Genomic DNA, 69,236 nt, shown 5'->3' on the forward strand with positions numbered 1-69,236 from the left:
GGATCAGAGCACCCGGTGGGGCTGAATCCGGCAATGCCAGGTCCGACGGGGCGTCCGGCGCCGGAGCGGCTCGGCGGCGCGAGGGAGCGGCTCGGGGCGACCCCCGAGGATCTTGGTTCTCCCCCAACAGCGTCTACGACCGTCCCGCCGTCAGGCTCGGCTCGGCCCGACAGAGGTCGGGTTATGGGACTCTCCGCTTCCACCACGGTGAGCCCCGCGACGACGCCAGAGATGCGGGGGAGGGTTGGGGAGGGCGAGCAGGGGAGCGAGCAGGGGTCCCGGAGGAGTGGGGTAGCTTTGGATCTCGCGGTCTTTGGGGACAGCCTACCCCGCGGGGAAAGAAGAAAGAGGAGGACCAGGAGGAGGAGGAAGAAGGGAGGAAAGGAAGGAAGGAAGGAAGGAAGGAAGGAAGGAAGGAAGGAAGGAAGGAAGGAAGGAAGGAAGGAAGGAAGGAAGGAAGGAAGGAAGAAAGAAAGAAAGAAAGAAAGAAAGAAAGAAAGAAAGAAAGAAAGAAAGAAAGAAAGAAAGAAAGAAAGAAAGAAAGAAAGGGGTTGCCACAAAGAAGAAGGAGTCAACATATTCTCCAAAGCACCTGAGGGTAGAACAAGAAGCAATGGTGGAAACTAAACAAGGAGAGAAACAACTTAGAACTAAAGAGAAATTTCCTGACAGTTAGAACAATTAATCTGTGGAACAGCTTGCCTCTAGAAGTTGTAAATACTCCACACTGGAAGTTTTTAAGCAGATGCTGGATAACCATCAAGTAGTGTAAGGTTTCCTGCCTAAGCAGGGGGTTGGACTTGAAGACCTCCAAGGTCCCTTCCAACTCTGCTGTTGTTGTTGTTGTTGGGTTATCATTTGTGAAATAAATTAGGAAGGAAGGAAGGAAAGAAAGAAGGAAAGAAGGGAGGAAAAAAAGAAAGAAAGAAAGAAAGAAAGAAAGAAAGAAAGGCAGACAGACTTGTGGACTTCAACTCCCAGAATGCCTCAGCCAGCAAAGCTGAGGCATTCTGGTTGTTGAAGTCCACAAGTCTTAAAGTTGCCACGGTTGGAGTCCCCGAGAATTTGGAGAACCCACTTCCATTATTTTGGTCACTGCCTGGTGAAGACGGTATCCCCTTTTTTATCAATTAGAAGATTCCCCTCTTCTAACTTTAACAGATTTTAAAAAATGGACGGGACCTTGTAGGCTATCTAGTCCAACCCACCCACCTGCCCCCACAGGAGCAACCTCTGAGGTTCTCCCCTGGTTCTCTGCAGGGCAAGGTCATTCTGAAGTGCAAATTGTTTCTCTCATATTGCTGCTTTCCAATCTCTCCTTTTCAGACCTGCCAGACTTGGTCCCAGACCCGTATTTTCTACAAGCTTCCACCTACATCGAGAAAGTCCAGATGTATGCCTTGGAATGCGCAGCGGAAGAAAACTGCCTTGCGAGGTAGACCACAACGCTTGCTCTTGTATTTTTTTTAATGTAATCTGTAAACCTCTCCAAGTCACTTGGTAAGGGAGAATGGCAGATAAAAAATTAGCAAAATAACTGAGTTGGAAGGGACCTTGGAGGTCTTCTACTCCAACCGCCTGTTCAACGCCCCCCACTCCCCCCAGGCTAGGCCCTTTTAGATAGATGGCTGTCCAGGCTCCTCTTGAAACATAGAAACATAGAAGACTGATGGCAGAAAAAGACCTCATGATCCATCTAGTCTGCCCTTATACTATTTTCTGTATTTTATCTTAGGATGGATATATGTTTATCCCAGGCATGTTTAAATTCAGTTACTGTGGATTTATCAACCATGTCTGCTGGAAGTTTGTTCCAAGGATCTACTACTCTTTCAGTAAAATAATATTTTCTCATGTTGCTTTTGATCTTTCCCCCAACTAACCTCAGATTGTGACCCCTTGTTTTTGTGTTCACTTTCCTATTAAAAACACTTCTCTCCTGAATCTTATTTAACCCTTTAATACATTTAAATGTTTCGACCTTGTCCCCCCGTTTCCTTCTGTCCTCCAGACTATACAGATTGAGTTCATTAAGTCTTTCCTGATACGTTTTATGCTTAAGACCTTCCACCATTCTTGTAGCCCGTCTTTGAACCCGCTCAATTTTGTCCATATCTTTTTGTAGGTGAGGTCTCCAGAACTGAACACAGTATTCCAAATGTGGTCTCTTGCTAACTGCCAATACAACACTCAGATTGAGGATTCCTTTTCCCCAAGTGCATTATTTTACATTTGGAAACATTAAACTGCAGTTTCCATTGCTTTGACCATTTATCTAGTAAAGCTAAATCATTTACCATATTACAGATGCCTCCAGGAATATCAACCCTATTGCACACTTTAGAGTCATCGGCAAACAGATTAAAACTTCCAGTGTTAAAGTATTTACAACTTCTGGAAGCAAGCTGTTCTTCTGGTTAATTGTCCCCACCCTCAGGAAGTTTCTCCTAAGTTCCAGGTTGCTTCTCTCCTCTCCGGTATATATATTTTTTTATTTTCTCCACCATAAAATAAAGCAATATTACAATATTACAAGCACAACAGCAATGCTTAAAATCAATCATATACATAAACTTTTCTTTTCTTATTACTCACTCAATGGAGACCCTTATCTCTCCTCATCTAAAAATTTATATTCATTTTACGCAATATTGTCAATTCTTAAAACTCTAAATAAAAATTCTTTTTCTCCACCTTACTATAAAAACATTGCATCAGGTTGCTTCTCTTCTTGATTGGTTTCCATGCATTCTTTCTAGTCCTGACTTCAGCTGCTTTGGAGAATAAGTTGACCCCTTTGTCAAGCCGGTGCAGAAATTGATGAGAAATCAACAGCTTGCCAAACTATCTATCGAAGGCCTGATGTTGATGGGAACTTGAGGGGGGGTGATTTTCATGAAGGGACAGAGGCAGCCACAAAGCATTCTTTTGAGTGGCTCAAGGCCATCCTATGCCCATCCACCTGGGCGGAAGCGAAAGGAGGACTTGCCACGCTGGCGCAACCTGAGTGGGCAACATGACAAGTTTGTGGGTGGGAAACACAGATTCAGGTTTCCCATTGTAGGTGCCAGGATGGCTCCAGGAATAAATTGGAACTTTGAGGAGTACTTTGATTTGGACTCTTGATTTAGCTTGGATGCTACCTGGCATCCTGACACCCTTCCTCTTTGGGGCAGCCCCACAAATACGGGAAGATGCTCTCATGTCACACACACACACACACACACCTTGTCCTTCTTTTCTCTGGATTAGCCAAACCCAATTCCTGGAAGTGTTCTTCATATGTTTTAGTCTCCAGGCCTTTTAATCATCTTAGTTGCTCTTCTTTGCATGATAGCTCCCATAATAATAATAATAGTAGTAGTAATAATAATAATCATTATCATTATCAAACCACACCCATAAAATGAGCCACGCTCACAGTGTGGTAGTAAAAAGTTTTAACTGGAATTAACCAGTGGAACTGCTTGCCTCCAGAAGTTATGGATTCTCCATCACTGGTGGTTTTTAAGGAGAGATTGGACACCTGTTTGTCTGAAATGGTATAGGGCAGTGATGGCACGCGGAGCCATATCAGAGGGCACACGAGGTGTTGCCCTATGTCGCCTCCAGCCCACATGCGCACGCTGGTCAGTTGATTTTCAGCCTTGGGGAAGGCGGTTTCACCCTCTGGAGGCTTCAGGGAATCATCCTTGAAGCTCCAGAGTGTGAAAAACAGCCCAACCAAGTTTTCTGAACTATTGGTTGGTTGGTTGGTTGGTTGGTTGGTTGGTTGGTTGGTTGGTTGGTTGGTTGGTTGGTTGGTTGGTTTGTGTTGAAAGCAGCGATGGGCTCCTACGGGAACGGTCAGGAACGTAGTTTCGGTAGCAAAATTTGGAGCTTCACCACAGAGCACCCAATTTGCACTGAAAGATGTTGAAACAAAATGCACAAGCCATGCCCACAGTGTGGTAGTAAAAATTTTGGTAGCCCATCACTGGTTGAAAGGGACCTTACAGGTCATCAAGTCCAACCCGCTGCTCAAGCAGAAAACCCTACACCTCCCCAACCATATGGCAGTCCAATCTCCTCTTGAAAACACCCAGAGTTGGGGCCTACACAACCTTCTCTGGCAGGCCCTTCCACTGGTTGATCACTCTCACCATCAGAAAGTTCTTCCTTATCTCCAGGTTGAATCTCTCCTTAGTCAGCTTCCATCTGTTGTTCCTCGTCCGGCCCTCTGGTATCCTGGAAAACAGCATAACCCCCTTCTCTCTGTGGCAACCCCTCAAGTACCTGTAGACTGCTTCATGTCCCCCCTGGCCCTTCTTTTCACTAGGCTATCCATGCCCAGTTCCAGCAATCTCTCTTCATAAGTCTTGGTCTCTAGTCCCCTTATCTTTTTAGTTGCTCTTTTCTGCACACTTTCCAGAGTCTCTGTGTCTCTTTTGAAGTGTGGTGACCAGAATTGAATGCAATACTCCAGGTGCGGTCTGACCAGGGTGTTATAGAGTGGTATTATTACCTCTCTAGTCTTGGAGTGTATCCCTCTGTTCATGCATCTTAGGATTGTGTTGGCTTTTTTAGCATTGCTGGCTCATGTATAGTTGGTTTGCCAGGTTGGATTTTTCCCCCCACCGTTCCAGGCTTCAGTGAGTCCTGTGCCCATGCACAGGGGCGAGGGGGGTTTGTACACATGCAGAAGGACAGCATGGGGGGTCCACATGTGTGAGAGGGGAGGAATGGATGTGGGTAGGTGTGTATGCACTAGCATGCGCACACACATAGACCATTTTGGCATGCGAACCAAAAAAGGTTCCCCATCCCTGGTATAGGGTATCCTGCTTGATCATGGGGCTGGACTAGATGATCTCCAAGTTCCCTTCCAGCTCTGCAATTCACTCTTATTTCAATTATTCTGGTGCTGATTTTTGCGTTTTATTTTATTTTATTTTTTATTTTATTATAAAGTATAACATATTTTTTATTTTATATTACATTATTTTATATTATTTTAATAATAATAATAATAATAATAATAATAATAATAATAATAATAATAATTTATTAGATTTGTATGCTGGCCCTCTCCGAAGACTCGGGGCGGCTCATAACAATAATAAAAACAATGTTACAGTGGAACAAATCTAATATTAAAAGAGAAAAAACATATAAAACTCCATCATTTAAAACCAAACAACACATACATACCAAACATAAAATATAAAAGCCTGGGCAAGGTGTCTCAGTTCCTCCATGCCTGGCGATATAGGTGGGTCTTGAGTAATTTACGAAAGACAAGGAGGATGGGGGCAGTTCTAATCTCTGGGGGGAGTTGATTCCAGAGTGCCGGGGCCACCACAGAGAAGGCTCTTCCCCTGGGGCCACCAAACGACATTGTTTAGTCAACAGGACCTGGAGAAGGCCAACTCTGTGGGACCTTATCGGTCGCTGGGATTCGTGCGGTAGCAGGCAGTTCCGGAGATACTCTAGTCCAATGCCATGTATGGCTTTAAAGGTCATAACCAACACTTTGAATTGTGACCGGAAACTGATTGGCAGCCAGTGCAGGCCATGGAGTGTTGTAGAAACGTGGGCGAATCTGGGAAGCCCCACAATGGCTCTCGCGGCTGCATTCTGCACGATCTGAAGTTTCCAAACACTTTTCAAAGGTAGTGGTGCACCTTGAGATGCAGTAATCGAACCTCAAGGTGATAAGGGCATGAGCAACTGTGAGCAATGACTCCTTGTCTAAATAGGGTCACAACTGGTGCACCAGGCGAACCTGGGCAATATATTTTATATTTTATATTATTTTATATTTTATATTATTTCATATTTTATATTATTTTATATTTTATATTATTTTATATTTTATATTATTTTATATTTTGTATTTTATATTATTTTATATTTTATATTTCTTATAATTTTTTTTTCTTTTATTATTTGTATACCGCCCTCTCCAAGGAGGACTCAGGTATCGAAGAGCAAGACCAATGTTTTTTTAAGGAATGTTTGCAAAACTCAGCTTCTCCAGCCAAAAACCTCTCGTTGCCAACAACGAAGGAAAATTACGGTCCAAAAGCAGAATCGGGGAACATTTTCCTGCAAAATTTAGGGGGTGGAGGAGAAAGGAATGCCTGGTGTTTACTTCAGCAGGGTCGATCTCAAGTGGGGGGAAATAGTGTGGTTGTCTCTTTTTACAGATCCCAGCTTAAGAAAGTGCCAAAATTAAAGAGGGCCAGTTTCCTGTAAACACTTTGACAAAGTGGTGCTCTGAGTCCAGCCAGGATGGCATAGAGAGGTCACTCACAGCTTGCCACTCTCTTGCCTGTTTGCTCAGTTTGCTCTTTCTCTGCTGCCCCCCCACCCCAGCCTTCTCTACATACAGCTAGTCCTCGATTTACAATTACAAATTGAGCCTGAGTGTTTTCTGTCACTAAGCAAGACATTGAACGGGTCCAAAGACGGGCTACAAGAATGGTGGAAGGTCTGAAGTATAAAACGTATCAGGAAAGACTTAATGAACTCAATCTGTATAGTCTGGAAGACAGAAGGAAAAGGGGGGACATGATCGAAACATTTAAATATGTTAAAGGGTTAAATAGGGTTCAGGAGGGAAGTGTTTTTAACAGGAAAGTGAACACAAGAACAAGGGGACACAATCTGAAGTTAGTTGGGGGAAAGATCAAAGGCAACATGAGAAAGTATTATTTTACTGAAAGAGTAGTAGATCCTTGGAACAAACTTCCAGCAGACGTGGTTGGTAAATCCACAGTAACCGAATTTAAACATGCCTGGGATAAACATATATCCATTGTAAGATAAAATACAGGAAATAGTAAAAGGGCAGACTAGATGGACCATGGGGTCTTTTTCTGCCGTCAGTCTTCTATGTTTCTATGTTTCTATTGGTTAAGTGGGCTTTGCCCCATCTTATCATATTTCTTGCCACTGTCCAGGATAGGATAGGGTAGGGTAGGGTAGAGTAGGGTAGAGTAGGGCAGGGCAGGGCAGGGCAGGGCAGGGCAGAACAGAACAGAACAGAATAGAGTAGAATAGAATAGAATAGAATAGAATAGAATAGAATAGAATAGAATAGAATAGAATAGAATAGAATAGAATTCTTTATTGGCCAAGTGTGATTGGACACACAAGGAATTTGTCTTTGGTGCAAAGGCTCTCAGTGTCCATAAAAGAAAAGATACATTTGTCAAGAATCATGAGGTACAACACTTAATGATTGTCACAGGGGTCAAGTAAGCAATGAGGAAACAATCAATAGTCCTCGGAGAGGGATGGCATACAAATCTAATAAATTGTGGGCAATACTCAAATCGTGTTTTAGGCGCCGTAGTTCTAGGCTTTCTAGGCCTAGGATTGTTAGTCTATTTTCGTAGGATATTCTGTTTCGAGTGGAGGAGTGAAGGGCTCTTCTGGTGAAATATATTTGGACATTTTCAAGGGTATTGATGTCTGAGATGTGGTATGGGTTCCAGACAGATGAGTAGCAATAATATGTACATATTATTTTCTCTAGGTATCTTTTTATTGTTATCTTAATACTGCCTCCTTAAACTGCCTGGTTTTGTCACCTGGGTCTAACAACTTAAACTTCCAATCGCTTTTGTGTCCTCCTCCATTTTTCCCACAGATCCGCCTACCGGCCCGGGGTGAGTAAAATCAGTTCCCGCGTCCTGCTTCGGTTCCCCCAAAGAGTGAAGAATCAAGGAACGGTGGACTTCCTGCCAGTGAAGCCACGACACCAGTGGGAATGGCACAGCTGCCACCAGTAAGCGAGCCAAGCAGGATGGGGATGATTGGATGAGGCTGACCAGTTTATGTTTGATTTATATTTACCGACAAAGAAATAAAAGGAGACAAGCATAGATCTATTTCAAGCTATTTAGCTCTGGTCAGCTAGCCATACCCTTCTAAGATTCGAACTTCGACTGCTTGCATATTAGGTAGATGTATTAACCTTTAAGCCATGGACTCTCCTCCCTTTGTTGGCTATTCCAGAGAAAAGATTAAGTGTTTTTTGTCAGGGCAACATGATTTACCCCAGTAGCGGATTGATTGATTGATTGATTGATTGATTGATTGATTGATTGATTGGTTGGTTGATTGGTTGATTGGTTGATTGGTTGGTTGGTTGGTTGGTTGGTTGGTTGGTTGGTTGGTTGGTTGGTTGATTGATTGATTGATTTAGATTTGTACGCTGCCCCTCTCCGAAGACTCGGGGCGGCTAACAAAAGTAATCAAAAACAATATTATAGCGAAACAAATCTAATATTAAAAAGAAGCATATAAAACCCTATCATATTTAAAAACCAAACAGCACATACATACCAAACATAAAATATAAAAAGCCTGGGGGAAAGGTGTCTCAACTCCCCCATGCCTGGCAGTATAGGTGGGTCTTTAGTAGTTTACGAAAGACAAGGAGGGTGGGGGCAGTTCTAATCTCTGGGGGGAGTTGATTCCAGAGGGCCAGGGCCGCCACAGAGAAGGCTCTTCCCCCGGGGCCCGCCAAACAACATTGTTTAGTCGACGGGACCCAGAGAAGGCCAACTCTGTGGGGCCTTATCGGTCGTTGGGATTCGTGCGGTAGCAGGCGGTTCCGGAGGTACTCTGGTTCCTACCAGACCGCTAGGGGATGTCCAGATATATATAAGTAGAGTAATGCTGGAGGACTAGATAAAATATCAGAATATACTGTGGCAATTTAATGAACCAGATAAATGAATGAAGACATGTTTGTATAAAACAGTAGTTTACTCTTCAGTAAAAAATATCTTCAGTCTTCTATATACAGGAACTTTACATCAGCTATATTCAGCTTACTTACAAGTGCTGTAGATATTCAAGCAATCCAGGTTACAAGTAGATACAAAACCAATCCAGGTTTCTTCGTATCACTATCCCAGTTCTACTCAATATCTAACTCACGCTCAAACTGCTCCAGCCAGCATCATCAACAGCAAATGACCAACAAGACCAACAAGGCAAAATGCAGCTGCGAAAGTAATCATGGGGTTCCCTAATTATGCCCATGTCATACCAACACTCCGCAGTCTGCATTGGTTGCCGATCAGTTTCCGGTCACAATTCAAAGTGTTGGTTATGACCTATAAAGCCCTTCATGGCATCGGATCAGAATATCCCCGAGACCGCCTTCTGCCGCACAAATCCCAGCGACCAGTTAGGTCCCACAGAGTTGGCCTTCTCCGGGTCCCGTCGACAAAACAATGTCATCTGGCGGGACCCAGGGGAAGAGCCATCTCTGTGGCGGCCCTGACCCTCTGGAACCAACTCCGCCCGGAGATTAGGATTGCCCCAACCCTCCTTGCCTTTTACAGATTTTAGGGGCGGAGCTTGGTTCATGATGTCACATCACGAGTTATCATTTTTCAGAACTAAGGGGCGGAGCTTGACTCATGATGTCACAATGCATGTTTCATCATTTTTTGGAACTAAAGGGCAGGACATCACAACAGCTTCTTCATTGATTTTTAGAATTTAGGGGCAGGGATTGAACTACGGGGAGGGGCCTGGCTCATGATGTCATAGTGCATGCTTTGTTTTTCAGAACTAAGAGGTGGGGCTTGTAGCATGATGTCACAAAGAATATTTCCTCATTGGGTTGAAGTTTCTGCTTTGGGCAGGCCCCTTTCTCTAATGGCTGTCGGTGCCCAATGGACATTTAGGTAGTTCTCAAGTTACGTCCATTCTTCATTGAGACGGGCCCAGTTTTACAACTGTTTTTGCCACCGTTATTAAATGAATAACCAATACTATTAAGTGAATCAGGCAGTCATTATTATTATTATTATTTATTAGATTTGTATGCCGCCCCTCTCCGAAGACGTTAAGTGAATCCAAATTCCCTAATTACCTTTGTTTGTCTGAAGGCAACTGGGAAGGTCGCAAACAACCATATGACAGCAGGACGTTGTAACAATCATAAGTACATGTTGGTTGCGGCGTGCCCAAATCCTTTTTTTTTTTTTGTAAAGTTTTATTATTAAAATTGAAACATGTAATACAACTTATAATACAATACAAAACATAAAACACACACTACGGAAAAAAAAAACAAAGCAAACAAACAAAAACCAAACAGGTAGCACGAATAAAAGTATCGGCGAATATACAGGGGAGTTGTAATGAAAACGAAAATTAGGTCCAATTATATTTGCTCATTACCATGTTTCGGTTAATTTATCTAAAATGTTAAATGCCAAAGTTGAAATAAACACATTGCAGAGAAGTTAACAAATAATAATAAAATTCATATCCAAATAAATATAAAGTCTCATGTTATTATATAAGATAATAGGTTACTTTATACCAGATTTGTAACAGTTCAAAGTTATATCTGACATTTCAATCTTGTAGCCTATTGTTCTCGCTTTTGCTTCCTAGCCAATTATAAAAAGGGTCCCAACAATTATTGAACGTAGCCAACGATTCATTTCTAACTAGTATAGTCAGTTTCGACATTTCTGCGCAGTATACAATTTTTTTAATTATTACTTCATTTGGGGGTAGCTCATCATTTTTCCACCACTGCGCATAAGTTAGTCTAGCTGCCGTTGTTATGTGAATAATTAAATGGACTTGGGGTTTCGGTAGATTTTGTCTGATTATACCTAATAAAAAACATTCAGGGGTTTTGTCTAATGATAGATTTAGTATTTCGTCGATCCAAATTCCAATCTTATTCCAATATAATTTAGCTTTGAGACATTGCCACCATAGGTGGAAGTAGGTGCCCAATTCTTGTTGACATTTCCAACAATTTGGTGAGAGTTTGTTATTTAATTTGGTTAGCTTAATTGGGGTAATATGCCATCGGTAAAACATTTTGACCAAGTTTTCTTTATAGGAAGTGGCTATAGTCAATTTATAGTTCCTAGTCCAGAGTATTTGCCATTCCTCCTCTTTAATCTCATTTTTAAGGTCCAGATTCCATTTCTTAACATTAATTTTTGTGCTAAAGTTGTCCAATTCATTGTAATTTAAGTAGCAGTAAAAATTTTTGATTAGCTTATCTTGAGGGCCTGTACATAGCTTATCTAGCAGGGCATTTTTGCTTATCCCGGATTTTTTTTTGTCTTTGTTAAATTTAGTTTGAATCTGAAGGTATTCCCACCATTCCACTTTTTGACCAAGATTTTCTAGTTCTAGCCTTGTTCTAATTGCCCCGTTTGGATTTAGAATGTCTTTATATCTTATTATATTGTTTCTTTTGTGTAAATTAGGGTGTACATAGGCTTCTAAAGGGGCGTACCAGATGGGAATTCCTTTATAAAGTTTAGTTTTGATTTTTTTCCAAGTGTAGATAAGCAATTTCCTAATCAAGTGGTTGGAGAAGTATTTATGGGTTGTCAGCTTTTCGTCCCAGAGATAATAGTGCCACCCTAAGTGGAGGTCGTGGCCTTCTAAGTTAAGCAGTCTAGTATTTGTTAGGGTCATCCAGTCTCTCGTCCATGCTAGAGATGCAGCAATATAGTAATCCTTCCAAATTGGGAGAGCCAGTCCTCCTTCTTCTTTCTTTCCTTGTAAATATTTTAATCGAATTCGGGGACGTTTGTTTTGCCAGATGAAATTGTTAGTTAATTTAGTCAAATTATTGAAAAATTCCTGTTTTAATTGTATAGGGATTGTTTGAAATAGAAACAAAATTTTGGGCAAAGTATTTAATTTTATGGCTGCAATCCTCCCAAGTAAGGAAAGTTGTAAATTCCTCCATTTTGACAAATCAGCTTGTATTTTGTCTATTAAAATATCATAGTTGTTTGATTTTAGACTGGACACTCTGTTTGTCAAATTAATGCCGAGGTATTTAATTTTTGTGACTATTTGAATATCCAATTTAGCTGTTAAGCTATCTTTCTGTGATTGTCGCATATTTTTGGTTAGAATTTGGGTTTTAGTTTTGTTTATTTTAAGGCCTGCCACTGTACCGTAATCTTCCAGAACTTCTAATAATTTGGGACCTGAGTCTAAAGGGTCTTCCAAGATAAATACCAGGTCATCCGCGAAGGCTTGAAGCTTATAGGTTTCTTTCTTACAATTTAATCCCCTTATATCTTCCTTGTCTCTAATAATTCTCGTTAATACTTCAAGGGTTAAGATAAATAATAAAGGAGACAGTGGACATCCTTGTCTTGTACCTTTGTAAAGAGAGATTTTTGTCGATGTATCTCCATTAAGAATAATATAGGCTGATTGGACAGAGTAAATAGCTTTTATTGCGTTTATAAATTTGGGGCCAAATTCCATATATTCAAGCTGTTTAATCATGAATTTCCAAGACACGTTGTCGAAAGCCTTCTGGGCATCAAGAAATATTAACGCCACTTGTTTTTCGTTATGGGCTTCATAATACTCCAGCGTGTCTAACACAATTCTAATATTGTTCTTTAGCTGTCTCCCGGGAAGAAAGCCATTTTGATCCGAATGTATAAAATAATTTAGAAATCCTTTGATTCTGCTCGCTAAAATAGAGGTGAAGATTTTATAATCAGCATTTAAGAGAGAAATCGGGCGGTAATTAGATATATCTGTATGATCTGTATCTTTTTTTGGGATTAACGCTAAATTTGCTTCTGTCCATGAAGTTGGGATTTTACCTTTGTCTAGAGCCTCATTTAGCGTTTCTAACAGGGCCTTTTCCATTTCTTTGGGAAGATCTTTATATAGTTCTATGGGGAGCCCATCCGGACCCGGGGCTTTATTGTTTTTTTGACTTTTTATTGCTTCTTTTAGTTCTGTCTCGGTGATCGGTTTATTAATTGTATCAACCATTTCTTGTGGTACTTGGGGTAACTTAGCCTGCTCTAGAATTTCTTGAGTTTTTAGATCATGAGTATTGTTTAGTGTAATATCGGTATACTCATAGAGTTTACTATAAAAATCGCCAGCAATCTTTTTTTTCCTTTCCAGATCATGGCATAATTCCCCATTTTTGTTTTTGAGACAGTTTATAAGTTTCTTTTCTTTTTGCTTTCTGAGTTTATTGGCTAACCATTTGCTAGGTTTATTGGCATTTTCGAAATTATATTGGTTAGTTCTTTTTATTTGTTGTGCCAAATTTTGTTGGTCTATTAAATTTAGTTGATGTTTTATTTGTAGCATATTTTGTTTAATTTCTTTTTGGGGGGGGGGATTTCTGTAGTTCTTCTTCTAAGGCCCTATAGTCTTCTTCTAATTTAGCCGATTTCTGTTTTTTTAGTTTAAATTCTTTGGCCATATATGAAATAGCTATCCCTCTGATAACAGCTTTGGCTGTGTCCCAAACATTTTGGAGACTAGTGTGGTCTTTAGGGTTTTCTTGAAAGAAATAGTTCATTTCAGTTTTGAATTTTTGCTTAAAATCTTCCTGGCTTAGTATAGATTTTTGAAGAGACCATCTACAACACTGTTTAGTTCCTTTCCAAGTTACTTTGAGCGCATTGTGGTCTGAGATGTAATTAGGATCTATCTCTATTGAATGAATTTTGGTATTAATTTCTGTTGTTGCCCAGACCATATCCAATCTTGACCAAGATTGGTGCCTGTTAGAATAGAAGGTAAATTTTTTAAGGTTGGGGTTTCTGTCTCTCCAACTATCTTTCAATTTTAGTTCTTTAATTAATTCAAAAAAAGCTTTCGGTAGTATTCTTTTCTTTTGTTTGATCGTTTTGTCGTTCTTATAATCCAGTTCATTATTAATTATACCGTTAAAATCTCCTAATAAACAGATATTGTCTGTAGAGTGTTCTTTAATGATATTTAACAATCTTTTATAAAATCTTTCTTGGCCTTCATTCGGAGCATAGATATTAATTAATGTTATTGTATCCTGTTCTATGGTTAATTCTAAGATTAGGACTCTACCCTCCCTATCTTTGTATTTCAATTTAGCTTGGATATTAGAGTTGATGTAACATATTACACCCAAATCCTGATCACATGTTCGCCAGAAGAGTGAGGACCGACTCTACATTCTTTTTCATGGCTGTTGTAGCTTTGAGTGGTTGCGAAATGATTGGTTGTAAAACAAGGACTTGCCTACGGCTTCTAAAAACCTCCTTTCTTTCAGGCATTACCATAGCATGGAAGCCTTCAGCAACTATGACCTCCTGGATCCCATCACCCATAGGAAGGTGGCCGAGGGTCACAAAGCCAGTTTCTGCCTGGAGGACACTTCTTGTGACCCGGGGGTCCAACGACGCTATGCGTGCACCGCTCATATTCAGGTGTGCTGTGGCCTGGCTTTTTATCACCTCCGGAACCGCCTTCTACCGCATGAATCCCAGCAGCTGATAAGGTCCCACAGAGTTGGCCTTCTCCGGGTCCCGTCGACCAAACAATGTCGTTTGGCAGGCCCCAGGGGAAGAGCCTTCTCTGTGGCGGCCCCTGCTCTCTGGAATCAACTCCCCCCAGAGATTAGAACAGCTCCCACCCTCCTTGTCTTTCGCAAGTTACTCAAGACCCACCTATATCGCCAGGCATGGGGGAACTAAGACATCTCCCCCAGGCTTATTATATTTCACGTTTGATGTGTATGTTCTGTTTGGTTTTTAATTGTTGGGGTTTTTATATATTTTATTATTAGATTTGTCCCATTGTTATACTGTTTTTTATATGCTGTTGTGAGCCGCTCCGAGTCTTCGGAGAGGAGCGGCATACAAATCTAATAAATAATAATAATAATAATAATAATAATAATAATAATAATAATATAAATAATATAAATAAATAAATAAATAAATAAATAAATAAATAAATAAATAAATAAATAAAATAAAAATCTTCCCCACGGTCACGCCAACCGACATTGTTTGGTGGACTGGACATGGAATTCAACACCTTGAATTGGGTTCAGAGACCGACTGGCAATCAATTCAGCTCGCGTCAAGATGGAGTAATACCCTGTTTCATTGAAGGGCTACCAAAAGTTTTACTATCACACTGTGGACGTGGCTTATGCAGGATGCCCTTCATTTTCTTTCAACATCTTTCATTGCAAATTGGGTGCTCTGGGGTGGAGCTCCATTTTTGCTACCCCACTGCGTTCCCCCCGCCGTCCAGGCAACAGCCCACCCCTGGCCTTTTCCCAAAAAAATAAAACAGTGTCTTATATTAATTTCCCCCCCACCAAAGATGTGCTACGTCTTATTTTCAGGGAATGTCTTATTTTTTTTCAATGAAGAAGAATTCACATTTATTGCTGAACAAAAAAAATGAACATTTTCTATATACTGTACAGTAGTTGTCATCACAAACCAGCACAACCAGACAAACTGTGAATCCTATTAAGAAATTCTTACTACCGTATCATTATTTCCATGTACAACAATTATACTTCAAATATATGTTATATATGTTCTGTTCGGGAATGCTGCGAAACGAAACGTCTCTTATGTCTTACTTTCGGGGGATTGATTGTTAGTTATTTTATTTATTTGTTTGTTTGATTGATTGGTTGATTGATTTTTATGCCATCCTTCTCCTTAGACTCAGGGCAGCTTATAACATGTGAGCAATAGCACTTTTTAACAGAGCCAGCCTATTGCCCCCACAATCCGGGTCCTCATTTGACCCACCTCGGAAGGATGGAAGGCTGAGTCAACTTTGAGCTGGTGATGAGATTTGAACCGCTGACCTACAGATCTACAGTCAGCTTCAGTGGTCTGCAATACAGCACTCTACCTGCTGCGCCACCCCAGCTCTTATATTAGGCAATTCTACGAAACCTCTCCTATGTCTTACTTTCGGGGGTGACTTATTTTCGGGGAAACAGGATATGGGCATACCTTGGTACATCCATTATTGCACAGGCTGCTGCATTTTGCACCAACTGCAGTCTCCGAACGCTCTTCAAAGGTAGCCCCGTGTAGAGCACATTGCAATAGTCAAGATTAGCTTATATTAGCTTATAAAATAAAATACAAAAATACAAAAGCAAATAGTAGGGAAGGAAGGGGAGGAAAAGAAGAAAGGAGAAGTGTAGGATAGAAGGGGTAAGAAAGAAAAAAAAAGAATTGACTTCTGGACTCCCTTTGGTGCAGTAGAATAAGGTGTTAACCTCAAAGCTCAACTTTTTACTTTCCCATAATAGTGTAAAATAGCTATTTCTATAACAACCAATCTATCTCACTAGTAAAATCCAAAATCAAAGTTTCATTTGTTTCCCTATCTCAGGCACAAAGTCCAGATGTAGTTTCCAAGTGGAAACAAAAGTAACTGTGGTTTTTCTTTGATCAAAATGGCCAACTTAGGCCATCTGCTAAAGCCATCAAAAGCCATGGTGCTTATTCAATCTATGAATTACACGTAAGACTGGCAGTCCGTATGTGATTCCTCCATAAAAAGAAACAAATGTCCTTTTCTCTCTCCCATCAGGGTCTGAGCCCAGGCTGTTACGATACCTACCACGCCAATATTGACTGCCAGTGGATTGATATTACCGACGTCCATCCTGGAAACTATATCCTCAAGGTAAGTACTTAGCATCCTAGCAAATCACAAATCCAAAGAACCTGCAAATAAGAGTAGAATGGTTGCGGCCAAAGAAAGCAAAGACAATACCACAAAGATAGTCCTCATAATTGAGGCCAAACTTTCCATTGCTAAGCGAGACAGTTGTAAAGTGTTGGTTATGACCTTTAAAGCCCTACATGGCATTGGACCAGAATATCTCCGAGACCGCCTCCTGCCGCACGAATCCCAGTGACCGATTAGGTCCCACAGAGTGGGCCTTCTCCGGGTCCCGTCAACTAAACAATGTCGGTTGGCGGGCCCCAGGGGAAGAGCCTTCTCTGTGGCGGCACTGGCTCTCTGGAACCAACTCCCCCCAGAGATTAGAACTGCCCCTACTCTTCCTGCCTTCCGTAAACTCCTTAAAACCCACCTTTGCCGTCAGGCATGGGGGAACTGAAACATCTCCCCCTGGGCATGTCTAATTTATACATGGTATGCTTGTGTGTATGTCTGTTAGTACATGGGGTTTTTTAAAGTTGTAAACATTTTAACTGATTGGATTATTGTGATTTGTACTACTTGTTGTGAGCCGCCCCGAGTCTTTGGAGAGGGGCGGCATACAAATCCAAATAATTAATAAATAAATAAATAAATAAATAAATAAATAAATAAATAAATAGATAGATAGATAGATAGATAGATAGATAGATAGATAGATAGATAAATAAATAAATAAATAAATAAATAAATAAATAAATAAATAAATAAATAAATAATGGGTTTTGTCCCATTTTTCGTGCCACCCTTAAGTGAAACTTTGCAGTTGATCAACTACTAACCCGGTTGTTAAGTAAATCTGACTTCCCCATGGACTTTGCTCATTGCAAAGGGGATCATGTGATCGCGAGGTGCAGTGACTGTCATAAATTGGAGTCCTAGTGGACAACCATTTAAATATGAGCCAGCCGTGTGCAGCAGCTGTCAAAAAAGCCAACACAGTTCTAGGCTGCATTAACAGAGGGATAGAATCAAGATCACGTGAAGTATTAATACCACTTTACAAGGCCTTGGTAAGGCCACACTTGGAATACTGCATTCAGTTTTGGTTGCCACGAAGCAAAAAGGATTAAAAAGTGCAGAGAAGAGCCACCAAGATGATTAGGGGCCTGGAGGCTAAAACATATGAAGAACAGTTGCAGGAATTGGACATGTCTAGTTTGATGAGAAGAAGAACCAGGGGAGACATGACAACAGTCTTCCAGTATCTCATGAAGAAGGAGTCAACCTGTTATTCAAAGCACCTGAGGGTAGAACAAGGAGCAATGGGTGGAAACTAAACAAGGAGAGGAGTAACTTAGAACTAAGGAGAAATTTCCTGTCAGAATGGTTGATCAGTGTAGAACAGCTTGCCTCCAGAAGTTGTGAATGCCTCAACACTGGAGGTTTTTAACCAGATGATGGATAACCATAGGTCTGAAGCAGTGTAGGGTTTCCTGCCTAAGCAGGGAGTTGGACTAGAAGACCTCCAATGTTCCTTCCAAATCTGTTGTTGTTCTTATTGTTGTTGTTATTATTATTATTATTAAATATGAATCAGTTCTCAAGCATCCATATGTAAATGTCACATGACTATGGGAATGCTGCCCTGCTCGTAAGTGTGAAAAACAGTTTAAAGTCCCTTTTTTAATCGCTGTTGTAACTTCAGTCACTAAACAAACAGTTGTAAGTTAAGGACTACATGAGTCAGTTGAGAAGGATTCCATTTATTATATTAATTTTATAAGTTAGTAGTGAACTTTTTTTTCTGTATTAGTAAGACTTCAAGAATAAGTGGGGTAACTGTAACCCCAAATAGATGTTACACGTATGTATGTTATGTTTGTCTTTTTATGAAAATTTAACAAAGTTTATTTTTTAAAAAAAAGAAGTATTCCAGATTTTTGACATGACCACGGGGATGGAAGCAACATCTGTAAGTATGAAAAACAGTCATAAGTCACTTTTTTCGGCGCTATTGTACCTTTGGTCACTAAAGGAATTGTCATAAGTTGAGGACTGCCAGTTTTGCCCTAAGTTTGAGCTATTGTATATTGTGGGTGGTGAGGACAAGGATACTCCTGAGCCCGAAGGAAAGACCATGTCTAATGCCAAGGGATGGAGCGTGACAGGTTTCTTTCTCCTTCTGTTTTTAAGGTGACTGTCAACCCTGATTTCCTGGTGGCTGAGTCGGATTTCTCCAACAACGTTATCCAGTGTAATATTGTGTACACGGGGACATACGTCGACACACAAAACTGCCGAATTACAAGGTATCCATAAGGAAAATATGTCCTGGATTGGTGGGTTGGTCCATTAGGGTCTTCTGCAGAAGTAGGTCAAACCAAGCAAGATGGCAGAAGCGTCCTAACCACCCAAGCCACGCCCCCTTATGCAAGAGTTCACAAAAGGGGTGTGGCTTGACTCTCAATGCTTTTGTCGGCCATCTTCCTTTTTCGGCCTCTTCCTGGTGACATCATGGTTTTGTAGGATCTTGAACCATCCTCATGATCTCTAGAGGTGATGTGAAATGGATCGCCCACCCCCTGGAGATGGCCCCACCAAAAAAATGGGGGGGACAGTTTTGCCCTCACTATGCAAGGCCTTTTGTCAAGAGACAGGAAGTAGAACAATGAAGGGAGAACTCGGAGGTTGTCCGTCCTTTTCTGGGCTAAGAGAAGTTGCAGTAACATCGACTTTGTGGGGTTTGGTAGCAGAATGGCGCAACCGGCAAGACGGAGTCCAGAGTCCCAGGGGCAAGGAGGGCAGGGCATGTGCTAGAGAGGAAAAGAGTGCATGAAAGGGTGCACCTCATTTGGTAGACCTTATGAAAGGAATTGAGCAAGAAGGCGGAAAGGAAGGAGAAACACGGAATATTTTACACAGGGAGCAACCCATGTTAACATGGTGTGTTTCCCCAGACCCTCACAAAAATGTAACTTGTAATTTCCTTTTTTCCCTCCCTCCCTTCCTCCCTCCTTCCTTTTGTTTTTTTCAAATTTTCCTTCCTTCTTTCTCATCCACCCATCTCTTCTTCCTTCCTTTGTCCTTCCTTTTCTCATCCATCCTTTCCTTCCTTCCATTATTCCTTCCTTCATTATCCATCTATCCCTTCCTTTTTTCCTTCATTTTTCCTCGTCCATTTATCCCTACCTTTTCTCCTTCTTTCCTTATCCATCACCTCCCCTTTTTCCTTCCTCCTTCCTTTTGGTTTTTTCATTTTTCCTTCCTTCTTTCTCATTCACCCATCTCTTCTTCCTTCCTTTGTCCTTCCTTTTCCCATCCATCCTTTCTTTCCTTCCTTCCATTATTCCTTCCTTCATTATCCATCTATCCCTTCCTTTCTTCCTTCATTTTTCTCGTCCATCTATCCCTACCTTTTCTCCTTCTTTCTTCATCCATCACCTCCCCTTTTTCCTTCCTTTCGGTTTTTCAATTTTTCCTTCCTCCCCTTTCTTTTCTTTCTCATTCATCCATCCCTCCTTCCTTTTCTCATCCATCCTTTCCTTCCCTCCCTTCCTTCATCATTCCTTCATTATCCATCTATCCCTTCCTTCATTTTTCTCTTCCATCGATCCCTATCTTTTCTCCTTCTTTCCTCATCATTCCTTCATTATCCATCTATCCCTATCTTTTCTCCTTCTTCCTCATCCCTTTTCCTTCCTTCCTCCCTCTCCCCCTCCATCATTCCTTCATTCTTTCTCATCCATTTATCCCTATTTCCTTCTTTCCTTCCTTTCTTTCTTTCCCCACCATCTCTCCCTTCCTTCTTTCACCTTCCCTCCTCACCCATCCACTCATCACTTCCCCTTTTTCCTTCCTTCCTTCCTTCCTTCCTTCCTTCCTTCCTTCCTTCCTTCCTTTCCTCTTTCACTGACTCCCTTCCCTTTCCACCATCTATTTGCCTCCGACCTTACCAGCAGTTTCTGACAAGAAATCCCCAACCCAGGAACCAGGAATCTTTCCAGAGGCCTTCGGTTTCACCAAGAGTCTCAAGACATCCCACCACTCTCTGCTGGAGGAGGAGGATGGAACGAAGACCATCTAGCTTGACCCTGGGCCCACTTTCCGGGGTGCCGAACCGAACTGTTGATGGCATCTTTGCCCATCCGTAGGAAGTGATTGCCTTCAAAGCCTGAATGAAAACAAATCTTTTCCCCCCTCCCCTAATATTACTGTGAATATCCTGCAAAAATAATCCCATAAATATTTCTGGTTATAGCAAATAACACTCATTTGCATTTTAAAAGGGTTGGAACTTTGATCAGATGCCTGCAACCACCATCTTGACCTCTTTTTGACACCCTTAGACACCCCTGACCTTGGATGTAAAGGGCCAGCTTCCTTCCACACCTGTTTCACCAGGAACTGTGAGAGGGATAACAATAAACAATAACAATAACAAGAGAGTTGAAAGGGAGGTCTTCTAGTCCAACCCCTTCATTAGGCAGGAAACCCTACACTACTTCAGACAGATGGTTATCCAACATCTTCTTTAAAACTTCCAGTGTTGGAGCATTCACAGCTTCTGGAGGCAAGCTGTTCCACTGATTAATAGATCTGTCAGGAAATTTCTCCTTAGTTCTAAGTTGCTTCTCTCAGCTTACACCCATTGCTTCTTGTTCTACCCTCAGATGCTTTTTGGAGAATAGGTTCACTCATAGAAACATAGAAGACTGACGGCAGAAAAAGACCTCATGGTCCATCTAGTCTGCCCTTATACTATTTTTTGTATTTCATTTAAGGTTGGATTTATGTTTATCCCACGCATGTTTAAATTGAGTTACTGTGGATTTACCAACCACGTCTGCTGGAAGTTTGTTCCAAGCATCTACTACTCTTTCAGTCAAATAATATTTTCTCACATTGCTCTTGATCTTTCCCCCAACTAACTTCAGATTGTGTCCCCTTGTTGTTGTGTCCACTTTCCTATTAAAAACACTTCCCTCCTGAACTTTATTTAACCCTTTGACATATTTAAATGTTTCGATCATGTCCCCCCTTTCCCTTCTGTCCTCCAGACTATACAGATTGAGTTCATGAAGTCTTTCCTGATACGTTTTATGCTTAAGACCTTCCACCATTCTTGTAGCCTGTTTTTGGACCCGTTCAATTTTGTCAATATCTTTTTGTAGGTGAGGTCTCCAGAACTGGACACAATATTCCAAATGGGGTCTCACCAGCGCTCTATATAGTGGGATCACAATCTCCCTCCTCCTGTTTGTTATACCTCTAGCTTTGCAGCCAAGCATCTTAAGACTAAGACTCCAAGATCCTTCTTGGATCTTGGAGTCTTAGTGAACAGCTAATTAAATAACAGCTACCAGTGTTTAACAGCTAAAAAAAGCTAACACAATCCTAAATTGCATTAACAGAGGAATACAATCAAGATATTTATGCAGCCTAGGATTGTGTTGGCTTTTTTGGCAGCTGCAGCACACAGCTGGCTCAAGTGATTGTCCAGCAGGACTCCCTCTCAAAGTTACTTCTATTAAACCAGTAATTCCTTATCCACACATTTGGATTTTCTTGCCTAAGCATATAATCTTGCTTTTAATTGTCACTGAACTATATTTTGTGGGATAGGGCCTGCATATAAATCCAATAAATAAATAAAATAAATAAATGAGGTCCTTCTGGATCTTGATCCCATCTTCTAAAGCAGAGGTCTTCAAATTTGGCAACTTTAAGACTTTGTGAGCTTCAACTCCCAACTATGCTAGCTGGAGAATTCTGGGAGTCGAAGTCCACAAGTCTTAAAAGTTGGCAAGTTTGGGGACCCCTGTTCTAAAGTATTGGCTATTATTATTATTATTATTATTATTATTATTATTAATTAGATTTGTATGCCGCTCGGGGCGGCTCACAACAACAATAAAAAACAGTATAGACAATGGAACAAATCTAATAATAAGAATTATATTAAAAAACCCCAACTGTTAAAAAAAAACAAAAAACCATACAACACATACAGTACATACCAAACATAAAATATAAGAGAGCCTGGGGGAGATGTCTTAGTTCCCCCATGCCTGGTGATATAGGTGGGTCTTGAGTAACTTGCGAAAGACAAGGAGGGTGGGGGCTGTTCTGATCTCCGGGGGGGGGGGAGTTGGTTCTAGAGGGCCGGGGCCGCCACAGAGAAGGCTCTTCCCCTGGGGCCTGCCAAACAACATTGTCTGCAGTCAGAATTCCATAGCCAGAGAGCTCCATTTGCCCGAGAAGTGGCTGATGGGCCAATCAGATTTCCAACTTCCAAAGGTTCCTGCACGTAGCCTTTACTATTTTTTAACAGGGATGGCAGATTCCAAGCAAGCTGATTTTTGGCTGAAATTCTTGAGCTTTTACAAGGATCTCTGCCCAGAAAGCACCGGTTGCAAATACTGTGTTTTCCCCAAAAAAAAAAGATCTAACTAAATAAGCCCTAGAATGTTTGCAATATAAGCCCAGTTAAGATTATCAGCCAGACAGCCAGAGGGACATATTTTTGTACCGTATTTCCCTCCCGATGAGACCAAACTGCAAAATAAGCCCTAATGCTTCTTTTGGAGCAAACATTAATATACAGTATTAGACCCAGTCTTATTTTCAGGGAAACATGTTAATGAAAATTAAACCACCTCCCCACAATACAATCTTGCCTTCTTTAGCCTCCAAAGAGATTTTTTTCTTCCATCTGCACCTGGAAATTCAGCATAGGCCCCACAAAGCAGAGCAGGAATTCGGAGCCCAGGTGCGAATTCTAGCATGGCTATAAGACAGGATTTGCAAAGACTGTCAATAGTAGTGTAACGAGATAGCATGTTTGCAGGCCTCTGTGCGTGTCCATGTGTAAAATACACTATGGCACTTTGTGTAAAGTTCGGTGCAGAGGTTGGTGAGAAATTAACGGCCTGATGTTTATGGGAACTTGGGAGGGATGGTCTTCATGAAGTAACAGATGCAGCCACAAATCATTATTTTGAGTGGTTCAAAGTCATCCTAAGCCCACCCACCTGGGTGGAAGCGGAAGGAGGACTGGCCACGCTGGCACCATCGGAGTGGGCAACGTGATAAGTTGGTGGGTGGGAAACTCGGATTCAGGTTTCCCAGTGTAGGTGCCAGGATGGCTCCAGCAATAAATAGGAACTTTGAGGAGTACTTTTACATGGATTCTGATTTAATTTGGATGCTACCTGTAACTTTGACATTTAGCTGCCCTGTTAAAAAAGCGTCATCTCTTTCTTGGTCTCAGTCCTTCCATCCTAGTTAGGCATGATGAATGCAACTCATAAAATGCACATGGGTTTTTAAGTTTGTACCTGAGTGGCATCTCCATTTATTTTGATTTGTATCCCATCTTTTATTACAGGTATTTTTATGAATTACTCAAGGCTGTGGGCACATTTTCTTCCTTTGGTTTTCCCCCCAATCCTGTGAGATGGGGAGGGATGAGTGAGATGGACCGGCCCAAGATCACCCAATTGGCTTTCATTCCTGAGGCGGTACAAAAATTTGCTGTCTCTTGGTGATTGGCACGTTTTACTCCTAAGGTGGGACTAGAACTCCCCGCCTCCTATGATTGGCCCAAAGTCACTCAGATGGCTGTCATGCCTAAGGCGGGACTAGAACTCCCAATCTTATGGTGATTGGCATGTTCCATGCCTAAGGTGGGACTAGAACTCCCAATCTCCTGGTGATTGGCCCAAAGTCACTCAGGCATGAACAGTCTGGAAACCAGGTGATGGTGAAGTCTAGTCCTGTCTTAGCCATGAAAGCCAGCTGGGTACCTTTGCACCAAGAATTCTCTGCAAAGGATGTTTTCCAAGCCCTAGATCTTTGCAGGCATTTTTTCATTGCTCTAACTTGCTCTGAATGTTTCTTTCCAGCCCTAAACAGGTGCTAACGATGTTCCCAGCTCTTATTGGCTTGCTCTTTCATTATTACTCTCTCCGAATAAGGTTTTTTTTTAAGCCCTAACCAGGGGATAAAATAATGTGCTGAAGCTAATCAAAGGATGTTACCCAGATGATAAGCAGATTCTTTTCCCTATTTTCCTCCCCAAAAACTAAAGTGCGATACTCAGGTGCGTCTTATACTCAAAAAAAGCCGATAGAAACATAGAAGACTGACGGCAGAAAAAGACCTCATGGCCCATCTAGTCTGCCCTTATACTATTTCCTGTATTTTATCTTACAATGGGTATGTTTATCCCAGGCATGTTTAAATTCAGTTACTGTGGATTTACCAACGTCTGCTGGAAGTTTGTTCCAAGGATCTACTACTCTTTCAGTGAAATAATATTTCCTCACGTTGCTTTTGATCTTTCCCCCAACTAACTTCAGATTGGGTCCCCTTGTTCTTGTGTTCACTTTCCTATTAAAAACACTTCCCTCCTGAACCTTATTTAATCCTTTAACATATTTAAATGTTTCGATCATGTCCCCCCTTTTCCTTCTGTCCTTAAGTGCGGTATCTCGAGAAGATACCTCAAGGTCACTTGGCTAGGAGGAGGGAGCTGCATTACTGTTAGAAAAATGTGATTGTGAAGTGATGCAACCTGTCATGCCTCTCAGAAGGCATGACTGAATCTGCTGAGGAATACAAACAGGAGTTGGAGCCCACAGAGATCAAGGTGGAGTAGGCCGAGTGAGGCCGGGGCCTTTCAGGATTGGGATGGCTTGTAGGCAGGGAGGATCGGGTGATGGACAATAGAGAGAGAACAAGCAATGTGGAGTGACAGAGCTCAGGCGATGAGCAAGGACCATCCCTTCCTTATCCCCAAGCACGGAGAGTGGAGAGAAGCCGGGAATGCCGCAGGCTGACTCAAAAACTCAGGGTGAAATGCTCTCGGTTCGCTCATGCCTGTCAATCATTGTGTTAGGCCGAAGCCATCGTTTGAGTTAAGACACTTTGGCCTGCCACAATTAGAGTAGTTCTGTGGGAATTGGGGAAGGGTAGTTATTATTATTATTATTATTATTATTATTATTATTATTATTATTATTATTATTGTTGTCAGTACAACACAGCAAACGAGATCACTATGCTGGATTTCGTATTTCATCACCAGTCGGGCGCTTCCCGAGCACCTAGGACTGCGTGATGTAGCGGCGAATTATGTTTGCCGATCCCAGTAAAGCGGCCTTTTGCAATTGACAGATGGAGATTTTGTCAATTCCAATGGTTTTCAAATATCCTCTGAGATCCTTTGGTTCTGCGCCCAGCGTGCCAAGTACCACTGGGACCACTTTCACGGACTTATGCCAGAGTCGTTGCAGCTCGATTTTTAGATCTTCGTATTTCACTAATTTCTCTAGCTGCTTCTCCTCAGTTCTGCTGTCTCCTGGGATTGCGATGTTGATGATCCATGCTTTCTTTTTCTCCACGGTCACAATGTCTGGTGTTATGCTTCAGAATTCGGTCAGTTTGAAGTGAGAAGTCCCACAGTAGTTTTGCTTGCTCATTTTCGACCACTTTTTCGGGCTTATGATCCCACCAGTTCTTTGCCACTGGTAAATGGTAGTTCCGGCACAAGTTCCAGTGGAAAACTTATTATTATTATTATTATTATTATTATTATTATTATTATTATTATTATTATTATTATTTTTCTATGCCGCCCCTCTCCAGACTCGGGGCGGCACACAGCAATAATAAAAACAATGTACCATAACAAATCTAATATTTAAAAATATCTTTAAAACCCTTATTTAAAAACAAGACATACACACAAACATACCATACATACCGGTAAGATGTCTCAATTCCTCCATGCCCGATGGCAGAGGTGAGTTTTAAGAAGTTTATGAAAGGCAAGGAGGGTGGGGGCAATCCTAATCTCCAGGGGGAGCTGGTTCCAGAGGGTTGGGGCTGCCACAGAGAAGGCTCTTCCCCTGGGCCCCGCCAGACGACATTGTTTAGTCGACGGGACCCAGAGAAGGCCAACTCTGTGGGACCTAACTGGTCGCTGGGATTCATGCGGCAGAAGGAGGTCTTGGAGATATTCTGCCGTTGCATGACGGGGAAAGATACTCGCCGCAACAAATTCCTTCCAGAAGATTCAAGGTCATCCTTTGTTCAGTACCAACCGGAAGCACAGGGATGGACTGTGGACAATCAACAAAACCAGAGTAGTCCATGTGATATACTTGTGGGTGTGGGGATGAGGGATGAACCTTAACCTGGGTGGAGAACTGTAGGAAAAGTTAGCATTGGTCAGCCTACAGTTGTATCCCACATGGCTGTTAATTAATTAATTGATTGATTAATTATATACCGCTCACTCCAGACTTTGAGTGGCTAATAAATTGGAACTTGGAAGAAGGCCAGTGTTTGGACTCTGATTTATTTCTGATGTTTATTGGGATGTTGACACATCAGAGAGCCCGTCGCGAAGGGAGTGCAAGGCTCCACCCATTGCTCATATGCCGCCATTTGGGTTCTTTTACTCTCTGTTCATGTGCAAAGCGCTCTGAGCATGCAAAGAGGGTAAAAGAACCCAAATGGCTGCATCCAGGCAAGTGGGTGGAGCCTCGTACTCCTTTCGTGACCAGTTCTCCGACGATTGACAGGCACAAGTGAACTGGGAGCATTTCACTGCTGGCCATGCCCCTCTTCACAAGGCGCACCAGAGGACTGAGCTTTAAGGGTACGCTGTGGGGAGGGGCATTTGTAGGGAACAAACACTGAATTAATGGGGTTTTGTGTACCATTGCCGACATTTGGAGTTTCCTGGGCTTCTTGCTTTATTTCTTGCTTCCTAGATTGCCTTGTTCCTTTGCTTCCTGAAACCACTGACTTATTCTCTTGCCCCGCTGGATTTTCTTGCCATAACGTGGGAGCGTTTGGGAAAAAGTTGGAGCAATAAAGGGGCAGTTTGAACGATCAGCTGGCTGTGTTGCCTCTGTGCCTTGCCCCAGCTCATCACACAATGGTTCTCTATGGGTTGGTTTTTCAAATATACATATAAAAGCCAAATACCACTCACACATCATCACAAAATCTACAGAACCGTAAAGCCTGCAAACTTGAAATTTGGCATGCTATGTTCCTCTTGCCTTCTAGGTGCTTGCTAAGAAAGGATTTTTCAAAATGACCATCAGATCATTAATATTTCTTGTATCATTATTAACATGCTCTGATGTTAAGGCGTTAGACATTCTACTCCCCCTCCCCACCTGAAAAGAACTATGTTCCAACTGCCAGTTGCCTTATATGAACACGCTCTGGTACTAAGGAGTTAGACGTTCTACTCCCCCTCCCCACCTGAAAGGGAGAGAAGGGGATAAGACAGGGGAGGCTCCTGTGGGGCAAGCCTGAGGGAGAGAAGGGGATAAGAGAGGATCAATGGGGCCAGTCTGAAGGAAAGAAGGGGGACAGGAGTCTTCTGTGGCTCAAGCCCGTGGGAGAAAAGGGGAGAGGACAGGCCAATCATAACTACTCATTAATGTTCAGGTTTTAACTGTCAATTGATCAAGCCCGATCACATAGTTTTGTAGTGAAGCACGGATATCCAGCTACTAGTAAATAAACAAACAAAACCCAGAACTTAAATGCTTGTTTAGCACCCATTTTCCATTCCTTGGAAGCAGGAGTTTTTAAGTGCTAAAAAGAAGTAGTAGGTGCTCCGTCACCTTCGGAAAACCACCTTCAGAAAAAAAAGGAAAATAAATTTGTGCAAAGAAAAGAAGGCTTAGATGTGGCGTCAGAAGAACTGGCAGATTGGCTGACCGAAGCCTTAGGTCGGCTTTTAAAAGACAAAGCAACGTTTTTCCAAAAAAAAAAAGAAATCCAACGTTATTTATTCATTGGTCAAAGGAGGAGTGATTATCCCATTCAAGAGACAGTGCCTGGTGTTCAAAGAGAGGGCGAGACTTTCTAAATATTTTGGATCCCGAGGAAAGGGCCTGCAAAGGAGGACAGATCAAAGGAGTGGACAAATCCAGCAGGACTGCAAAGCTCTGCGAGACAATACAAGTTTGATAAATACATTAAATAAAAATAAAAAATACCTGGATGGAAAGGATTGCTCCCCTGCACCCCCAGGACTGCCTCGACTGCCATTCCCAGTAAGACCAGTGGCTCCCAGTAAAGCCTGGTGTTAAGATTCAGCCCCACCCAAAGATGAAACCGAGTTCATGCACGAAAGCATCGTTAGATGGGTGTTTTCATTTTTTTTCTTTTTCTTTTTTCTTTACAAAAAGTTTACTCGTGGACCACCGAAAAACCACCTTGTTCCCCAACACGGAAATTAAAAATACACAAACTTAAGGAAACGGCTTCTTGCAACCCGTCGGAAGTCCAAAACAAATGGGTAGAAGAAGATAAGACTCCCCCACCCACCACCCTCCCGGGGAAAGGTAAAATCTTAACCTGGTTTTAAACAAATCTTGGTTTGTTCTCTTGGCAATTCTGCCCCTGCAACCCAGCTTAATGGGGGATAATTCTGCCATTCTTCACCCCTCTCTTAAGGGCCTTTTGACTGGCCACTATTCAAGAGAGAGACACACACCCCCTCCTAAAATCCTTGCAATATTGGGAAACTTTAAAAGATTTTTCTGGAATGCCACCCTTCCGCTACCCAGCTTGCCTTCCAAACCCCAGAATCCTGGTTAATTCTCGACGAAAGATAGGTTATCCTAGAGGAGTCGAGTTTAAAAATTATACCCCTCTGGGGTTGAGAATAAATCTTCCACCTGATCCTCTGTAGCAAGAAATCTCTTTCGGGGAGAACGGTTTCCAGATTATCTCCAAAGTTTTGGGGGTTTCAAGAAAGGGGAAGCGTCAACCAACAGGAAAAATGGGGTGTCCTTGATGGCCAACAGACCCTCTGCTGAATTCTGCCAGGGTCTGCGTTCCATATGCTTCTGATCCCATCTTCATAGGAAAGTAGTCCACATGCACAATTTTTCCCCCCCTCCATGCGGGGTTACGAGCAGAGGCGTCGCATGGCGGAACGTGGAATTTTGGAAACTGAATCAACGGGGGAGAAGGAGCAGGTGGGGTTTTCTGGCCCCTGGAAAAGTGGGTAGGAGGATCTAAGATGGGTTGGCTTGACCTTACAGAGGACCTTCTCCCGCTTGGCTAAGAAGGTGCCCTTAGCGAATGCCACAGTCTTCTTCTCCAATCTGCAGCTTCTTCTCCAGCTCCACCGAACGGACCAGCTCTTGGACGAACTTCATCTCGGAGGCCATTTGCTTGGCGAGGGCCTCGTAGCGGTTCTCCAGCTTCCGGAAGTGCCGTTTCAGCCGGTTGGCGGCCAACGAGGTGCTCTTGGCCTCTTCCTGAGCTTGCCGTTTGAGGGACTCGGTCTTCTGCATCTCCTGCTGGATTTGGCGGAGGTCCTGGCTGATGGCTTGGTTCTCCTCCTTGTACCACAACTCTTTCTCCTCGTAGATGGACCACAGGGCCTCAATGTCCTCCCGGGAGGACTTCTGGGTCTGCTGCAGCTCCCGCAGGCTCTCCTCGGCCACCGCCACCTCCTCCATGACCTTGGAGAAGCGTTCAAAGTTGATGTAGGTGTTGTTGGGCGGCATGCTGGAGTGAGACTTGATGGTGTACTCCTTCAGCCGCGTGGTCTTCAGGCGCCGTCGCTCCGGCTTCTTGCCATTGTCTTCGTTGCGGACGTTCCGCCTCTTGATTACCTGGGTTTTTTAAAAAAAAAAAAAAAAGGTGGGGGAAGGGAGAAATTTCAGGATAGGTGGACTTATTTATTTATTTATTTGTTTGTTTGACTTATATGCTGCCCAATCCCATAGGATTCAGGGCACCTAATCTCTCTCTGCTCCCAGACCACCAAAACTTTGTTAGCTACTTTTTGAGAAGCTCCATTGGTGATAATCCTCGACTTATGATCACCAAAAAAGCCCTACATTTCTGTTGCTAAGTAATACTAAGCTTCTAAGTGAATTTTGTCCAGTTTTACGACCTTTCTGGCCACAGAGTCTTGGTGGTGTAGTAGAAAAATAGAAATATAGAAACATAGAAGATTGACGACAGAAAAAGACCTCATGGCCCATCTAGACTGCCCTTGTACTATTTCCTGTATTTTATCTTAGGATGGATCTATGTTTATCCCAGGCATGTTTAAATTCAGCCACTGTGGATTGACCAACCACTTCTGCTGGAAGTTTGTTTCAAGCATCTACTACTCTTTCAGTAAAATAATATTTTCTCACGTTGCTTTTGATCTTTCCCCCAACCTACTTCAAATTGTGTCCCCTTGTTCTTGGGTTCACTTTCCTATTAAAAACACTTTCCTCCTGAACCTTATTTAACCCTTTGACATATTTAAATGTTTCGATCATGTCCCCCTTTTCCTTCTGTCCTCCAGACTATACAGATTGAGTTCATGAAGTCTTTCCTGATACGTTTTATGCTTAAGACCTTCCACCATTTTTGTAACCCGTCCAATTTTATCCATATCTTTTTGTAGGTGAAGTCTCCAGAAATGGACACAGTATTCCAAATGTGGCCTCACCAGCACTCTATACAGCGGGATCACAATCTCGCTCTTCCTGCTTGTTATACTTATCCTTGACTTATGACCCCCACGGAAGCCCTACATTTCTGTTGCTAAGTAAGACTAAGCTGCTAAGTGAATTTTGCCCCGTTTTACGACCTTTCTGGCCACAGAGCCTCGGTGGTGCAATGGCTAGAGCGCAGTACTGCAAGCTACTTCTGCTGACCACCGGCTTCCAGCTGTTTGGCAGGTCAAATCTAAGTAGACTCAAGGTTGACTCAGCCTTCCATTCTTCCAAGGTTGGTAAAATGAGGACCCAGATTGTTGGGGGCAATAGCTGACTCTCTCTGTAAACCACTTAGAGAAGGCTGTAGAGCACTGTGAAGAGCTACATAAGTCTAAATGCTATTGCTAGTTGTGAAGTGCAGTTGTGAAGTTTGACTCTGCTAGGTCAAAAGGTCGCAAAAGTGGATCAGTCGTTATAAATACGAGTCAGTGGCCAAGCGTCTGAATTTGAATCACGTGACTGTGGGGATGCTGCAACGATAAGTGTGAAAAACATAGATCCCCATTGTGTTGGAAGAAGCCTGGGAGATCAAAGAGCTGGAAAGAAGTTGGGCGGTCATAGATTCCTATAGCCAGAAGGTACCAGGGAGATCATAGATTCATAGGGCTGGAAGGGAACTGGAAGGGAGTGAGGGTGAGGGATCATAGACTTATAGTACTAGAAAAAACCTGGAAGGGGAGGGGAGGAATCATAGATTCAGGGCTGGAAAGGACCTGGGAGGCGGGGTTGAGGGATCATAGACTCATAGTGCTAGAAGGGACCTAAAAGGGGGGGGGGTGAGGGATCACAAACTCAGGGCTGGGAAGGACCTAGATGGGGGGTGAGGGATCATAGACTCACAGAGTTGGAAGGGACCTGGGAGGTCACAGAATCGTAGATTCATAAGGTGAGGCAAACAAACTTAAAATGTCAATATTTTTTGGAACCACATAAGTTTTTACCTTGATCCATGGATGTTCCAAGCTTTGATCAATTGTCATCCGTTTCCTGCAACCATTAAAAGGAGCAAAAGTCAATTCTAGGATCGATGCAAAACAGACAGAAAGAAAGGATAGCGAAACTCAGCATCCTTCTGGATCACTGACCATCCTCTTCAGGACTGTTTTGGGAATATTGCCTGCATACAGACACCCTCTCAGGAATAGAAGGAAGGTCCTTTTCCTTAACCACGGAGGTCCTCTGGAGGCCAGAAATGGCCCATATTCAGGTCATTTCTGGCCTCCGGAGGGCCTCTAGGGGTTGTAGTGAAGGCCGTTTCTGCCCTCCCCAGGCTCCCTTGAAAGGCTCTGAACCTTGAGGAGAGTAAAAAAAAAAAAGGAACTTCCAGTTCAACCAGAAGTCAGCAAGCGGAATGTTTACAACCTCTGGAGGTGGGGGGAGGCCATTTTCACCCTCCCTGGCTCCGAGAAAGACTCTGGAGCTTGGGGAGAGCAAAAATTGGGCCTTTCCCACCCCCTCCAGAGGCTGAAAAAAAAGGCTGCTTTCCAACTCCCAATGGGCCCAGAAGGCCCAAAAATCAGCTGGTGCACATTGGACCTGAGTTCGCATGCCCACTGATAAGGCTCCATGTACTACTTGGGACAAACATACTAGTTTTGCCATCATGGCCTGGGCCAGTGACGGTGAACCTTTTATTCCTTGGGTGCTGAAAGAGCACACACATGCACATAGGAGCTGAGTTAGAGCAACAGCTCGCGTGCCAGCAGATATGGCTCCGTGCCATAGGTTTGCCATCACTGGTCGAGGCCATTTGGGAAAAGAGGCTGCCCTGTCTTCTTCTTAAAAACCTCCAACGCCAACAACAGGAGATCCTCGACTTATGATCACAATCGGGACCAGAACTATCACTAAGTGATGCAGTCACAAAGCGAGTCCTCATGTGATATCACCCAATATTGTATCACCTTTTTGCCACGGGTCATTAAGCGAATCCGGCTGCCTGCAATGACTCTGGTTGTCTGGGAAAGACGTAAATGGCATTCATGCGACCCCGGGGGGCCAGTTGCCAAGCACCTGAAGATTTATCACCCGACTGTGGGCAACACTAGACTGTCATAAGTGTGAGGACCTGTTGTAAAGTCACTTTATAATTCCTAACAGCTGCAAAACTAACGGCCATAAGCAGAGAACTACCACTATCTTTTGATATCAGTTCTCCTGTTGGATTCCGAGAAGATCTCCTTCAAATTTAAAATCTCTCACCCTTTCTCCCCCTTAACCCCCCCCCCCCCTCCGCCACCGCCTCTTACTTGGGGTCCTTCACAAGCAGCCTCCGGATGAAATCCTTGGCCAGTTCGCTGGTGTTGCTGAAGTATTCCTCGTCAAAGTCGTAATTCACAGCCGAAATGTTGGTCAGGGTCTCCTGCTTTGTTTCCCCCAAGAAGGGGGAGGCGCCACTCAGGCTGAAAAGGGAAGGGGCCCACGTCATTGTTAAACTCAAGAGGCTCTGGTGATTTGACAACAAGAAGCCTTGGAGTAGGGAGTGGAGCAACTCGCTGCGGCCAACTCACCATGGATAAGTCGCTGCGGACAACTTGCCGCAGACAACTGGCCATGGACGACTCGTAGTGGACAACTGGTCATGGACAACTTGCCACAGACAATTTGCCACGGACAACTCACTGTGGACAACTCGCTATGGACAACCCATCGCAGACAACTCACCTTGGACAACTTGCCATGGACAACTCGCTATGGATAATTCACCTTGGACAACTTGCCACAAACAACTGGCCATGGACGACTCGTAGTGGACAACTGGCCATGGACAACTTGCCACAGACAACTCGCTGTGGACAACTTGCCAAAGACTACTTGCCATGGACGACTCGTAGTGGACAACTGGCCATGGACAACTCGCTGTGGACAACTTGCCATGGACAACTGGCCATGGATGACTCGTAGTGGACAACTGGCCATGGACAACTTGCCACAGACAACTTGCCACAGACAACTGGCCATGGACAACTTGCCACAGACGACTTGCCACGGACAACTCGCTGTAGACAACTTGCCATGGACAACTCGCTATGGACAACTTGCCACAGACTACTTGCCATGGATGACTCGTAGTGGACAACTGGCCATGGACAACTCGCTGTGGACAACTTGCCATGGACAACTGGCCATGGATGACTCGTAGTGGACAACTGGCCATGGACAACTCGCTGTGGACAACTTGCCACAGACAACTGGCCATGGATGACTCGTAGTGGACAACTGGCCATGGACACCTTGCCACAGACAACTTGCCACGGACAACTCGCCTTGGACAACTCGCCATAGACAACTCGCTGTGGACAACGTGCCACAGACTACTGCATGTACAACTCACCGTGGACAACTTGCCACGGACAACTCACTGTGGACAACTTGCCATGGACAACTCGCTATGGACAACTCACCATGGACAACTTGCCATAGACAACTTGCCACGGACAACTCACTGTGGACAACTCGCTATTGTCAACCCATTGCAGACAACTCACCGTGGACAACTCACCAGGGACAACTCACCAGGGACAACTTGCTATGGATAATTTACCATGAACAACTCCCTGCAGACAGCTCACCACAGTAAACTTGCTGCAGATAACTCACCATGGACAACTCACCATGGACAACCTACTATGTAAAATTCACCACAACCAACTCAATGCAGGAGAATGACCAAAGGGCAACTCGCTGCGAGGCAATTAAATAAATCTATTTAATTATTCAAAATTTTAAAAAATATTTTAATTTTTGCCATTCATATTTCATTCTGTCCCTGCTTCTGCATCCTTTCTTTAATGGTTCTATTCCATTTCTTTGATAGTAGTGTAATCCTTGTCCCGCAGCGAGAGGGCTGTAGCAAGATGACTGTGGCGAGTTAGCCGTGGTGAGATGGCTGTGGCAATTTGGCCGCTTCAAGTTGGCAAGTTGGCCGTGGAGAATTGTCATAGACCCCTTTGAGCAAGCCAACCCCCCCAAGGAAACATCATGACAGAGATCAGGGATGGATTATTTCGCTATGTGAAGGGTTCTAACCCTGCCACTCTAGAATGTAGAATAATGGAGATGAAAGGGAGTCTCGTCTAGTCTAACATTTCTCAATCCTGGCAAACTGAATACGGTGGGCCTTCAACTCTCAGAATGCCTTTCAGTCTGAAGAACCCAAGGGAGAAGCTTCCATCTCTGGGGCCAAGGGGGACCTTAAGGTCACATTTTGATGTTGGGAAAGAACTTTGAGGAAGTAAAGGAAGCGCCCCACCCAAGCACTGGCAAACAAGTCGTTTAGTTCAAAATACTCACAGGATGTAAGTGATGACCCCGATGCTCCTATGGGGGGGAGGGGGGGGACACAAAGAAGAAAACTTTTATTACACTGAAGAATAGAAACTGATCCAAACTTTCTGCTTTACATTGAAGCACCAATCAAGTTATCTCTCCCTCTCTCCCTGGTCTCTATTTATCATCTCTATCTCTCTGTCATTATATCTATCATCTCTATCATTATCTATTTCTCTATCATCTCTATCATCTCTATTTACCTATCATATCTTTCTGTTGTCTATCATCTGTCTCTTTCATCTAGAGCCTCAGTGGTGCAGTGGTTAGAGTGCAGTACTGCAAACTGCTTCTGCTAATCACTGGCTGCCAGCGATTTGGTAGATCAAATCTTAGAAGGCTCAAGGTTGATTCAGCCTTCCGTCCTTCCAAGGTCGGTAAAATGAGGACCCAGGTTGTTGGGGGCAATATACTTACTCTCTGTAAACCGCTTAGAGAGGGCTGTAAAGCACTGTGAAGTGGTATGTAAATCTAAATGCTACTTATCTATCTATCTCTCTATCTCTTTATCTCTCTATCTATCATCTATCTATTTGTTTATCTATCTATAATCTATCTATCTATTTATTTATCTATCATCTATCTATCTATCTATCTATCTATCATCTATCTATCATCTATCATCTATCTATCTATCATCTATCTATCTATCGTCTATCTATCTATCTATCTATCTATCTATCTATCATCTATCTCTATCTATCTATCTAATCTTCATCGTAGAAACATAGAAGACTGACGGCAGAAAAAGACCTCATGATCCATCTAGTCTGCCCTTATACTATTTTCTGTATTTTATCTTAGGATGGATATATGTTTATCCCAGGCATGTTTAAATTCAGCCACTGTGGATTTATCAACCACGTCTGCTGGAAATTTGTTCCAAGGATCTACTACTCTTTCAGTAAAATAATATTTTCTCATGTTGCTTTTGATCTTTCCCCCAACTAACTTCAGATTGTGTCCTCTTGTTCATTTTCTTATTAAAAACACTTCCCTCCTGGACCTTATTTAACCCTTTAACATATTTAAATGTTTCGATCATGTCCCCCCTTTTCCTTCTGTCCTCCAGACTATACAGATTGAGTTCATTAAGTCTTTCCTGATACGTTTTATGCTTAAGGCCTTCCACTATTCTTGTAGCCCGTCTTTGGACCCGTTCAATTTTGTCAATATCTTTTTGTAGGTGAGGTCTCCAGAACACAGTATTCCAAATGTGGTCATCTACATCTATCTCTATCTATCTTCTATCTATCAACTCTACCACTAACATCTCTATTTGAGCTGATTGATTGATGTATATCTGTAATTCAGGTACCACCCAACTTACTCCCACCCAAAGGTATAATCCATCAATCAACCTTCACAACCCCAAAAACGGGCTTCTTTCCACAGAAGCTGAAACCAAAGCTAAGCATCCAAGAAACCATCTAGTCAATTCCCAACATGCACCCAACACTAGATGGAGTTCAGAAAACATGCTTTTGGCTACTGCTGTCAAACAGAATCTCTGCAGTGGCTTTCAGACCTGGGACCTAAGCACTGCTTTCCTTTTATGGGCTGGACAAGAAATAGAAACTTATTTCACTCACCACATATCAGCCTCAAGGCCCAAAGGTTCATAATTCACTATTTCTGGAGCTGTGAAACGGAGGGAGGGAAGGAGGGGAAAAAGAATAGATGGATGAGAAAAGAAAAAGAAAAGAAGGGAGGGAGGGAGGGAGGGATGAGAATGAATGAATGAGGGATGGAGGAAAGAAGTGATGGATGAGAAGAAAGGAAGAAAAGAAGGAAGGGATAGATGAATGGATGGATGGATGGAAGGAGGGAAAGGATAGATGGATGAGAAAGGAAGGAAGGAAGGAAGGAAAAAGAATGGAAGAAGATAGAGATAGATAGATAGATAGATAGATAGATAGATAGATAGATAGATAGATAGATAGATAGATAGACAGACAGACAGACAGACAGAAAGAAATGGATGAGAAAAAGAAAGAGAAAAGAAAAGAAAGAAGATAGAGATAGATTAGATAGATAGATAGATAGATAGATAGATAGATTAGATTAGATTAGATAGATTAGATAGAAGATAGATAGATAGATAGATAGATAGATAGATAGATAGATAGATAGATAGATAGATAGATAGATAGGGGAGAGATGGAGGATCGGAGGGAGGAAAGGAAGGCAGGCAGGAAGGAAGGGAGGGAGGGAGGCAGGCTTTATTAATCATTTTCTTCACTTGTAAAAATTGCTCCCTAAATCTTCCACATGTGAGAAATTTCACCCCATCCCCTAACTTGGCAACCTTCACTTCCCCTCTGCACCTACCTACAAATTCCGGAGTGCCAAAGATGTTTTTAAATTCATTTCCCGTCTCAATCTTGTGAGCAATGCCAAAATCAATCAGTTTGATTCGGGGACTGGGGACGTTTTTGTCCAGGAGCATGATGTTCTCGGGCTGAAAGGGCCAGAAGAAGAAAAAAAAAGAGAACTGTGAGTCCAGCGATGCATGATCTGACATTTCATCAAGATGGTAAAATCCTTCCAGGGAAAAATCGGCAGCGTTGGCGTTGGAGTGCAATTTTCTCCTTGGTAGTGCCTTGATTCGGCTGCCATTTAGTGATTGACTGTTTGTCTGAACTGGTACTCCCCAATTCTGACAAAAGGCCCTCCCCTAACAGTGGCAAGGCAAGCCACTTTATATACTGTATGAACAGAGAACAAACCCCCATACTGTACTAATACTGATGATGTTATCGATTTGGGTCACGAAACTACTGCAAGAAAACCACCAAGCACAGACAACACCCACAATCCTTTTTAAATTATTATTATTATTGTTGTTGTTGTTGTTGTTGTGGATTCTGGTAGAACTTTAGCTGTTACAAATAACTCTTACTCAATGCAGTATTTCATAAACAAAGAAACTCCATCTTTATTCTCTTCCCTTCTGTATTCAAAATACAATTCATACTAGCACATTCCTCTTCCTCCCGTTATCTTTCTTAATTGCATTCCTCATACATTCCTCCCAGCCTCCTCCGTTTAACAAGATTTATGTACTCACAGCATGATTCAAAAACAGCAGAAATGACTGTAAAATAACACAGAATGCTTGCTTGGGAGCTGAATGGAAACACCTTTCATTTTAGCCCTACAACATTGAAACTCCACCCTTCTTCCCCACTGACCCCCTGACATAACATAGAAACATAGAAGACTGACGGCAGAAAAAGACCTCATGGTCCATCTAGTCTGCCCTTATACTATTTCCTGTATTTTGTCTTAGGATGGATATATGTTTATCCCAGGCATGTTTAAATTCAGTTACTGTGAATTTACCAACCACGTCTGCTGGAAGTTTGTTCCAAGGATCTACTACTCTTTCAGTGAAATAATATTTTCTCATGTTGCTTTTGATCTTTCCCCCAACTAACTTCAGATTGTGTCCCCTTGTTCTTGTGTTCACTTTCCTATTAAAAACACTTCCCTCCTGAACCTTATTTAACCCTTTAACATATTTAAATGTTTCGATCATGTCCCCCATTTTCCTTCTGTCCTCCAGACTATACAGATTGAGTTCATTAAGTCTTTCCTGATACGTTTTATGCTTAAGACCTTCCACCATTCTTGTAGCCCGTCTTTGGACCCGTTCAATTTTGTCAATATCTTTTTGTAGGTGAGGTCTCCAGAACTGGACACAGTATTCCAAATGTGGTCTCACCAGCGCTCTATATAAGGGGATCACAATCTCCCTCTTCCTGCATTTTATACCTCTAGCTATGCAGCCAAGCATCCTACTTGCTTTTCCTACTGTCCGACCACACTGCTCACCCATACATCACTCCAATATTTAACCCATTCCTCCACTTAATATCTTCTTCCAAACACCTGTTCCTTACGTTTTTGGACCCTTCTGAATTTAGGATTGACCCAGCGAATGTCTGATTCTTCCTCGCTAGATTCTGGACTCATAGCAACATCCTGTGGCTGGCCTCCCACCTGTTCTACTACTTGTAACCCCGGGCCCACCACTAATTCATAAACACTATCTGTATCAGAGTCCTCAATTTCTTCATCATCCTCCAACTGACCAGGAGTATGTACAACAATTATTATTACTTATTAGAGTTTGTAGGTCATCTAGTCCAACCCCCTGCTCAGACTTTTCTTCCTCTTCTTTCTTCTCTTCTTCCTTCTCTTTCTCTTCTTCTTCCTCCTCCTCTCCACAAACCCATTCCCTTCTAGCAGTGATGATGTTAACCCAGACAATAAATGTAATCTGTAGGTTTTACTCATTTGAATGGAGTTTATCTGAGTGAAAAAAGCACTAAGCATGGATCAGAACAATTATCATTATTATTCAGTTTGAAATTATGGATATAAAGATGAATTTGATTAATGAAAATAAAGCAAAAGAACTGACGGGACGATGGAACAGTGTTAGAGGTTATATGTTTAGTAGAATTCGAGACCGAGGTATAAAGAATAAACCGGAATCACTCTACAATTTGTAAATATTGTAATATTCTTGGTTTAAAATGATATTAAAAAGTACTCTCTCATTTTGGTGGAGGGGGTTTGAATGTTGTTGGGTGGTGGGAGCAGGTATCACTGTGTCTTTTATGTAATGTGTATCCCTCGTTATTAAAAATTAATAAAATTAATTTTTTTAAAAATCATTATTATTTGAAGATAGGAATCGAAGGAGCTCACCTTCAGGTCGAAATGGGCGATGTGTTTGGAGTGGAGGTAATGGACTCCATCCAGGATCTGTTTCAGGAACTGGGTGGCCTCTTCCTCCGTCAGGGATTCCTTCTCCGCCAGGAAATCAAACAGCTCCCCGCCGGAGACCAGTTCCAGAATCAGCACCACGTCCGTCTTGTTCTCGAAAATGTCGTGGAGGGTGATGATGTTGGGGTGTTGGATCTCCCGCAGGATGTTCACCTCCCGCTGGATCTCCTCGCGGCTCACCCCTCGGCGGCTTGACGACAGGCGGCGTTTCTTGATGAACTTCGCCGCGTATTCCAGGCCCGTTTTTTTCTCGCGGCACTTCCGCACAATCGCGAACTGGCCGCTGGAGGCCGAAAGAAGAGAAACGGCTTGTGAAAAATCATCCTTAACTGTGATGACCCAGGGCGTGGCACAAAGGTAACACAGGCAGCTGGCAGTTCAAACTACTCCTTTATTTATTTATTTATTTATTTATTCATTCATTCATTCATTTATTATTATTTATTAATTGGATTTGTGTGCCGCCCCTCTCCAAGGACTCAGGGCGGCTCACAACATATCAAAAACACCTAACAATACATCTAGAATCCAATTAATATGGTTAAGACTTTAAAAACTCCAATATAATTTAAAAGCATTCATCATCATTCGTTCAACAAAACATACTAAAACACTTATTTGTCAGGGGGCTAGGATCTAATGGCCCCAAGCATGGTGGCATGATGATGATAATAATAATAATAATAATAATAATTATTATTATTATTATTATTATTATTATTAATTAGATTTGTATGCCGCCCCTCTCCAAAGACTCAGGGCCGCTCACAACAACAAATACAGTAACGATGATACAAATCCAACTAATAAAAAGTAGAATTAAAACCACTTAATATTAAAAACAATCAATACTACACAGTCATATCATTCTCAAGCGCTATAATCAGAAGAGAGGGAGGAATCAATCCCCCCATGCCTGGTGGCATAGGTGAGTCTTTAACATCTTGCAGAAGACGGGGAGGGTGGGGGCAATTTGAATCTCCAGGGGGAGTTGATTCCAGAGGGTCAGGGCTGCCAAAGAGAAGACTCTTTCCCTGGGTCCCGCCAGCTGACATTGTTTAGTCGACAGGACCCGGAGAAGGCCAACTCTGTGGGACCTAATCTACCGCAGGGATTTGTGCGGCAGAAGGCGGTCCCGTAGGTATTCCCATAGGATAAATAGGTCTTTAAACTTTTACGGAAGGCAAGGAAGGTGGGGGCAGTGCGAATGTCTGGGGGGAACTGATTCCGGAGGGCCGGGCCCCACACAGAGAAGGCTCTTCCCCTGGGCCCCGCCAAACAACATTGTCTGGTTGACGGGACCCTGAGGAGGCCAACTCTGTGGGACCTGACCGGGCGCTGGAATTCATGCGTCAGAAGGCGGTCTTGGAGGTAGTCTATTGCTCCAAATTTCCCCAAACTTCCCCACATTTCTGGCAAGTCCCAGAGCAAAGTGATCACACACACACACACACCCCTCAAGCAGCCTCAAGCAGGCAAGTATCCAAAAATCCAGAAAGAATGCAAGGAATTCAGAAAAGTTCAAATGTCGACAATCAACACTCCATGAATTCAGCACATTCTCGTTTTTCTCTGAAGATGTTCCGCTTCTCATCCAAGAAACTCAGGAAGGACTATCAATTCTTCTATCATCCAGTCGGAGCTGAAGAAGCCTCTTAAATGAGAAGCAAAACATCTTCAGAGAGAAACCAGAAAGTCTAGTTGCCTCTTGAAGAAAAAAGCACCTTTTGAGACAACCATGACGTGGGTGACTGAGAATCTTCAAACGCCCGTGATGACGAACCTATGGCAAGTGATGAACGGTGAACTTTGAGGAATACTTTGCCTCGGACTCTGACTTAAATTTTTGATGCTATTTGGAACCCTGACATTTCCCCTTTTTAGCTCTAGAAGCGAGGATATCATCAACCTCATTATTGAAAGTTTTGTGACAGGAAAACTGACATGTTGTAAAACGGTTTTCTACAATGGTTTTGACAAGCAAACTGACATATTGTAAAACGATTTTCTACAATGGTTTTGTGACAAGAAAACTGACATTTTGTAAAACAGTTTTAAACTAGTTTTGAGACAAGAAAACTGACATTTTGTAAAACGGTTTTAAACGAGTCTACGAATAGGGGCGGCATACAAATCTAATAAATAAAATAAATAAATAAATAAACTAGTTCTGAGGCAAGAAAACTGACATGTAGAAGGGTTTTCTACAATGATTTTGTGACAAGAAAACTGACATTTTGTAAAATGGTTTTAAACTAGTTCTGAGACAAGAAAACTGACATGTAGAAGGGTTTTCTACAATGGTTTTGTGACAAGAAAACTGACATTTTGTAAAACAGTTTTAAACTAGTTTTGAGACAAGAAAACTGACATTGTAAAATGGTTATCTACAAGAGTTTTGTGACAAGCAAATTGACATATTGTAAAACGGTTTTTGACAAGAGTTTTGTGACAAGAAAACCGACATTTTGTAAAACGGTTTTAAACTAGTTCTGAGACAAGAAAACTGACATGTAGAAGGGTTTTCTACAATGGTTTTGTGACAAGAAAACTGACATTTTGTAAAACAGTTTTCTACAACAGTTTTGTGACAAGAAAACTGAAATTGTAAAATGGTTTTCTACAAGAGTTTTGTGACAAGAAAACTGACATATTGTAAAACGGTTTTCTACAAGAGTTTTGTGACAAGAAAACTGACATTTTGTAAAACGGTTTTAAACTAGTTCTGAGACAAGAAAACTGACATGTAGAAGGGTTTTCTACAATGGTTTTGTGACAAGCAAACTGACATATTGTAAAACGGTTTTTGACAAGAGTTTTGTGACAAGCAAACTGATATATTGTAAAACAGTTTTCTACAATAGTTTTGTGACAAGCAAACTGACATATTGTAAAACAGTTTTTGACAATAGTTTTGTGACAAGCAAACTGATATATTGTATAACAGTTTTCTACAACAGTTTTGTGACAAGAAAACTGACATTTTGTGAAACAGTTTTAAAATAGTTTTGAGACAAAGAAAACTGACATTGTGAAACAGTTTTCTACAATAGTTTTGAGACAAGAAAAAATGTCATATTGTAAAACAAGCAAGTCCCCTGAAGAAAGCCACAGGCATGGAGACATTTAAATATGGGTTGTTATTTACATTTTTCGAGGGTGAGATCATGCCAGCTGGCTGCCGGGTTTCCATATAAGGTTGTAGCTACACAACCCCCTCTGAACAGAAATTCCACACTCTTTCCAGCTCTGTAACCAGCAGAAAATAGCAATAATTCAACGCCACTAATTCTCAAATCTTTAATCTTGGCTGGAAATGCAGACTGTGTTCGACTTACCACCACAACTGAGGCCAGGATTTCTGTCACTAAGCAAGGCAGATATTAAATCCCATTTTACGACCTTTCTTGCCATATTGGTTAAGGGAATACCTCAGCTATTAAGTGAGTCACAGGGTTTTTAAGCAAATCGGGCTTCTTTGTTGACGTTGCTAGTCGGGGAAAGGGGATCACGTAACCTGTGGTAAATATGAATCCGTTGCCAAGCATCTGGATTTTGATCACGTGACCATGGGGATGATGCCTCTTCCTTCAATCATGGGTTACAGGTAGTCCTCGACTTACGACCACACCAGAGTCCAAAATTTATGGTGCTAAGCGAGCCACTTGTTCAGTAAATTTTGACCCATCCTTGTGAAGGGGAATCGCTGAAGTTGTTAAATGAGGAACATGAAGTGAAACCAGCTTCCCCCCTTTGAAGTTGCTTGTCAGAAGGTCATAAAAGGGGATCACATGACCCCGGGACACTGCAACCGTCGTAAATAGGAGTCAGCGGTCAGAATTTTGATCACGTGAAACATATGGTAACTTTTTTCAGTGCCGTTGTTACTTCAAACAGTCATTCAACCAATGGACATAAGTTGAGGACACTTCTGCAATTCAAAAATTTACTTCCCCTGATCTGGAGAAAGATTTCGCAGCCTCTTGAACCAGAAATTGCGACAGCGACAGATGCTCGCAACAGCAACGAGGACGAAATCTCATTCCCTCACAAACCTTCTTTCCACACAATTCAGGAAAGAGTGTCTCACCCCACTGAGTGACATAGAGATTAGTCACACAGGATGTCTACCTCACACTACTTTGCCCGCTGTGAACCACACGCTAAAAAATAGCTACTTCCCTCAGCGCCGAGCCTTTTAACTTAAGAAATTTTATTAGGAGATTATAGCTGGCAAAGGCTTGAGATCTCTGAGAAATATACAGTATATACATATATATAGGCTGTCCTTGACTTACAGCGATTCGTTTAGTGGCGATTATTTGTGAGGTGACAATGGAACGGAGGAAAATGTGGTCTTTGACATTTTTAACCGTTCCTCATGGTCACATGATCAAAATTGGGATGTTTGGCATGGAACTGGTGTAGGGCAGGAGGGCGAATCTTGTTTTCCCTTGGGTGCCAAAAGCACGCGCGCACGCATGTTATCACACACACACACACAGTTGGAAGCATCCATCACAATCGCACTAGAAACACAGAAACATAGAAGACTGACGGCAGAAAAATGGTCCATCTAGTCTGCCCTTATACTATTTCCTGTATTTTATCTTAGATGGATATATGCTTATCCCAGGCATGATTAAATTCAGTTACTGTGGATTTACCAACCACGTCTGCTGGAAGTTTGTTCCAAGGATCTACTACTCTTTCAGTCAAATAATATTTTCTCACATTGCTTTTGATCTTTCCCCCAACTAACTTCAGATTGTGTCCCCTTGTTCTTGTGATCACTTTCCTATTAAAAACACTTCCCTCCTGAACCTTATTTAACCTTTTAACCTATTTAAATGTTTCAATCATGTCCCCCCCCTTTTCCTTCTGTCCTCCAGACTATACAGATTGAGTTCATTTAGTCTTTCCTGATATGTTTTATGTAGGTGAGGTCTCCAGTACTACACTGCTTCTGTAATTTGACACAGAGAGAGGGGGGGGAGGGGGGAGAGAGAGGCAAACCATGGATACCTCAGTCCGTCGCTAACCTTGATATCAAGGATTCTTTCAATCGATGTTAAACTTTGGCTTCTACAGGTCATCCTCGACTTACAACAGCTCATTTAAGTGACCGTTCGAAGTGGCAACGGCGAAAAAAGTAACTCAGAGCCATTTTCCACATTAAAAGTTAAAAGTTCTAAAAATTCTAAAACCCCATTTTTCCTACAATCACAATCATCTACATTCATCCAACTGGATTTGGCCATTCATGACATGGCAAGAGTTAGTTCTTAACACTACTGCGAAAAATGTGATTTCATTTGGATGCTTGAAAACCGACCCACAATGTGGTGGGTCGGTTTGTGGTGTTCCGGGTTTACAATATCGCCTTTGATTCCCTTCCAACAAGCAAAGTCAATGGGGGCAAACCAGATTCACTTAACGACCATGTGAATAGCTTAACAACTGCAGGGATTCACTTAATGACGGTGGAAAGAATTGTCAAATGGGGCAAAAACTCACTTAACAAATGTCTCTTTAGCAATTTGGAGTCGTAATTTGAGGACTACCTGGTATTTTACTGTTACTTTTTACTTGCTTTTGCTTGTGTAATCAATTACTTTTGGCAGAAAAATGGGAAAAAACAGTTTAAGAAAACCATTTATAATTACATCTCAGAGATTACAGATGAACTCAATCTGTATAGTCTGGAGGACAGAAGGAAAAGGGGGGACATGATCGAAACATTTAAATATATTAAAGGGTTAAATAAGGTCCAGGAGGGAAGTGTTTTTAACCCTTGTATGCTGTTCGAAAAAAGTTCCTAATGTTATGTTCCCGGGTCACCCTGACCCGGACCGAAAACTCTTCATTTGCAGTGCTTATGTTTGGTCTTTTTGAAAGCTTTTTTCACCTGGAAACATGTTTGAACATTTCTGCACACAATGGAATGAAAATTGAACTGAAAAAATTAATCCTTATTGGTTTGTTTTGCACATAAATGTGCCTCCCCCCCCCCGTTTTTGTGAAAGTTTTTTCAATTTATGGATAGTTTTGCTTGCAAAATCCATTCTATTTTACTAAAGTTGGTGTGGGATTGGTAGCTTGAACATTTCTGCACACAATGATATGAAAATTGAACTGAGAAAATTAACCCTTATTGGTTTATTTTGCACATAAATGTGCCTCCCCCCCGTTTCTGTGACATAGTCTTCACTTTATGGATAGTTTTGCTAGCAGAATACATTCAATTTTGCTAAAGTTGGTGTTGGATTTGTAGCTTGAACATTTCTGAACATAATGATATGAAAATTGAAGTGGAAAAATTGATGCATATTGGTTTATTTTGCATATAAAGTTATTTCAATTTATATAAAAATTATGCTGTTAATTTCAAACTTACATACTTTTTTTTAGTAAAATGGATTTCTTTCATAAAATTAGTTATCTGGCTACAATGTGGTTGATTTTCAAAAGGATATTCCAAATATTTCTAGACAAATATGTATAAACAGTGACAATAATGGCACACAGCAAGGCCGGGGGGGGGGTGTCCCTTTTGTGGCAAAAATAAACCAATAAGAACCATATTTTTCAGTTCATTTATATTTTTCTTATATTCAGAAATGTTCAATTTAGTATATCAAACCTTTTGGGGAAAATTTCTTAGGGATTTGTAGCCTTAAAAAATAGAAATTGACACGAAATTCAGAAAGGATGGGGGGAGGGGCTTTTTGATCAAAATAAAAATATAAGTCTCAATTTTTCCAGTTCAATTTTCATATCATTATGTTCATAAATGTTCAAACTAGTTTTCCAGTTGAAAAAGTTTTCAAAAAGATCAAATTCAAGTACCTAAAAAAAATATTTTTGGTCCGGTCATATACGAACAGAAACAGATTCGAAGTTATGAATTTTTTTTTGCCCAGAAAACAATTAGCCACCATCCAAAAATATTTTTTGATGATCAGCATTGTTAAATTGAGTAAATGAATGCCTAAGATTTTAAAGAATATTTTGGATTTGGAGCATAAAAAAATAAAAAGTGAAAATGATTGCAAGCAGCCGAGGGGGGGGGGAGGCCTTATTTCTGATGTTAAAAAACCAGTAAGAATCATTTTTTTCAGTTCCTTTATATTTTTCTTATATTCAGAAATGTTCAAGGTACCATTCCCACACCAACTCCAGTAAAATAGACTGCATTTTGCAAGCAAAACTATCCATAAATTGAAAAAACTTTCACAAAAACGGGGGGGAGGCACATTTATGGGCAAAATAAACCAATAAGGATTAATTTTTTCAGTTCAATTTTCATTCCATTGTGTGAAGAAATGTTCAGACTACTTTCCAAGTGAAAAAAGCTTTCAAAAAGACCAAACATAAGCACTGCAAATGAAGAGTTTTCGGTCCGGGTCAGGGTGACCCGGGAACATAACATTAGGGAGGTTTTTTTTTTCAGCAAGAAAGAAACCTCCCACCCCCCAAAAAAAATTCTCATAGAGAGAACCCCTGAAATGATGAAAAGTCATGAAATTTCAAGTTTCAGATATGCAGGGAAAATTTTTTACAGGGTCTCAAACCTTGATTTCGGGTCTCACAGACCCGAACAGAACAGCAGGGTTTTAATAGGAAAGTGAACACAAGAACAAGGGGACACAATCTGAAGTTAGTTGGGGGAAAGATCAAAAGCAATATGAGAAAATATTATTTTACTGAAGAGTAGTAGATCCTTGGAACAAACTTCAGCAGACGTGGTAGATAAATCCACAGTAACTGAATTTAAACATGCCTGGGATAAACATTATATCCATCCTAAGATAAAATACAGAAAATAGTATAAGGGCAGACTAGATGGACCATGAGATCTTTTTCTGCCGTCAGACTATGTTTCTATGATTCTATTAACAGAGTTGGAAGAGACCTTGTAGGTTATCAAGTCCAACCCCCCCGCCCAATTTCAGCTTGAAAGGAACCGACAGCCAAGAGTTTATGTTTACATCCAGTGAATTTAAAACAGTCCACAATTTTTTGGTCTTCTTGTTAAAAAGCTACAGGAAAAAAACAGTGGTTTCGAGATCTGCCCTATAATTCAATGGCCCAACAATCCATTTACTTCCATTATCCTACCGTATGTTTAAAACCAGAGAAAATGAGATTATACGCATTAAATGCCTACTGATAGGTGTGCCCACATCCCAAAACTCTGATTTTTGATGACTACACATGAATGTATAGTTCTTGGTATAAATCAGGCGTGGTTTTGACACTGCTAATCTGGTACGTCCGGTTTAGCCATCCTGGAAGTTCCCAGATAATATCCAAGAATATCCAGAAGTAACCTTCTTTAAGTTTTCCAGAAATTAATTAAGAGCAAATCAATTTCACCAAGATTAAAACCTTGTTGAGATGGCCTTGACATTAATACCCGTTTGTAAAGCATTAGTAAGGCCACACCTGGAATAACTGCATCCGGTTTTGGTCACCACGATACAAAAGATATGTTGAGACTTTGGGAAAAGTGCAGCGTTAAGGAAACTAAAATGATTAAAAGGCCTGGAGACAAAAACATACAAAAAGGTTGCAGGATTTGCATACGGCCAATATAAAGAAAATAAAAATTAGGGGTGACATGATAACAGCTTCCAAAATTTGAGGGGCCGCCAATTTATTTATCAATTTATTTTCCAAAGCACCTGAAGGCAGGACGAGAAATCACGGATGGAAACTAATCAAGGAGTGAAGCAACTTGGAATGAAGGAGGAAACTTCCTAACAGTGAAGACAATTAACCAGTGGAACAGCTTGCCACCAAAAGTTGTGGGTTCTTCATCGTTAGAGGCTTTTAAGAAGACACTGGACCACCAACTTGTCTGCAACGGTATAGGGCAGGGGTAGGCAAAGTTGCTCTTCTATGGTTTGTGGACTTCAACCCCCAGAATTTCTGAACCAATCATGCTAGCACAGGAATTCTGGGAGTTGAAGTCCACATGTCATAGAGGAGCCAACTTTGCCTACCCCTGGTATAGGGCCATGATGGCAAACCTATAGCACCATATCCAAGGACACGAGACTTTGCCTGTGTCAGCTCCAGCGCACATGCGCATGCTGGCCAGCTGATTTTTGTCCTTAGGAAAGGTCATTTTGCCCTCCAACACTTCAGAGAAGCTTCCCTGAGCCCCAGAGGCAAAAAAAATCACCCAACAGACAAACCGGAAGTTCGGAAAAAACACACTTCCGGTTTGCCGTTGGGCTGTTTTTTTGCACTCCGGAAGATTCAAGAAAGCTTCCTAAACCCCTGGAGAGCAAAAACAGCACAATGGGCAAACAGGAAGTGTGTTTTCTGAACTTCTGGTTTGCCCGTTGTGCTGGGTTTTTGCACTCTGGGGCTTCAGGAAGCTTCCCTGAACCCTCCGGAGTGCAAAAAACAGCACAACAGCAAACCAGAAATGCGTTTTCCCAAACTTCCGGTTTGCCTATTTGGGCATTTTTTCACCTACCAGGCTTCAGAAAACCTATGTGCATGTTGGGGGGGGGCAGCATAGGGGGGGAAGCGCATGCATGGGGTCAGCACATGCCCACATGCTAACACACCCACACGCCGCCTTTTTGGCACACAAACCAAAAAAGGTTCACCATCACTGGTATAGGGTCTCCTGTTTGTATAGGGTCACCTGAGTTGGACTAGATTAGATTAGATTATTAGGGTTGGAAGGGACCTTGTAGGTCATCTAGTCCAACCCCCCTGCTCAAGCAGGAGTCCCTACACCAGTGATGGCAAACCTATTTTTCCTTGGGTGCCAAAAAAGCCTTGACATGCTCTATCCCGCATGCATGAGTGCCCACACCCATAATTCAATGGCTTGGAAGGGCACCTCTTGGAGACCCTCTGGAGGCCAGAAACGGCCTGTTTCCCAACTTCTGGTGGGCCCCGTAGGCTCATGTTTCGCCCTCCCCAGGCTACAAAGGCTTCCCTGGAGCCGGGGACGGGTAAAAACGCCCTCCCTCATCCCCCCAGAGGCTCTCTGGAAGCCAAAAACAGCCTCCCAGAGCTTCTGTGCGAGCCAAAAATCAACTGACCAGCAAACACATGCACGTTGGAGCTGAGCTAGAGCAACAGTTCGTGTGCCGGCAGATATGGCTCCACGCGCCACCTGTGGCACCCAGCACATAGGTTCACCATCACTGCCATACACCATTTTGGGAGGTCCTCCGAGACCCCTTCCAGCTCTATTCTGAATGACTGACTCCTGGAGAATCCACACGTGTCGGGTATTGGTTCTTATGACACCAGGAGAGAAGTAGTGTTCCGTTTCTTTGGTGGCTTTCAAAAAAACCCAAAATCTTCCAATCTAGGTTAGAACCTATGACCCCCATATTCTAAACACTAAACTCACCTGCCCAGTTCTTCCTCCATGTCATAGTGGTCTTCGACCCTTTCCTGGCGGAAAGTGGACATCCTTGCTTTGAAGGGAAGAACTGGTTCCCCCACCTCAATTTGTGACGGTCCTGCTGTTGAGATGGTACCAAGACCTGGGAATAGAGATAAAGTAGATCAGAGGTCTTCAAACATGGCAACTTTAAGACTCGGAGACTTCAACCCTCATAATTCTCCAGCCATTCTGTTAGTTGAAATCCACAACTCTTTTTAAAAAAATAATTTTTATTGGTATATAAACTTTAAAAACAAAGTACAAAATAGGAGGAAAAAATACCACAAAAAGAGATAAACACGCAAAAAAGACATACAGAAAAATGGGAAAAAAACATTATAAAAACCATCTACACAACAAATATACATAAATATTTATTAATCCTATTACAGTACATATCGACTCCTATTCTATGTTTTAAGATTTCCTTTGTTAACTTCATTATTCATTTTACATCAATTGGAAATTTAATTATAACACCCATTATTCATATACACACTTCTCAATTTTGGCTTTAGTAATGTACATTATCTTATTCTTTATTATTATTATTTATAAATATTTCTTCAATTTTCATGCACCATTTTGTTTCCTTTTGTCAAGCCACTCATATAGTTTTATAGTACAGTGAACCCTCGAGTTTCGCGTCCTCAAGGATCGCGAAAGGGCTATTTCGCTAGTTTTCAACCCGGAAGTAAACTCCACCATCTGGGCATGCGTGCCCTTCCACGCATGCATAGATGGTGGAGTTTCCCCGCCGGGCAGAGGCTTCCCTGGGTCTTCCCCCTCTTTCTCTATGTTGCTTCTTCCTCTCTCACACTCTCTTCCTCCCTCTCTCATCTCTTTCTTTCCTTCTCTCTCTTTCTCTATCTCTCCCCCTCTTGCTCTCGAGCGGCCGCCTAGCAGCTGATCTGCTCGGCAGCGCAGCAGCAGCGAGGAGCCGAAGATCTTCGGCTCCTCGCTGGTGCTGCGCTGCCGAGCAGATCAGCTGCTAGGTGGACGAAGGAACCTTCCCTGGGTCTTCCCCGCCCGGATCTTCGGCTCCTCGCTGCAGCCGCGCGCCCCTCGCCTTCGCCTCACCTGGCGGGCGAAGGAGGGCGCAGCTCCGGCCGCTCGACTCGGAGCCGGTCTGCCTCACTGCCTCCAGTCCGCGGCAATTCCCCTCAGCACGCTGCCGGATCCAGCGGGGGAGGGGGGGAAGCGAAGGCGCGGCGATGGGCAAGGGCTGCCAGTGAGCCTTCTCCGTCCCTTTCCTGCTGCACCGGTCTGGGGCCAAGTGGGCGGGGGGCGGCCGGGACCTCGCCTGTCTCCGCCGCCCGCATCGCCCCTCCGGCGGGCCGGCCTCCCCCGCCCGCCTCTGCTGCAGCCGCCACCGCCTCCCCGACTGGCACAAAAGGGCCCCGCCCGCCCCGCCCCGAAGCTTACTTTGCGGCGCTAAAAACTTACCAGTCTAGGGAAAGGGTCCCACCGCCGCGCGCGGTCACGGTCCCTCTGCAAAAGCAACATGCCCCAAGGCTCCAGGCAACAACCCCCACCCCCCCTTTGCCGGAGACTCCGAGATGGGCCGAAAAGAAGAAAAGAAAAAAAACCCGAGCTCTTCCCCGGAGGGTCAAAAATGCCCCCTCACTCACACACGCGCGCACACACACACACACAACCGCCGCGCGTGCGCCCCCCCCCCCCCGCCCCCCGTGCAAAACTCGGCGAAAGAAGCCTCCGCCGCGACAGCTGAAAAGTGACCTCACGAGGCGGGAAGGAAGGGCTAGAGAAAAAGTTGGCGGGGGGGGCGAAAGCGGCTTCGGTGTGTGTGTGTGTGAGAGAGGAAAGCGAGGGGTTCGGCGCCGCCTCCTGATTCCTGGGGGAGGAAAGAAGACGGAGACGGAGACGGACCAGCCTTTTTCTGTTCTTGCGGAGGGGAGCGATCTGGGGAAACATCGTTTGGTAAAGGGAACCCCCCCTCGACGACCGAAGTGGTTCCTTCCAGCCGGAGAGAATCACTCGATTGTTTTGCAAAAGAAAAGAAAGGCGCGATTTAAAAAGCGGGCGTGATTGACAGGCGAGGGAAAGGAGCTCTTCTGATTGCAAGGCGGTGGGAAAGCGGGGTTTATTTCCCCCGCGGCGTCCATTCTTGCTTTCCTGAAGTTTGGGAGCAAAGGGATGCCTGGCCGCCCACCCAGGGCAGCCGCGCGCTTCCCTCAGCACGCCAGCCAGAAATCTTGTGGAAGAATCTCGCCCTCCCGACAAGAGAGAGCCCAGCCCGACGGCTCTGCATCCGGCCTCGGCTCCAAGGAATGCCGGCCGGGCTCGGGGCTCGGAGCTGGGCCAGCTGTCGGAGCAGGTGCCTCAAGCCACAAGGGCTCCCAGGCAAAAAGATGCCGGCATTCTGGGATGATGGGGCCGGACTTCCCAGGCGGAAGGCGTGCCCCGGCATCTTTTTGCCTGGGAGGGAAAGTGAAATGCCGGCGGCTCTAGCAGCTGCTACGAGCGGCATTTCACTTTCGCTCCCAGGCAAAAAGATGCGGGGAGAGGGGCACGCCTTCCGCCTGGGAAGTCCGACCCCATCAGCCCAGAATGCCGGCATCTTTTTGCCTGGGAGGGAAGGTGAAATGCCGCTCGTAGCGTGGGCGGGCGCGCGCGCGGGGGACCCCAGCTTCGCTTCCCAGCTGGGAAGCGGCCCCAGCAATAGCGTGGGCGGGCGGCGCGCGCGCGGGGGAAACCCCAGGCGCGAGCAACGGGGTGGGCGGGCGAAGGGCGGTGGAAGTAAAAACACCATCTGCGCATGTGCAGATGGTGTTTTTACTTCCGCACCGCTACTTCGCGAAAAATCGATCATCGCTTGGGGTCCTGGAACGGAACCCTCGCGATGATCGAGGGTTCACTGTACTCCGAATCTTCTTTTTCTTTTAATGCAATGGTCATTTTGAATTAAGGAAGTCCACAAGTCTTAAAGATGCCAAGTTTGAAGACTCCTGAGGTAAATTGTTCATATTTTTGTTCTCCTTTAACAGCCTGTTCTTACAAGCTCCATTCCTGCCAGGGGTGCTGAGAAGATATGGCCCACAGGGTCAAGATGGGAGACTTAAGGAGATGCGATCAAGGGTCTACCTGTCGTTTATGACCAGGAAAACCTTCAATCACCATATTGTGGCAGCCATCTTGATTTCATTGACTGTAGCCGACCTACTCCTGGCCACCATCTTGATTTCATTGAGCACAGCCAACCTACTCCTGGCCGCTGAGATTGTCATGGGTCTTCCAAGATGTCCCAAACCATCATGACATCTTCCTCCCAGCTTCTTCTATTCCAGTATTTCTAAACCTTGGTTGTTTTGAAGATAGGTGTTGTTCAACTCCCAGAATTCCCTGCCGACTGGGGAATTCTGGGAACTGAAGTCCATACCTCTTTCAGCAGCCAAGGGAAGCATGGGTCTACTATGTTCTTCAGCTTCTCAAATTAGCTCTTTGATTTGGCTCAAATCAATCATCCCCTCATCTGAATTTCCTGCCATTATCTTTTAAACCCACTGTGGGGAAAGATAATAAGATAAGCAGCTTTTGATTATCCCATGCATTTGTCCAGATCTTAACAAATGACCCCCTCTTTTTTTGCTCTTCTTACAACAATCCGAAGGCCCTTCTTTCCTTCCATTCCTCCCTCTTTTTGTATTTCTTCTTTCTTCCTCAATTCTACCCTCTTTCCTTTCCCTTCCTTCCTTCCTCAATTCCTCCTTTTTCTTTGTTCTTTCCTCAATTCTTTCCTCTTTTCTGTCCTTCCTTCCTTCTTCCCTTCCTCAGTTCCTCCCTCTTTCTCTTCGTTCCCTCTTCAATTCCTGCCTCTTTCTGGCCTTCTTTGCTTCCTCAATTCTTCCCTCTTTTCTGTCCTTCCTTCCTTCTTTCTTTCCTTCCTCAATTCCTCCTCCTTTTTCTTCTTTCCTCCCTCAATTCTTCCCTCTTTTCTGTCCTTCTGTCCTTTCTTCCTCCCTCTTTCGCTCCTTCTTTCCTTCCTCAATTCCTCCCTCTTTCTCTTTCTTCCTTCCTCCCTCCCTCCTTAACTCCATCTCCCTGCCTTGCTCCCTGCCGCATTTCCTCTCTCTATCCTCCCCCATCCCCCACCTGGTCTCTCCTGGGCTTAATGTGTCCCCCAAAACACACACACACACCAATTTCATAATTATCAAGCCACGAACATCACAAGGGACAAATCTGCAATCCCTCGTGGCAGTGGACTTCGATGGGCCACCTTTTCCTCTCCTCCATGCCACCCCCTTTCCTTTCCTGTTGTTGCCCCCCACCAGCCTGGGGAGGGTTTTTTTTTTGCTAGAATCTAATTCTGGCCCCAAAGTCAGGTCTCTCCCACTCTTAGCCCATCATGGCTAAGACTTCACCCCCAGGTTCCTTTCAAGGTCCCCAAGCCCCCTTCCTTCAAACCCCCCTCCTCAATTGCCAAGCCCCCCTACTGGCCCCATACCGCCCCAAGTCTACGGAGAGGGGCGGCATACAAATCTAATTAATAATAATAATAATAATAATAATAATAATAATAATAATAATACCAGCCCTCCCCCCACTATTTTCTCCCTTCTCCCCACTCTACCCTTTTCCCTCCCTCTCTGTCTCCCCACCCCCACTCTACCCTCCACCTTGTTTCTGCTAGTCCAATTCTAGCCCCAAATCTTCTCCCTCCCACTCTTCCTTCTAGCCCCACTCCCCAATTGCAAGGCCCTTCCATTGGCCCCGTAGGTCATTTCATACCACCCCTTCCCCATCCCAAATCCTTAACCCCCCATTTTCTCCATTCCTCGGCCTCTTTTGTCTTGGCCTCCCCCACCCCAATTTTGAGTCCAATTCCCTCCCCACATCATTTCCCTCCCACCCTCCCCAATTGCCAAGCCCCTCCATTGGCCCCATAAACCAGCCCTCCCAGCCCTTCTCCTAACCCCCTGCTTTCTCCTTTCCCCACCCCTTTGTCTTGCCCCCCCCCACCCCAATTTCGTCCCCACATCATCTCCCTCCCACCCACCCTTCCTTCTAGCCCCCCTCCCCAATTGCCAGGCCCTTCCATTGGCCCCATAGACCAGCCCTCCCACCCCTTCTCCATCCCCCAACCCCGTTTTCTCTTTTCCTCATTCCCCCCCCCCTTCTGTCCTGCCCTCCCCCCCCCCCCAATTTTTGTTAGAGTCCAATTCTGGCCCCAAGTCAGCTCCCTCCCACCCTTCCTTCTAGCCCCCCATCAATTGCCAGGCCCCTCCGTTGGCCTCATGGACCAGCCCTTCCCCTACCCCCCCCCCGTCTTCTCCCTTCCCCACCTTGTCCCTCTCTTCCTTCCTCCCTTCCGTCTCGCCCCCCCGCCCCAATTCGGCTCCGCTGCTCCCTCCTAGGCTGCCCCCTCCCCTCCAATGTCCCCCCTTCCCCGCCCCCCCTCAATTCCCTCGCCCCTCTTTCCCCCGGGGTCCCCTCCCTTCCCTGACCGGCAGCTCCGACGCCCCTGACCCACCTGGCGGGCGGGCGCGCGCCTAGAAGGGGAGGGGGGAGAACGAGCGAGGAGAGAGAAAAGGAGGCGCGTCCCCGAGAGCGCAACTCGCCGCCGCCGCTCCTCGCATTCCAGCAGACAGCCTTCCGCCCCGTCCAGGGGGAAGGCGGAGCAGCGGTGCTTCCCCATTGGCTTAAGCGCGGAGGTGACGTCACCGGCGAACTCTCTGCCGCAACGTTCCGCGGCCCTCGGAAATGGGCGTGACGTCACGGGAGCCCCTCTGATTTTTCTTTCTTTCTCTTCCCCCCCCCCCCCCCCATGGGAAACTTTGCTCGGGCGCGGCCGTTTGCCTGGCGCGGCCTCTTGGCTTCGTCCTCCTCCGAGGGGACCCTCCCCTCACCCCATAGGCAGGAAATGAGGGGTCATACAAAATGTGGAAGCCACCCCAATATGAATAGAATAGAATGAAGAGTAGAATAGAATAAGAGAGACTAGAATAGAATAATGGAATGAGGGGTCCGAGACCGCCTTCTGCCGCACGAATCCCAGCGACCGATTAGGTCCCACAGAGTGGGCCTCCTCCGGGTCCCGTCAACTAAACAATGTCGGTTGGCGGGCCCCAGGGTGAGAGCCTTCTCTGTGGCGGCACCGACTCTCTGGAACCAACTCCCCCCAGAGATTAGAACTGCCCCTACTCTTCCTGCCTTCTGTAAACTCCTCAAAACCCACCTTTGCCGTCAGGCATGGGGGAACTAAACATCTCCCCCTGGGCACATTTAATTTATACATGGTATGCCTGTGTGTGTGTCTGTTAGTATATGGGTTTTTTTAAATCTTTAAATATTTTAATTAATTGAATTATTTATGATTTGTTTTACACTTGTTGTGAGCCGCCCCGAGTCTTCAGAGAGGGGCGGCATACAAATCCAAATAATAAATAAATAAAAATAAAATGAAGAATAGAAGAGAATAATAGAATTAATAGAATAGAATAGAATAATGGAATGAAGGAATTGAATAGAATGAAGAGTAGAATAAGAATAAGAGAGAATAGAATAATAGAATAAGAGAGAATTGAATTCAACAGAACACAATAGTATATTAGAATGAAAAACAGAATATAGAATAATGAACAGAATAGAATAGAATAACAGAGTTGGAAGGGACCTTGGAGGTCTTCTAGCGTAGCCTAGTAGTTTATATAGGGCACCTTTTCCACATGTGATGGTTATGTCCCGAACGTAACTTGTTACAAGAAATAATAGGATTAACAATAGAATTTACCCTGGAACTCCTGTTACTTGGAATGTTTAAAAGTCAATACAGTAAAAATATTAAATACTGTATCTAACTTTACATATTACAACAGCTGCAAGATGGTGTATGCACAGTGTGGGAAGAACTCTAACCCACCCATTGAAAATTGAACAATAAAGATAATCTATGTGAAAAAATGAATAAATTAACTATAGAATTAAGAGGACAAAAAAGAGTCAAGATTACTGTACTATGAAGCATGGGAATCTGGTATCAATGGATCGACAATAGAATAGAATAGAGTAGAATAGAATTCTTTATTGGCCAAGTGTGATTGGACACACAAGGAATTTGTCTTTGGTGCAGAAAATGGAAAATGAAACAAGAATGTAGAATATTGTAAATATTGTATTGCTTAATACAAAATCAATGTAAATAAGATGCAATATTGCTTAAAGATTTATTGTGATTTTTAAAGTTTGAAAAATCAATAAAGAAATACATACATACACACACACACTCATATATATAAAGAAAAATTAGTTATTTTATTTATTTATTTTGTCCAATACACAATGAGGGTTTTAGTGGGTATATATACACACACATAGTAAAATACATGATGAAGGTTATAGAGGAGATACTCATAGTAAAATCCTAGTTTACAAATAAAAAATACTTCTGGATCCCAATGTAGGATAACTATATTTCTGTTTCCAACCAGGGATACAGCTTTTAATCCAAATCTGAACTAAAATTCAACAAGAAGTGTTTTATTCTCTTTTTTTCAGCAGCACTGCTTCGGGCCATGGAGGTTTCACTAACCACTGGTGCAAAATGAGATGGAATTCTTTCTTCTTTCATGGTTGATGACAGAATTACATTCACTCCCTTCTCAATTCTCACCTTTGGGACAACACCCTGTAAGCCACAGTCGCACCACCTCAACTTTCCAAGCTGTGCGGTAAAGCATGATGGGAAATTGGAAGTAGAGCTACCTTTGATCGCGATTCTATTTAATTAACATCGCTTTAATTATTTCCCTGCAGCCATTTCATTAAAATCTTGCTGAATTAACCAAGGCCAAGTGTTGTTTCATTTCTCACGGTGTCCAACTAAATTTTTTTTTTAACAAAATGTGGAAGAAGGAAGCACAGGAGTTAATTAACTTTGACCTGTTGTGAAGCAGAAAACTTGACCTTAGAAATTCAAGTCGGAGGTCATGTCAATCTTGGTGAGGTGAAGATGGATGGACTTCAACTCCCAGAATTCCCTAGCCAGACATTTGTGGCTAAGGAATTCTGGGGGTTGAAGTCCATATATGTTCTGGTGGCCAAAGTTGAAAAACAGTGATTCAGACCGTCGAAAATTGAGAACTATTGTTCCAAAGGTGGTTTTTCAGAAGGCAACTGGACTTTCTTGTTTTTTCTTTTGAAGACATTTTACTTCTTCTTCTTTTTATTTTCTTTTTTTTTAAGTTTTTTATTGTTTTCAAAATAAAAAAAGAAAGTATTTCTTACATGTTTTGTTTTGTTTTTACAGATCTTAATCCATTTCTATTGTCTTTAGAGTGTATCATACATTTCTCTATGTGTTTCATTAAATTATGTACATTCAAATATAGATATCATAGATAATGCATGGTATTAAGATAAAGAAAAAGAAAAGAGATAAATCATTCATCTCATGTTTTTACTTCATTTCCAATATTCTTTCTAAGTACACTGATACTTTGTATTTTTACATTTTCAGTCTTTGTTTTGAATCCATTCCTACCATTTGTGCCATAATTCTTTAGATTTTTTATATTTTGTTCCCTTGATTGAATTTGTCATTTCGTCCATCTCTAAACATCTATATATTTTACTTCTTATCCAGGAAGCTTTTTCAGCTATGACAGGATAGTGGAGAGTGGAAGCAGGTATATATTATAATATATATAATGTATAATAATATATTATTCTGATCATCTTTGTTGCTCTTCCCCGCAGTCTTTCTGGAGTCTCAAAAGTTTGGGGGTTTTTACATTGTGGTGACTGAAACTGGATAATACAGTATATATAAAATATATTATTCTATTTTTTTTTCAACATTGAACATCTACGATTTATATATTTACAAGATTTATTTTTTACAATTTTATTTGCTATATCTTTTTCTTAACTTCCACCCAGTTGTATATTTTTCCCCACACTTTGTAATAGTCCTTATTTTGTTGGTTTTGTATCTCATATATTAATTTGCTAAATTTGGCGCAGTCTAATATTTTTTTAATCACCATTTCTTTGTTTGGAGCCTTTTCTTGTTTCCAAACTTGTGCATATGCTAATCTTGCAGCAGTAAGTAAGTGATTTATTAGGTAATAATTTTCTTTGCTATGATTACCTCTGATTATGCCTAATAAATACATTTCAGGTTTTATCTCAAGTATATAGCCCAGAATTTCTTCCATCCATTTCCGAATTCGGATCCAGAATTTTTTTGCCTCCTTACATTGCCGCCATATGTGGTAGTATGTTCCCACCTCTTTTTTACACTTCCAACATTTGTTACTAATATTAACATTAATTTTGGCTAGGCGTGCTGGCGCATAATGCCATCGGAAGAACATTTTGTAAAGATTTTCTTTGTATGGTGTTGACAAAGTCATCTTATAGTTAACTGACCATAGTTTTTCCCAGTCTTTTATCTGAATTGCGTAGCCAAAGTGGAGGGATAGTGGAGAGTGGAAACAGGTATATATTATAATATATATAATGTATAATAATATATTATTCTAATCATCTTTGTTGCTCTTCCCCGCAGTCTTTCTGGAGTCTCAAAAGTTTGGGTTTTTTTACATTGTGGTGACTGAAACTGGATAATATATATAAAATATATTATTCTAATCATCTTCATTTCTAGAGTCTTAATGTCTTTTTTTATATATATTGTGGCGACCAAAACTGGATGCAATATATCAAGTGTGGTCTTAATAAGGAATAATATAAAGTGGTACTAAAACTTCACGTGATCTTGAGCATAGAATAGATTAGGATTAGAATAGGATTAGAATAGAATAGAATTAGAATAGTTTTGGAAAAAAATCCAAACATGGATTCAAGAGATCACGGCAATCACATTAAAATTAAACCAGAAATTTTTCTTTTGGGCATAATAGATCTAGAATGTAAAAAAGAGGACTTCTATTTGATTCAACACATAATCACAGCCACGAGAATCACAATTGTGCAGAATTGGAAAAAAGAGGACACGCCAACCGAAAGAGAAATTATTAAGAAAATATACGACTGTGCAGAAATGGACAGACTCACCCAAAAACTTAAAAACAAAGAGGACTCAAGATACTATGAGATTTGGGGAAAATTCTATGATTGGGTAACAAAAAGAAAAAAGATAAAATGTAAATTAAATATAGGCTAACATATAGGGGGGGGGGGAAGGTTTTGAAACTGACCAAATATAAAACTCTAAATATCTTTATCGGATTGTTATCAACATCTTTTTCAATCCAATCGGACCTTAATTCAAGTGTAGACTAGAAAAAACATCGGAAAAACCGCAGCAACCATACGCCGCTCAATCTTTAATCTAAGATGCTTAGAACTGTTAGAAACAGTTCACTGGGGGGGGGCGGGAAGGAAGAGTCAAAAGGTAACAATTTATTGAGACAGAACGTTTTAAACTTAATTTTTAGCTGGGATATATTTGTTTTTTCTTTTTTTTTTTGGCATTGATATACATGTTGAAATGATAAAGTTTACTTAAACAGAATAATTATATGATATAAATATAACAAGAGCATGTGATTATATGTCGACATAATGATGCAAAATACGATGTATCTACTCTTCCTTCTTTTGTATATTTTTGTAAATTTAATTTTAAAAAAAAAAATAGAAAAAAGAATAGAATTAGAATAGAATAGAATTAGAATAGAATAAAAATAGAAATAGAAATAATAGATAGAAATAGAATAAGAATAGACATAGACATAGAAATAAATAGAATTTTATTGGCCAAGTGTGATTCGACACACAAGGAGTCTCAAAGTTTCTTTTTCAAAAGGCAACCAAACTTTCTCTTTTGAAGACATTTCATTTCACTTCTCATCCCAGAAGCTTCTCCAGTTCTGAGTGGATGGTGGGGAATGGAAAGATACTGTCAACTCTGAAATAAGCCTGGCCGAAAATATCTTGTGCTGCTTCATAGTTGCCACAAACTCGGAGAAGGAGAAGGGGAGGGTAAGGAATAGATAGGTTTTCTTATAGACAAAACGTTTTTTTTAAGGCAGTTGAAGGAGGAATGAGCAAGCACCCTGCCAGCTATTCACATTGGACAATGCGACTGGTGACATCTGGGCAGGGAAATATTTTGCTCTTTTTAACTAGGGAAAACCCGTGGGAACATTTAGAGTCGGTTTTCCCCAACTGTGCCAATACGATGCACCCAATAAACACGTTATTTGAGGAATCTACCTGCCTTGGAGTTCTGGTTTCAGTGAATGAATGTGTTAAATATTTATGTATCAACAAATTAGAAAAAAGCGGAGTAGACTACAACACATGCAGATGGATCAATAGCTGGCTGACCAACCGCACCCAACGAGTTGTCCTCAGCGGTTCCAAATCCACATGGAAGAACGTAGGCAGTGGGGTACCACAAGGTTCAGTCCTGGGCCCTGTGCTCTTCAACATTTTCATCAACGACTTGGACGAGGGAATAGAAGGGCAACTGATCAAATTCGCAGATGACACCAAGCTGGCGTGGGTAGCAATTACAGAAAGACCTGGACAGACTAACACAGTGGGCCCACACCAACAAAATGATGTTTAACATCGACAAGAGCAAAGTCCTTCACCTAGGCAGAAAAAAACGTGGACACACATACAACCTGGGAGAAACCCCTCTTAGCAGTAGCGACTGCGAAAGAGACCTCAGAGTCTTGGTGGACAATCAACTAAACATGAGCCAACAATGTGCAGCAGCAGCTAAAAAAGCCAACACAATCCTAAGCTGCATCAACAGGGGGATACACTCCAAGACCAGGGAAGTCTTAATACCACTCTACTACGCCCTGGTCCGACCACACCTAGAGTACTGTATTCAGTTCTGGTCACCACACTTCAAAAGAGACATAGAAACTCTGGAAGAGGTGCAAAAAAAGAGCAACCAAGATGATTAAGGGATTGGAAACCAAGACTTACAAAGAGAGATTGAGGGAACTGGGCATGGATAGCCTAGAGAAAAGGAGGGCCAGAGCGGACATGATAGCAGTCTACAAGTATACGAGGGGATGTCACAGAGAGGAGGGGATCACTTTATTCTTCAGAGGGTCGGACGAGGAAGCTGACCAAGGAGAGATTCAACATGGAGATAAGGAGGAACTTCCTGACGGTCAGAGCGATCAACCAATGGAACAACCTACCAGCGGACGTTGTGAACTCCAACACTCTGGACATTTTTAAGAGAAGATTGAACTGCCACTTGACTGGTGTACTATAGGGTTCCTGCTTGAGCAGGGGGTTGAACCCGATGGCCTTCATGGTCCCTTTCAACTCTAACAATAAATAAATAAATAAATAAATAAATAAATAAATAAATAAATAAATAAATAAATAAATAAATAAATAAATAAATAAATAAATAAATAAATAAATAAATAAATAAATAAATAAATAAATAAATAAATAAATAAATAAATAAATAAATAAATAAATAAATAAATAAATAAATAAATAAATAAATAAATAAATAAATAAATAAATAAATAAATAAATAAATAAATATTTAATTGGATTTGTATGCCGCCTCTCTCCGAGGACTGTTATTCAGAATGCTGACAAGATAACTTTTAATGCAGTTTAGGATTGTACTGTATTGGACTTTTTTTAGCAGCTGCAGCAACATTGCTGGCTCATATTTAAGTGATGATCTACAAGGCTTCCCTCTCGTAATAACTCCAAGAATAATCTGAAGTAGGGCGGTGAGGTTATCGGACCCAATAACATTCGAGATGAAACAGGGATTCCAATTTGGGACTCTCCACTCTCTCATTTTCCAAAACTATCCTATGAGTCAACAGACTGGATGACTCCAAGTTAATCGAACAGCTTCTACATCTGAGGGTGCATCTACATCTCAATGGTCTCCTCAGTCTAACATCCATAAAGCTGGGAAAGTCTGAAAATCAGAAATGAGAAGATAAGCCACTTGGGAAAGCCAAGGGAAATCATCCAAACTGTAAAAAAAGCAAAAATTAGAATATGTTGGACATGCGATACGACACCCAGGAAAAATATGGCGTCAGACCCAAGCCATCATTTTGAGTTAGAGACTTTGGCCTGCCACAAGTAGAATAGTCCTGTGAAGTAAAGGTACTAGCCACAACAATTTTTTTTCCAGAAGATTCAAGGTCATTCTTTGTTCAGCACCATCCGGAAGTACAGGGGAGTATCGTGGACATCGAGGCAACTGGAGTGGTCCACTTGATGAACTTATGGGACTTGGGGAGGGGTGATTGCATAAGAGGGAAAGATACTAGCCACAACCAATTCTTTCCAGAAGGTTCAAGGTCATCTTTGTTCAGCACCAGCTGGAAGTACACCTGTTATCTCATACATGAACCAAATAAATGAAATAAATGTATCCCAGCAGCCGGTTAGGTCCCACAGAGTCAGCCTTCTCCAGGTCCCGTTGGCCAGTCAATGTTAGCTGGTGGGGCCTAGGGGAAGAGCCTTCTCTGTGGCAGCCCCAGCCCTCTGGAACAAACTCCCTCCAGAGAGATGCACCATTCCCTCCCTCCTGATCTTTCGTAAAGCTCTTAAGACCCACCTCTGTCGGCAGGCATGGGGGCCGTGAGTGATGAGATTGTCTCCAGCCGATACTATGTATGATTAAATTGGATGAATGCATATGAATGTATATGGGGTTTTTCATACTTTTTTAGTAAATTGTATAATTCTTTTATAGTAATTTAGATTTCTTTACATATTGTTGCATTTATAACGCTGTATGCCTTCCTGAGTCGCCTCGAGAAGGGCGACATAGAAATCTAATTAATAAATAAAAATAAATAAAAGGAATAAATAAATAAATGGAAAATCGAAGGGGTTGGTTTGGACAAAACTCAACGGCATTATTTCATGCAGCTGTTGATAAAAATTAGAAGCGCCAACATGATCGCCAACTTCTGATGACAGATATGGCACAAGAAGGGAAAGATGGAAGGAAGGAAACGGGACCAGTGGATGGAATTGAATGACAATGAATGGATATTTCAGAAATCTTGAAGGTCAGTAGAATCAGCACCTATTTCATGGCATCCGTCAAATAACCGAAGGAACAAAACATCTCAGCTTTGTTCATCTGATTGCACAATTGAATCGACGTGCAATCCTAATGTTTTGTCGTCGTTGTTGCGAAAGACACCAGTACATTAATGAGCCAAACAGCGTCACCAGGTTTGTTTGGTATTTTTGTACTGAAAATCAACAGGATTCCTGCTTCCTGCATTAAGGCAAACCTTACCTAAGAGGAGATCCATAAATTAACCACAATGGACTGCATTCACATAACTCTGCTGTTTAACCCAGTGTTTTTCAACCAGTGTGCCGTGAGACATGGTCAGGTGTGCCACGAAGCTCAGAGAGAGAAAGAGCGCGAGAGAGAGAAAGAGAACAAGAGAGAGAGAGAAAGCAAGAGAGAGAGAAAGAGAACAAGAGAAAGAAAGCAAGAGAGAGAGAAAGAGAGAAAGAAAGCAAGAGAGAGAAAGAGAGGGAAGGAAGGAGAGAGAGAGAGAGACATAGAGGGAGATAGGGAGGGAGAAAGAGCAAAAAAGAGGAAGGAAGAGAAAGAAAGAGGGATGGAGAGAGAAAGAAGGGAGAGAAAGAGGGAGGGAGAAAGAAATAGAGCGAAAGGGAGGAAGAGAGAGAATTTTTTGTCCAAACTTTTTTTAGCCCCCACCCTCCCCTCACTCAATGTGCCCCAGGGTTTCGTAAATGTAAAAAATGTGCCGCCGCTCAAAAAAGGTTGAAAATCACTGGTTTAACCTATCGCAAGCCAGAGCAATCAAATCACATTCTGTCTGCATGTGACATGCGAATCCATTTGCTTTTGCCATGACGTCTTCACCCAGCCCAGAGAGAACTTCTTGAATAAGTAGGAGGCGAACGCAACTGCAATTTGGATGAAATATATGGATATTCCTAAGAGTGTTAACAGGAAACTTAGAATAGAATAACAGAGTTGGAAGGGACCTTGGAGGTCTTCTAATCCAACCCTCATCTTAGGCAAGAAGCCCTACACCACTTCAGACAAATGGTTATCCAACATCTTAAAAACTTCCAGTGTTGGAGCATTCACAACTTCTGGAGGCAAGCTGTTCCACTGGTTAATTGTTCTCAGGAAATTTCTCCTTAGTTCTAAATTGCTTCTCTCCTTGTTTAGTTCCCACCCATTGCTTCTTGTCCTACACTCAGATGCTTTGGAGAATAGCTTCACTCCCTCTTCTTTGTGACAACCCCTGAGATATTAGAACACTGCTATCATGTCTCCCAGTCCTTCTTTCCATTAAACCAGACACACCCAGTTCCAGCAACAGTTCTTCATTTTTCAGTCTCCAGTTGCCTAATCATCTTTGTTGTTCTTCCGTTAGCAACATGTCAAGTTGTTATATATATATATTTTCCTAGGGGGTGTAAATGAAAACAAAACATTGCTTCAGTATTTGCTTTTTTGAACCAGTTACTTGTAAAGAGGCCACAATTTTATGGTGCTAAGAGCAATGCCGGCTGGGAGCCCCAATTACATACACCTACAGTGCTTATTTTTGTGCTACCTTTACTGTCTTTTAATTTGCGACTATAATAGAGCCTGCCAATTAATCATAAATCATGACAACTGCAAAGCAGGCCATCACAACTGACCTGGTTTTACAGGTTTGGTGGCAGTTAAATGGTTCAACAGCAAGGGGGGGGGGTTTGCCCAGGTTCGCCTGGTGCACCAGTTGCGTCTCTATTTGGACCAGGGGTCACTGCTCAGTCACTCATGCCCTCATCACCTCGAGGCTCGACTATTGTAACACTCTCTACATGGGGCTACCTTTGAAAAGTGTTCGGAAATTTCAGATCGTGCAGAATGCAGCTGCGAGAGCAATCATGGGCTTCCCTAAATATGCCCATGTCACACCAACACTCCGCAGTCTGCATTGGTTGCCGATCAGTTTCCGGTCACAATTCAAAGTGTTGGTTATGACCTATAAAGCCCTTCATGGCACCGGACCAGATTATCTCAGGGACCGCCTTCTGCTGCACGAATCCCAGTGACCAGTCAGGTCCCACAGAGTGGGCCTTCTCCGGGTCCCGTCAACTAAACAATGTTGTTTGGCGGGACCCAGGGGAAGAGCCTTCTCTGTGGCGGCCCCGGCCCTTTGGAACCAACTCCCTCCAGAGATTAGAATTGCCCCCACCCTCCTTGCCTTTCGTAAGCTCTTTAAAACCCACCTCTGCCATCAGGCATGGGGGAATTGAGATATTCTTTTCCCCTAGGCCTTTACAATTTATGCATGGTATGTCTGTATGTATGTCTATTTGGTTTTTATAATAACGTTTTTTTTTAGTTATTTTAGTGTTGGATTGGATTGTTACATGCTGTTTTTGTCATTGTTGTTAGCCGCCCCGAGTCTACGGAGAGGGGCGGCATACAAATCCAATAAATAAATAAATAAATAATCCTGGTTTGCTGCGGGCAGCTTTTGTTAAAAAGTGGACCCTCAATGCCCATTTTGGCAAAAACAGCAATAGCAGTGAATACTTATATACACCGTTTCAGTGCTTTACAGCAATTTATAAATGACTTAAGTCAGCCTATTTCCCCCAATAACCTGGCTCATTTTACTGAGCTCAAAAGGATGGAATAGAAGAGAGCTGGAAGGGACCCTGGAGGTCTTCTAGTCCAGCCTCCTGGAAGCTCAAGCGGTAGGCGGAGTCAACCCTGAGCCGGTCAAGATCAAACTCCCGGCAGTGGGCAGTCAGCCTACAATACTGGTATGTGAAACCTGAAACTGACCAGACCGAAGCTGCTTTCATGCTTCAGTTTTATCACTGAAGCTGTGAGGTCGGGTGGAGGGGGAATTTAGAGATAGCTGGGGGCTTTGTAGCCAAAATAAAATACTTTCTCTTGGGAACCAAGGACATTCTCACACCTGGCCAGAGGGAGGAATGATGACACCAGGCAAGCAGACAGGGCCTTGAATGGACCACGTGATGAATTATTTGGAGTTGAGGGGAAACTTTGAATTAAGTAAAAACAATGGGAACCTTCAGTCAGGTTTCATCAGCTTGTGCCATTATACTTAGCTGGCTGAGGAATTCTGGGAGTTGAAGTCAAGTCTTAAAAGTTGCCAAGGTTGGAGACCCCCGGAAGAGTGTGATAAAATATTGTAGATAGAGTAGATAGATATATTAGATAGAAATAGCGCTTTATGTTTCCAAATGTAAAATAATGCACTTGGGGAAAAGGAATCCTCAATCTGAGTATTGCATTGGCAGTTCTGTTAGCAAAAACTTCAGAAGAGAAGGATTCAGGGGTAGTGATTTCTGACAATCTCAAAATGGGTGAGCAGTGTGGTTGGGCGGTAGGAAAAGCAAGTAGGATGCTTGGCTGCATAGCTAGAGGTATAACAAGCAGGAAGAGGGAGATTGTGATCCCCTTATATAGAGCGCTGGTGAGACCACATTTGGAATACTGTGTTCAGTTCTGGAGACCTCACCTACAAAAAGATATTTACAAAACTGAACGGGTCCAAAGACGGGCTACAAAAATGGTGGAAGGTCTTAAGCATAAAACGTATCAGGAAAGACTTAATGAACTCAATCTGTATAGTCTGGAGGACAGAAGGAAAAGGGGGGGCATGATCGAAACATTTAAATATGTTAAAGGGTTAAATAAGGTTCAGGAGGGAAGTGTTTTTAATAGGAAAGTGAACACAAGAACAAGGGGACACAATCTGAAGTTAGTTGGGGAAAAGATCAAAAGCAACGTGAGAAAATATTATTTCACTGAAATAGTAGTAGATCCTTGGAACAAACTTCCAGCAGACGTGGTTGGTAAATCCACAGAAACTGAATTCAAACATGCCTGGGATAAACATATATCCATTGTAAGATAATAAACAGGAAATAGTATAAGGGCAGACTAGATGGACCATGAGGTCTTTTTCTGCCGTCAGTCTTCTATGTTTCTGTTTCTAAACTCCCGGCAGTGGGCAGTCAGCCTACAATACTGGTATGTCAAACCTGAAGGTGACCAGACCGAAGCCGCTTTGATGCTTGTTTTATCACTAAAGCTGTGAGGTCAGGTGGAGGGGAAATTTAGAGATAGCTGGTGTTTTTTTAGCCAAAATAAAATACAGGTACTTTCTCTTGGGAACCAAGGACATTCTCACACCTGGCCAGAGGGAGGAATGATGACACCAGGCAAGCAGGAAGAATGGACCACGTGATGATTTGGAGTTGAGGGGAAACTTTGAATTAAGTAAAAACAATGGGAACCTTCAGTCGGGTTTACCAGCTTGTGCCAATATGACACTTAGCTGGCTGAGGAATTCTGGGAGTTGAAGTCAAGTCTTAAAAGTTGCCAAGGTTGGAGACCCCCGGAATAGAGTGTGATAAAATATTGTAGATAGAGAGTAGATAGATAGCTAGAAATAGTGCTTTATATACTGTTTCAGCGTTTTACAGCCCCTCTCTGAGTGGTTTAGAGTCAGCCAATTTGCCCCCAACAATCTGGATCCTCATTTTACCAACCTCGGAAGGATGGAAGGCTGAGTCAACCTTCAGCCGATTAGGATCGAACTCCTGACGGTGGGCAGTGTCCGCCTGCAATGCTGTATTCTAACCACACGGCTCTTCACACAAATGTCAATGGCTCCTTTTTTAAAGTGTCATGCACTGGA

The 69,236-nt window shown here is 42.6% G+C and overlaps 2 protein-coding genes across 2 annotated transcripts; one reads left to right on the top strand and one right to left on the bottom strand.

The window, feature by feature from the left end:
* The first annotated feature begins 1,335 nt into the window (after positions 1-1,335).
* Positions 1,336-20,964, top strand: LOC139156440 (protein-lysine 6-oxidase-like). Its single transcript, XM_070732031.1, has 6 exons — positions 1,336-1,435; positions 7,637-7,774; positions 14,075-14,231; positions 16,381-16,476; positions 18,652-18,767; positions 20,418-20,964. The coding sequence occupies exons 1-6, from the start codon at positions 1,392-1,394 to the stop codon at positions 20,422-20,424; spliced, it is 558 nt and encodes a 185-aa protein (XP_070588132.1). The 5' UTR covers positions 1,336-1,391; the 3' UTR covers positions 20,425-20,964.
* A 7,279-nt stretch (positions 20,965-28,243) lies between these two features.
* On the bottom strand, positions 28,244-56,191 carry DAPK3 (death associated protein kinase 3). The gene is made up of 9 exons (XM_070743985.1): positions 56,048-56,191; positions 50,518-50,653; positions 40,053-40,413; positions 37,665-37,794; positions 36,926-36,974; positions 35,298-35,324; positions 33,254-33,406; positions 31,946-31,991; positions 28,244-30,119 (listed from the first exon to the last, which is right to left on the bottom strand). The coding sequence occupies exons 2-9, from the start codon at positions 50,577-50,579 to the stop codon at positions 29,574-29,576; spliced, it is 1,374 nt and encodes a 457-aa protein (XP_070600086.1). The 5' UTR covers positions 50,580-50,653; positions 56,048-56,191; the 3' UTR covers positions 28,244-29,573.
* Positions 56,192-69,236: the final 13,045 nt, after the last annotated feature.

This window comes from Erythrolamprus reginae, chromosome 1, assembly GCF_031021105.1.
Source record: "Erythrolamprus reginae isolate rEryReg1 chromosome 1, rEryReg1.hap1, whole genome shotgun sequence".
NCBI lineage: Eukaryota > Metazoa > Chordata > Lepidosauria > Squamata > Dipsadidae > Erythrolamprus > Erythrolamprus reginae.

Bases quoted from the DNA above. Each gene is read 5' to 3' on its own strand.
- LOC139156440 (XM_070732031.1), top strand. From the start codon at position 1,392: ATGTATGCCTTGGAATGCGCAGCGGAAGAAAACTGCCTTGCGAG. The intron at 14,232-16,380 runs GTGTGCTGTGGC...CTCTCCCATCAG, and splicing joins CGTGCACCGCTCATATTCAG to GGTCTGAGCCCAGGCTGTTA. The intron at 16,477-18,651 runs GTAAGTACTTAG...TCTGTTTTTAAG, and splicing joins CTGGAAACTATATCCTCAAG to GTGACTGTCAACCCTGATTT.
- DAPK3 (XM_070743985.1), bottom strand. From the start codon at position 50,579: ATGTCCACTTTCCGCCAGGAAAGGGTCGAAGACCACTATGACATGGAG. The intron at 40,414-50,517 runs GTGAGTTTAGTG...TTCGGCCTCCAG, and splicing joins ATGGAGGAAGAACTGGGCAG to CGGCCAGTTCGCGATTGTGC. The intron at 33,407-35,297 runs GTGAGTATTTTG...TTCCCTTTTCAG, and splicing joins GGGGTCATCACTTACATCCT to CCTGAGTGGCGCCTCCCCCT.